General features: G+C 38.8%; 1 non-coding gene across 1 annotated transcript; it reads left to right on the top strand.

Annotated features, from left to right (window-relative positions):
• Nucleotides 1-51,400: 51,400 nt before the first annotated feature.
• TRNAW-CCA (transfer RNA tryptophan (anticodon CCA)) lies at nt 51,401-51,472 on the top strand. Its single transcript has one exon. It is a non-coding gene; the product is annotated as a tRNA-Trp (tRNA).
• The last annotated feature ends 20,617 nt before the right edge of the window (nt 51,473-72,089 follow it).

Raw genomic sequence — 72,089 nt, 5'->3', positions numbered from 1 at the left:
TACAGTTTTGGAACTAGTTTTAGACTGAAAGTTCTGGCAATAATTTTAAAGGGATAGACTTTTAAAGGTATGTTTTATGACCTCATTTGAAATCTTAAAAAATTTCCTCTCATTTGAAGAGGAAAGAAGTGCCCTGGCTACCTATAAACTCTCCCATCTCAGAACCAACCATCATAGAGCCTTAAATGCAGAGGGAGGAGGAAGAGTGGAAGAGAATTAAAATTTAAAAAAAAGATAAAGGGAGACTGTGGAAAAGAAAAGATTTAAGAAGATATCAAGAAGAAATTGAAACAAATTTTCTGCTTTACAGCATCTGTTCACAAACCAAGGAGAAACACTAAAGCCACACGTATATTGAAGAGTTCTGACGGTAACACCCCTGCAACACACACACAAACATACTCCTGTGTTTCCATACATCCATTTATCCTTGTTCTTCTACTGCCACCACTTTGTCCTTCAGGATATTTTAATATCTTTTCTAGTTTGAAGCCGAAACAAGGAGAACCCTTCTTTATTTGACTTTATTTTCATATTTCTGAATGCAGAATCGAATATGTTGGTTTTGATGGATGCATGCCAACACTATGCCCACAGCAATACTATGGGAAACAGATCCCTTAAGAGAAATGGTTAGGGTCTATAATTCAATATTGATTTGAGTGAACAATTTCAATACTGATGATCTTTTTGCAATAGGAAACACCTTGAAATCTGTCCCTCCACTCCACATTAATTCATTTCAAAATGATCCCAAGTTAAAAAAAAAAGTGCTCATGTGTTTTTTCTAAAATGAATTTAAATTACACATGTGGGTAATAAAAAGTTATAAAAGATGGGTTCAAGTTTTAAGCAATATTCTACTGTGTGCAAAACCTTTCCTCTTCATCCATAAAATTCATTCTTCATGGACAAGGTAGTTTAATTCTCCTTGCAGCTACTGCCAAATAATGAATATTGAGTTTAATGGTTTTCCACTTGCTTTGGGATTTAAGAGAAGTATTATATTTTTTTCAAGAGTCTTATTTTAATCTCTCAGGTTGAAAAATATGTCATATCCAAATGTAGGCTCTAAGAAGCACTGTTTTAATGAATACCTGTAGTTTCAGATTTTTCTGGCTGGTATTTCAGGAAAGACAGCTACTTTTAGCATCTCAAAATTTTCTTTCTGTTAGGATGTGCCTTAAACCAGTGTCCTCAACATTCTGGCACCAGGGACTGGTTTCCTGAAAGGCGATTTTTCCACGTTCTGGGAACAGGAGTGGTTTCAGGATGATTCAAGTTCATTACATTTATTGTGCACTGTCTTTCTATTATTATTACATCATTCTGACATCAGATCATCAGGCATTAGATCCCAGAGTTTGGGGACCTCTGCCTTAAACCTAAAGCTGTATGTGCTTAGGATAAAACACCCTTTAGAGCAACAACTAGATTTTGCTTTTTTCTCCCTGGAACATCACACACTGTGATAGGTACACAATAACTAATTGTGCAATTAGAACTGATTGCTTTAATTTTGTCTTTTCTCTGAAATAATTTACTCTGATATAACATCTAGTAGTCGTGTATGGATGTGAGAGTTGGACCATAAAGAAAGCTGAGGGCAGAAGAATTGGTGCTTTTGAACTGTGGTGTTGGAGAAGACTCTTGAGAGTTGCTTGGACTGCAAGGATATCAAACCAGTCAATCCTAAAAGAAATAAGTCCTGAATATTCATTGGAAAGACTGATGCTGAAGCTGAAATCCAATACTTTGGCCACTTGATGCAAAGAACTGACTCATTAGAAAAGATCCTGATGCTAGGAAAGATTGAAGGCAGGAGGAGAAGGGGACGACAGAGGATGGAATGGTTGGATGGCCATCACCGATGCAATGGACATGAGTCTGAGTAAACTCCGGGAGTAGGTGATGGACAAGGCGGTCTGGTGTGCTGCAGTCCATGGGGTCACAAAGAGTCAGACACGACTGAGCGACTGAACTGATTTAACTAGGAAACTCCCCACTTTTGCTGTCCTTCTGTTTCTTCTACATGTTGTGGTACTTCTTCCCCTGTGAGTTCTGAAATCAATCTGGAGCCCAAATTTAGGCAGCCTCAAGGTCTTCCCAGGTTTTAAATTATACTTTTCAGTTCAGCTCAGTCACTCAGTTGTGTCCGACTCTTTGCGACCCCATGAATCGCAGCACACCAGACCTCCTTGTTCATCACCAACTCCTGGAGTTCACCCAAACTCATGTTCATTGAGTCGGTGATGCCATCCAGCCATCTTATCCTCTGTTGTCCCCTTCTCCTCCTGCCCCCAATCCCTCCCAGCATCAGAGTCTTTTCCAATGAGTCAACTCTTCACATGAGGTGGCCAAAGTATTGGAGTTTCAGCCTTAACATCATTCCTTCCAATGAACACCCGGGACTGATCTCCTTCAGAATGGACTGGTTGGATCTCCTTGCAGTCCAAGGGACTCTCAAGAGTCTTTTCCTACACCACAGTTCAAGAGCATTGATTCTTTGGCACTCAGCTTTCTTCACAGTCCAACTCTCACATCCATACATAACCACTGGAAAAACCATAGCCTTGCCTTGATGGACCTTTGTTGCCAAAGTAATGTCTCTGCTTTTTCATATGCTGTCTAGGTTGGTCATAAGTTTCCTTCCAAGGAGGAAGAATCTTCTAATTTCATTGCTGCAATCACCATCTGCAGTGATTTGGGAGCCCAAAAAAATAAAGTCTGACACTATTTCCACTGTTTCCCCATCTATTTCCCATGAAGTGATGAGACCGGATGCCATGATCTTCATTTTCTGAATGTTGAGCTTTAGGCCAACTTTTTCACTCTCCACTTTCACTTTCATCAAGAGGCTTTTTAGTTCCTCTTCACTTTCTGCCATAAGGGTGGTGTCATCTGCATATTTGAGGTTATTGATATTTCTCCCAGCAATCTTGATTCCAGCTTGTGTTTCTTCCAGTCCAGTGTTTCTCATGATGTACTCTGCATATAAGTTAAATAAGCAGGGTGACAATATACAGCCTTGATGTACTCCTTTTCCTATTTGGAACCAGTCTATTGTTCCGTGTCCAGTTCTAACTGTTGCTCCTGACCTGCGTATAAGTTTCTTTATTTTCATAAAATTAGTTTGACCTCACTCTATTCTGTGACAATGAGCCACATATTAAATATTATTGAGCAATTTCTAAATGAAAAACAGCACACTAGATGACATGTTCAAAATAGATGCTTTATTTTGAAGCTATTTCACAGCCAGAGATGTTTTAACATTATATATAAAATGTGTTTCTTTTTCCTCCTATTTTCTAATCCTGGGTATGGACACACATTAGTGTCCTGGGCTAGCAGTGCTTCAGAGCAATTTCTTCTCTACTAAGTAGTCACCATTTTTACAAGAAAATGAGAAAATGCATTGAGCCTGTCCTCAAAACTTCATCGCCTCACTTGTGAAAGAAAAACTCACAAGTATTCAACATTGTCTTCTTCATAATTACAGATAAATCTCCTCTTGGAAAACTTTAATAAATCCAAAATGAAAATGTTTCATTTCCTAGGAGGATCTCTTACTGCCAGGGGGTTGAGGTTGTTGGTAATTTCTTTTGACAATATATCTCTCTCCAAGCTACTTTCTAACCCAGGTGCTAGATTTCCCTGGGGATTTAGGTCATCTTGTTTATATAGGGATAAAGTCTAATTCTGGATAAACTAATATATTCATGTGTTCCTCTGTGGGTTAGTTTTTGCAAACTATTTCCTTCGTAATGTTACTTAATGATGCCTTCTTCATGGATTATTTTGAAAAAATAAATGAAATAACATAGGTGTGATTGACTGATATGGGAATTTGTACATGGATGATGCCCATATTATGCTGAATTTTTATAGTGTTTCCATATAAATCTATCACAAGGAATGCAATGGAGTTTGTTAGGAGGAGGATGTAGCTGCTGGTTTCTTCCTGCCAAATGCATGCTCCATAACGTGGGGACACACAGAGCAGGAAGATGGGCAAAACAGCCTAGAAATAGGCTAGATAATTTTTCAAATTTTGGCAACACTGTTTTACCCAATATTCTCCTTTAACTATAATGCTTAAAAATATGAATTATTCTTTGCTATTATCCCTCCAAATGTGTCCCTTCTCTACAACATCAGGCCTCAAAACCACCCAAGTATCTTTGAGCTCTTCCTGTTCTACCGTATACTGTTCAACAGTATGTCAGCCTAGAAGGTTTTACCTCATACTTATATTATCAAAGATTTATTTCCTAACACCAGGATAGAGGATTTTAAGGAGATTTAGGGAATAAATTTTTAATATAAAACAGGCTATTCAGAAAACCTATATGCATGAAATTTTCAGTCATAAAGGACCTGTTTTGATCAACTTCAATTATGAACCTAAGGGATTAGATGTTGCTTTAAAGCAGAGAGAGTTGGCTGATAATTCTGCTGACAAATTTTGTTGCATTTTGCAGGGAATATACATTTGGACACATTAAAGGTAAAGCAGACAATTTTTCTGGAGACCAAAGAATGCTAGCCCAGTGACCATAGATTTCTGAGACACTGAAGGACTCCAGCCTTGTTTCAAGATCATTTTTTTAATTTGCTTATCATTTTTTAATTTGGTTTCTGCCTTAGGGGAAATGTATTGCTTGACTGTGGGTGCTGTTCAATAACACCAATACAGTAAGAAACAGCACAGACAGGGCCAATTACCCCAATAATTTTTTGATTTCAGCATTTCATCTTTTTTGGCCTCTTTATTGCTCTGCCTACAGGATGTACTGGTGTTTCCATGCTAAGGAGCTGTCAGTTATATGGCTCATTTTATTAATATTATTGTTTCACCATCAAACATCTATGAAAATGACCTTTAAACCCAAGACCATTATGTAATGTGTTTTGATTTATTTTTTACAAAAATACAGTGGGTGGCTTTAGAGTGGTGGCAGTGTTATCAGGGACATCTGTGTGCTGTTTATACCTAATGTCTCATCCAGGCTCACCAGGAACAACAAGAAACCCTCTATTCCTGTGAGTTTATATTAACTGCCTGTTTTTTTTTTTCCTTTCCCAGCAAATTACCTGCACAGGAACATAAGAATATATTAGTTTTTCCAGAGTGAAGCTATATTCCTCTATAAACAGATGACCTAAATCCTCAGTGGAAGTTTCCAGCACATGGATTAGAAGGTATCTTAGGAACAGATACAGTGGCAAAGGAAGTTGCCAACAGCCCTACCTCTGCCTGTAACTCATTCAAAGTTATGTAACTGGAGATGCCTGAATCAATATTTGAATCCAGATCTTTCCAAGAAACATGATGTTTCCATGATTATTTGTTGATAATTAGTTCGCCATTTTAGTATTTGCACCTTGGTAAGAATAATGCAATTCACATTAAGATTATGTAAAGCCCATTGACCTTAATGCACTCTACATGCTTACCTGTAGCGATAGTCTCAAGTACCATCATCCAATGGGTGTATCCTGAAACAAACAGAGGTCAGGGCTCAGCAGAAGCAAATTCCTTTTTAGTACCTTCACCACCCTGTTCTTGATGCACTTTGCTACAAGATCATGTTTCCATGAAGTAGCAGCCCTACTTCTGAAGAGCCATTTAAAAAGCACTCAGAATCCTCTACTCCAGAGGCTATCAGTCATAGAGTAGGGCTTTGCAAATGAACCATCTCACGGCAGCAATATGATACCATCAGAGGCAAAGATGCGGAGCATAAGCCATAGAGAGTGATCGGTATCTCAGAGTGGTGGTTGGTGACCTTGTAAATATTATTAAATATTTTGCAGAGGGCCTGCCACCCTTTTTTGATATACATGATTTTCTCTGAACTTGGTCTTTCCAATCACACTAGGATATGGGTGGACGTGTCAGATATTGGGTCAGAATAGGGAGGGATGAAGTTGTATGGAGTCCCAAGAGGTCAATATAGGGGCCCGATTTACTGATACTGCCGAAAATTGGAAGCCCAGAGTCAGAGACCAATAGACAGGCAGGAAAAGAGTAGACTTACTGTGAAATTTGTCTTTCTCCCCCATTTCTTCCATCACTTCCTAATCTGTGGCCTTCCTTTCTTCTCTATGATTGAAACTTTTTGAAAACTGTTCTCCTTGCCTTAAGTTTCACAACATCCAATGTATTGGAACATGTTATAGGGTCACTCCTCTGTCTAAAATTCTGTATTGGTTTCCTATATCTTAATGTAGTAAATGAGGACCTATATAATCTGGCTTCCATAGACCTTACCATTGTCTCCAGCCACACTCAAGCATGGTTTCTTTGCCAAATTGTAATTAGCTATTTTATCTTATTTTGATTTACTATGCCTAATGTTATTCTATGGTCATTGGATTTTTTCATGCTTATCCTTTTTTATGGACTCTGTTACATTTTTCTGAGCTAGTTCTCCTGATAAATTTCTATTTATACTTTAAGAATCAGCCTTAGTGTAATATCTTGTTTCAAGTGTTCCCTCACTGTTTAAGTTATAATTGAACATAACTTCTCTACTCTTTCCCTCAAATACCTAATACAGATTTTTAGTGCTTTTTAGTACTTTATTCATATGTATCTGTTTATAAGCCTATTTCTATCATTTAGTCTTTACATTCTTTTAAAAACAAGAACTTTTTTGTTTTTAAAAACAAAACAAAAAACATGTTTTTTTAATGTGGATATTTTTATTTCCAAATAAGAGAAGTAAAGTAAAACCAACCTGGGATAGGGAAATGTGTGTGAAGGATAGGGAAAGGTATATTAGCATATATCCTTCAGAAATCCAAGGGGAGAAAGAGAATCTATCTTCTTACCAAGAAGACCCAGGCTTTCAGACTATTTTGTACATTCTCACTCTTTCATCTCTTTCTCCATCTCTATCTTTATCTGTCTATATCTCCTGGATTTGTTTGTCTTTGCTTAAATTTACCCAAGGTCAGACTCTCCTTAGAAATTAGAAGATAACTGCCAATAGCCTTGAATTTATATCATCTTTATGACTTAAAAAACAGAGGAAGAGAGAGGCTTTCCCCTTTCAAAGATTTTTAGAGTAAATCCCATGGAGAAAGTGAGTGGCCAGGGTCAGGTTCTAAATTTACTCCTATTGTTAGGGTTTGGTGTTACATTATATATAATAGTTCACCTGAACTATATAAATTAGGAGAGTGGCCATTCTTCAAAGAAAGAGAAACTGAACAAGAGAACAGAAAATGTGTAGTATATAGAAACATGCAAGATAAAGGATTTGTTGAATGGATGCATAAGTAGATGTCAGTAATTTTTAGTCTGACACAGAGAAATACATGGATTAACAAATGGGGGTTAAGGGATGGTAAAGGGAAAAGTTGTTCCTGAATGATCAGACACAGCCTGTAAGTTGTATGATGGTGATGATAATTTTACCATTCACTGATTGTATGTCACAAAGTTGTGCAGTCATCACCACTATGTAATTCCAGTGCATTTTCATTATTTCAAAAGCAAGTCCTTAGCCATTTGCAGTGTACATGCTTTATAATGAGGGATTCCCTGGTGGCTCAGATGGTAAAGCGTCTGCCAGCAATGCGGGGGAACCGGGTTTGATCCCCGGGTTGGGAAGATCCCCTGGAGAAGGAAATGGCAACCCACTCCAGTACTCTTGCCTAGACAATTCCCTGGATGGATGGAAGTGCCTGGTGGGCTACAGTCCACGGGGTCACAAAGAGTCAGAGATGACTGAGCGACTTCACTTCACTTGCTTTCTAATGAGATCTTGCAGTGCATGCCTTTCTATACTGCCCCACTAGAAACTGGGTAGTATAAGCAATGAGGGATTATTAATCAAAACAAATGGGGGGGAAATGAAATGATTTTGCTGCTTGTGTCCTCTTCCTTAGGTCTAAAAAATGTGATCATGTGGAAGGGTTCACTGAATGACTAACTGTGATAAAAATGAAGCAGTCCTTTTGAATGCTGACTCCGTTTCTTGAGAATCCATCTTCCTGTACTTTGAGGCTTTAAAAACATATTTTTCTCTAGGCTTGTCAGAGAAAATTGTTCAAGAATTCATCTTCAGTTCAGTTCAGTTCAGTCGCTCAGTTGTGTCCGACTCTTTGCGACCCCATGAATCGCAGCACGCCAGGCCTCCCTGTCTATCACCAACTCCCGATGTTCACCCAAACTCATGTCCGTTGAGTCATTGATGCCATCCAGCCATCTCATCCTGTGTCATCCCCTTCTCCTCCTGCCCTCAATCCCTTCCAGAATCAGGGTCTTTTCCAATGAGTCAACTCTTCGCATGAGGTGGCCAAAGTACTGGAGTTTCAGCTTTAGCATCATTCCTTCCAAAGAAATCCCAGGGCTGATCTCCTTCAGAATGTACCGGTTGGATCTCCTTGCAGTCCAAGGGACTCTCAAGAGTCTTCTCCAACATCACAGTTCAAAAGCATCAATTCTTTGATGCTCAGCTTTCTTCACAGTCCAACTTTCACACCCATACCTGACCACTGGAAAAACCATAGCCTTGACTAGATGGACCTAATCATATCTAATTTAAAACATAAACTCTTGCCAGTTAGCAAAATTAGCACATTACAATAATTTATTGGTGTCTGATAATGAATAGCTATAGTTTTAGACAGTGGAGAAATGTTAGAACAAATAGCGTGCTCTCTTGCTGGAATGCAGTGAAACATGGACAGCTTTGCACAGGACCCAAAGTCTGTTTCACTAGATTCAGGAGTCATTTCTGGGGGCCCTTCCTGGTGGCTGGTGCTCTCCTGTTTCTCAGCTTCCCTTTCATATGAGTAGGATCCAGCTATGCCCTTTCCACTTGGTTGCTTTCACTTAATCTAAGCTCAGAGCAAAAGCAACCAGTGGAGAAACTAAATTATAGTTTGTAGTACAGCGAGAGGAGAGATGTGGATTATACTTTCAGCATCTTCAAAAGAAATTTCTGCTCAAACATACAGTATGGGTCCCACAGAAGATAATTTAGCCATAATTTCTTATTTAATATCACATGCTCTCTTTCAAAAACTTGAAACCGTAGGATAATTCAACAGACACCAGTTAAAGTATTGAAGGAAAATGAGTGCCTCTATCAAGTACATAAAAAAGCAGAATGACATACCAAGTAGGGCAAAGGAGTTGTTTCAGTACTTCCACTAAATAGTTTTGTGATCTTTAGCAATCTACTTGTTCTCTTTTGGCCTCAGTTGTGAAGGGACATAGTCATATACAGAGAACATGAGGAACTTCCTATGCTTTCCCAGCAGGCAGTGAAAGACTATCAGCTGTAAGTTACAGGGGACACATATATGGAAGACATGTAACATATTGCTTTGATTTATGGGGGAACATAAAGATGACTTGCTTAATAATTAGAATTGCTTAACAAAATAAAATGAAGACATTAACTCTTAGAAATGTTCAAGTATGGTTTATATAGCTACTAAGCCGAAGCCTTTGACTGTGTGGATCACAATAAACTGTGGAAAATTCTGAAAGAGATGGGAATTCCAGACCACCTGACCTGCCTCTTGAGAAACCTATATGCAAGTCAGGAAGCAATAGTTAGAACTGGCATGGAAAAACAGACTGGTTCCAAATAGGAAAAGGAGTACGTCAGGGCTGTATATTGTCACCCTGCTTATTTAACTTATCTGCAGAGTACATCATGAGAAACGCTGGGCTGGAAGAAACACAAGCTGGAATCGAGATTGCTGGGAGAGATATCAATAACCTCAGATATGCAGATGACACCACCCTTATGGCAGAAAGTGAAGAGGAACTAAAAAGCCTCTTGATGAAAGTGAAAGAGGAGAGTGAAAAAGTTGGCTGAAAGCTCAACATTCAGAAAATGAAGATCATGGCATCTGGTCCCGTCACTTCATGGGAAGTAGATGGGGAAACAATGGAAACAGTGTCAGACTTTATTTTTTTGGGCTCCCAAATCACTGCAGATGGTGACTGCAGCCATGAAATTAAAAGACACTTACTCCTCGGAAGCTAAGTTATGACCAACCTAAATAGCATATTGAAAAGCAGAGACATTACTTTGGCAACAAAGGTCGGTCTAGTCAAGGCTATGGTTTTTCCAGTGGTTATGTTTGGATGTGAGAGTTGGACTGTGATGAAAGCTGAGCACCGAAGAATCGATGCTTTTGAACTGTGGTATTGGAGAAGACTCTTGAGAGTCCCTTGGACTACAAGGAAATCTAACCAGTCCATCCTAAAGGAGATCAGTTCTGGGTGTTCTTTGGAAAGACTGATGCTAAAGCTGAAACTCCAATACTTTGGCCACTTCATGCGAAGAGTTAACTCATTGGAAAAGACCCTGATGCTGGGAGGGATTGTGGGCAGGAGGAGAAGGGGATGACGGAGGATGAGATGGCTGGATGGCATCACAGATTCGATGGACATGAGTTTGAGTGAAGTCCGGGAGATGGTGATGGACAGGGAGGCCTGGCGTGCTGCAATTCATGAGGTCGCAAAGAGTTGGACACAACTGAGCAACTGAACTGAACTGAGCTGAGGCATATTTACCTGGAGACACTACTTGTAGGAAACTACCAGAGATGATAGAGTTTAAATAATTCATGTTAAAGTCACTATTGAAAAACTTTAATGACTTTAAAGTTACCACAAATAACAATTATAACAGAGAGTCCATACATACATAATAAACATGATAGAAAAATGAAGAAGATCTTGCTTTTGTCAAAGAGCTGGGTGTCATTTAATGCCTACACAGCAGTCATTTTTCTTGACAAGTTTCTTGAAAATGGAACCCCAGTATTCATTTTATCCTGGGCAACCAACTGCTTCAGCCTGATTTTTCTAAGATGATCATATGAATTCCAGTCCCCTTGGTGATAATTGGTTCAGTAAAGGACACATGATAACAACACATCATATAAAAGATGAACATAACTTATTTAGAAGATTTATTGCTGTTGAAATGGGCCATGGGGAAAGGATGTACACTCTTCTGCTTTGGCTTTGATGTAAATAGGTGAGACATTCATGCCTAAAGCCTATTTTAGGTTACCTCCTTTTGCCTATGCCATGGGTGTTGTAATAGTTAATTTTTTGTCAACTTGACTGGGCCGTGGCTGCCTACATAACTGGTCAAAAATTATTCTGGGTGTTTCTACAAGGGTCTTTTTGGAGGCATTTAAATCAGTAGACTGAGTAGAGAGATTGCCCTCCATAAAGTAGGTTGCCCTCATTCAATCAACTGAAGGCCTGAATATGATAAAACATTGATCCCGAGTAGGAGGGAATTCTCCTACATGATGGTCTTTGATCTGAGACATTGACTCTTAGTGGATTTAAGTTAGCTTCTGGCCTTTGGGCTTGAACTGGAATATCATCTCTGCAGATTTGGGGCTTATTAGCTTCATATGAACAAACGTCCTTCTCACACATCTCTATATGTGCACATCCTATTGGTTCCATTTCTTTGGAGAACCCTGACTAATAATACAGGTATATTACACAAGGATGATGAGCAAAAGAGAGAAAATGCCTGGTCCTTTGATAATATCATTGGTAAATGAATTAACCAACTCTAACAGCAGGTTATATTCACAGTTCTTGTTATGTTATGGAAAGAGAAGGAGAAAGAGAGGAGATATTTGATTCATTTAAAATTAGATCTTCTGTTACTTGTTACTTACAGTCAAAAACACAACGTAACTATTTCAGTCATGGAAACTTTGTACTAGGTTTTCTCTATATTCTCTTTTTAATCTAAAATTCTATAATTTATCTGCTTCACAAAGTCATGAACATAAAATGCAGTATTATGTATGGGAAAATACACAGAACTGCATAAAATATGGTGAAATTATCAGGATATATTATAATTTGTTTTGTGATAAGACTAAAATATATTCCAAGGCTCCTGAATAGACAACATTCAATGTTTGGAAAAAACCCTCAAATGTCTGTAGTAATGAAACAGTGCAGGTACACGTGAAGTAAAAGATGAGCTGAAATTCAGCAAAGGTATATTAGGAAAAAGTCTTTTTTGACACTAATGAGGTAGAATTTTGGCTAGAAGGGAGATAACTTCCGTGAAGGAAAAAGTCCCATTGCGGAGACTGAAAGCCAAAGTGAAAGTCACTTAGTTGTGTCTGACTCTTTGGGACCCCTGGACTATATATTTCATGGCATTTTCCAGGCCAGAATACTGGAGTGGGTAGCCAGTCCCTTCTCCTTGGGATCTGCCCAACCCAGGAATTGAACCGGGGTCTCCTGCACTGCAGGTGAATTCTTTATCAGTTGAGCTACCAGAGAAGCCCATTATTCTATAACTAAAGTAACTAGGTCATCTAAGTTGGAAAAAAGATTAAGAGAGAGACAAAAAGAGTGTGACCAAAGGCAGCAGAAACTCTGTCACTGATGAAAAAAAAAAGAAAAGAAAACCAAAACCAAAAAATCTTACACCGAGTTTACCACTGAGCTTTCTCTAAGATTGTTCTGTCTAAATGACACTGATTTTTTTTCCCCACAAGTTGAATGAAGTGAACTCTGAAATGATTCTTAGTAGTTCATGCCCCATAAGACAATGCCATCCCTGATGTTTTTAGGTGCTAGGTTAGCCAGGGTCAGCTGATTTTGTCATTTTTTTTTTTTGGTTGTTGTATTTTTATTTCTGTTGCCTTAAATATGATTTCCCCACATTTTCTGCTCTAGAATGTCCCTGTAAATGTGTGTGTGTGTGTGTGTGTGTGTGTGTGTGTGTATGCACTTCCACCGCTTGTTTCCAGTTATTATTCACTTCCCTCTCATTTTTTTCCTGGACAGAAACAGGAAGAGCACATGTAAGTCAGCTTCTAACCTGCTCAGTTTTAAATGTTGACAGAAGTGCAGCTACACTTAAAATATTATGTTGATGACAAGAACAGATGGTTAATTAATTCCAACCTATAAATAGTCTGAGGTATATGACAATGAAATGGCAGTGTATTTTTCCCTTACTCAGAGATGATTGGGCACAGTATTTTAACAGCTTGTGATAAATTAAAAATACAATGTCAGCATTAAATACTTTTCAAAGGGATTTTGTGAAGCATCACAGATTGAAAATGTGCCTTGGAGTTGAATGGTTTATGTGACAAAATGTAGAGTTTATCATGTGCAAAGAAAGCACAAACCTGTCACAACTGAATAAATCTATTGAAGGTGCAGTAGAAGCTAATATTCATCATTGCCTCTTATTCCAGGTGCAGAGTTTGGTACTGACATGCACCAATTAGTGTCCAGTCAATAGATAGAAATCACACAGCTATTTAAGTACAGATAGTTTCATATAAAGAATTGTAAAGTGGATATTAAAGAACTAAAAAGCAAAAATGGGAGGCTTAGATATTATGGAAGTAAAAATTAAGACTCCTAGGGCTGAAAGGACATAGAGAAAAGGATTGAAATTTTTGAAATAAAGAAGGTTGGAAGTGGCACACAAGTTGAAGCTTTGACCTCTGAGGAGGGAATCCTGCTCTGTGTACAGCATCTCTAACAGGGCACTAAGGATCTGGTTTTGAAAGGGTTAGAAAAATTCCAGTCTGAAATCAACTGTTACTAGTAAAAATGAATTGCCATCATTCAGTTGAAGAAATTTGCTAGGGTGATTCTAATAAGTTCAGCCAACAAAAAAGGAGCAAGAAAGAACTAGGGGAAAATTTGTCCATTCTCTCCCTCAAGCTTCCCTGTCTCTCCCTGTCCCCACCTCCTCTCTAACAGGGAGCCAAAGGGCAAAGAAGTGTGACACGCAGAGTCCCACCTCCTGTACTACTTGCAGAGCATGGAGGGTGAGTTTGAAGCTGAGAGGCCATATCTGAATAACTGGCACATGAAGAAATAAAGATTAGCAAGATGTTTACCTTGTCTTCAAGGGATTCTCACTTTGGTAGGAGAAAGATATGCATAATCCAATAGTTGCAGTAAGAAGTACCAAAAAATCTACAGAAAGATATTTATACATATATATTTTGAATGATAAATTTGAAAATATATGCAATTTTGTTTTGATATTGGTGTGTTTCCTTTTATCAGGAAAACATATAATGCAATATATAATATATATTTAATATGATAATTCTGGAGATTAAGTCTGGAATGGACCTTAAGAAATAATTTGATCCTGCTCAACACCTTCATCCAGATAGGGTATTTTGTAGATGATTTCAGCTCAGATATAGTGATGAGCCTCCCTAGGGTCACTTATTGGTAAACTGGGAGAGATGGGACTCCTCTCTTCCACCTCTCAGCACAATGCTTTGTCTACCATTTCATGTTGTGCCTTTCAAGCTCGGTAGAAAATGACACCTTATTTCAGATTTTAATATGAAAACCAATAGTCCCACCAAATATTCCTAATACAGTGCCATCTTACACATGAATGACAGGGTTTTAAGCTGGACATCCAGAGCTGCTGGTTTTTAAATCTTTATATCTCTCTGACAAGATAGTTCTACTAGCGCCACTCTATTTGATGTTTGGATCACCCTAACCCCCCACTCTCTTTTTAGTTTAAATCTGACTGTAACTGAAGCACATGAATATGTCATAATTTTGTCAAAAGGTGAATCCTAGAATATTTTATCATAAAGTATCAATTGCTGGTAAGTGTATATATATATATATGTATAATCTATCATCTATCTATCTATGAATCCATCTATCACCAATATTCTATTCTATGTCTTTTTCCTTTCACAGAGTCTATGACAGTCCCTGAACATTGTATTATACATATTTGAAAAACAGTGTGTTTCTGCTTAAGTGCATGGATACTGGTATACAAGAAATCTAGCGGGACTGTCAAAACGCACTAGCTCTTCTATGATGTTGACTATCTAAAGCTTGTTCAAGCCTTTCCTCTAGACAGCTTTCTGATTAGTTCATTCATACATGCGTATTTACTTAATTTCAATGGTAATATAAATACTTGATATTCTTCAAAAATGTTTCAGTTGAATGGGTTTATTTATTCATAGCTATAAGATTGTAGTTTTGCTTTTCTGTTACTTCATTGTGTCTTTTCTGTGTTTCGAGCATGCATTAGAATTCAATGCATTCAACTCAATAAGAATTCAAGCTTTTTATAAAAATAGCAAAATGATAAGACACTTTAAGTTGAACAAATAACCTCATACAAGGAGACGAATTGAGCTTGTCAATGACTCTATTCTAATGTTCTCATCTTTAGGACTTTGGAAGCCAGGAATTGGGATACTTCAGGGTCTCTAGTCTGTTGTTGTTTTGGGTGGCTTAGGAAAAGAGAGCATGCATCTATTATGAGACCTGGAGCTACTCTCAGAAGGGGCTTCCTGTGTTTCTTACCTGAGAAAAAGAAAATAGTGAGGACTAAAACAAAATATCATACAGGAGATTTTTAACAACTCCAAAAAAATAGGAATAACAAAACTACATAGTGCTTACCACGTGGCAGGCATTATTTATATTCATTAACTCATTTAATCCTTAGGAAAATCCTTTGAGGTTGATATTATTAGTATCAACTTTATTATATATATGAGGGAACTGAGACTCAAAGGTTAAAATATGCAGCTGACAATCGCAAAACCAGGATTCAAACCCAAGAGACTTGGCTCCAGCATTTGTATCCTTCCTCATATACACTATTGCTTTTAAAAAGACACAGATGTGTATAGCGGACTTTGGGACTCAGAGGGAGAGGGAGAGGGTGGGATGATTTGGAAGAATGGTGTTGAAACATGTATACTATCATGTAAGGATCGAATCACCAGTCTGTCTGATGCAGGATACAGCATGCTTGGGGCTGGTGCATGGGGATGACCCAGAGGGATGTTGTGGGGAGGGAGGTAGGAGGGGGGTTCATGTTGGGATCGCATGTACACCCGTGGTGGATTCAGGTCAATGTATGTCGAAACCAATACAGTATTGTAAAGTAAAATAAAATAAAAATAAAAATTAAAAAAAAAATTACTACTATATTGCTCAGTACAGATCTTCCCTGCAGCTCAGACAGTAAAGAATCTGCCCACAATGCAGGAGACCCGGGTTTGATCCCTGGGTTGGGAAGATCCCCTGGAGAAGGGAATGGCAACTCATTCCAGTGTTCTTGGAGAATCCCAAGCACAGAGAAGCCAGGCAGGCTATAGCCTGTAGGATCACTTAGAGTCAGGCATGACTAAGCAACTAGCACTACTACACTAAATCCATGAATGCAATCAAGTTATCAATCAGTTACTTAAAAAGGAAAAAGGGATGTGGGATACAAAACACTCTGGATCCCCCTCCCTTTTTCCTTCTTAAATTACTACTGTGTTGAGCTCAAGGAGCTCAGCCTGGTGCTCTGTGACAACCTAGAGGGGTGGGATGGGGTGGGAGGTGGGAGGGAGGTTCCAGAGGGAGGGGGGTGTGTATACCTATGGCTGATTCATGCTAATGTATGGCAGAAACCAACAGAACATTGTAAAGCAATTAGCCTCCAATTGAAAATAAATAAATTATATAAAAAAGAAATCGAATAATTAAAAATAAAATAAAATAAAATACTAGAAAAATATATCAACATTTCCTGTTTCTCAGGTTCAATGTTTATGTGCCTAATATGTTATTTTATTGATTTCCTGAGATTCAAGTTAATATAATCAAACAATATAAGTAACATCTCCATTTTACAAATGAAGAAATGAAAGAACACAGAAGCAAAGTTTTATTTTCAAGTTTGCAAGACTTGTCAGTGTGGACCATGGTGCTAGATCCTTTGTTCAGAAATATTGAATCAGAATTTTTGATGGTAGATCCTAGGAACTGGTATTTTATCATTAATTTTGAGCAACTTTTGTAGATGCTAAATGTTTTAAAATCACTGCTTTAAGGGCCAAGATTCTTATAATTTAGAATTATTGCTAAGCATTTTATCTTATATTAGAATAACACTATTTACATATGTAGAACACTTTTAATCAATTAGTTAATTAACTTAACAATCTTTTAATGAACACCTGCCATCTCTCAAGTACTCCACTCAACTCCTGAGCTAGAAAGTTTAATAAGAAATTGTCCTTGCTGTCAAGACCATCAGAAATGAGTAGGAGAGGAAGACAGAAATATATGAACTTGCAACAGAGCATAGAGATACTAATATACAGTTATTATATATTACATATATTATAACTTAGTTTGATTAAAATTCCAGGTGATCAAAGAGAAGGGAATGCCTAATTCTTCTGAAAGAATCCAGGAAAAGTTACAAATAGGATCACATTCTAGCTGAATCTTTAAAAAAAGATAAGATTAAAAAGAAAAGAAAGGTCTTTCTGGGGAGAGTGGAAACCATGTGCAAGAGTGTGGAAATATGAAAGAATGTAATGTGTTTAAATTATTTGGAGATATTCAACAAGGGCAGTTTTATGAGAATGTATTTAAAATTGGGATAGAGGAATGAAAGCATTTTTTATGAGACCATTTTTGTTTTGTACTAGCAAATGTTTGCTACAAATAATGATAAACATGACTCAAAATGGTAACATGAAGATAAAGTTATTTATTATATCACACATCTGGAAATTTTATAGTAAGTATTGGTTGATTGTGCTGCTGCTGTTAAGTTGCTTCAGTCATGTCCGACTCTGCAACCCCATAGCCAGCAGCCCACCAGGCTCCCCCGTCCCTGGGATTTTCCAGGCAAGAACACTGGAGTGGATTGCTATTTCCTTCTCCAATGCATGAAAGTGAAAAGTCAAAGTGAAGTCACTCAGTCATGTCCAACTCTTAATGACCCCATGGACTGTAGCCTTCCAGGCTCCTCCAGCCATGGGATGTTCCAGGCAAGAGTACTGGAGTGGGGTGCCATTGCCTTCTCCATTGATTGATTCTACAGCTCAACAATGTCATCAGAGTCCCAGTTTCTGTCTCCTCACCCTCCAATCCAGTGTTTGCTTCATCCTAAGTCTGTTTTTTCTCTCATGGTCATAGCTAACCACAATCAGTGTTACGATCTCATATTGTGGAGAACTAGGTCCTTCTAAATTGGCAGACCAGGAAAACATTCTAAAATTTATACTTGTTAGAGTAGGTATTAGAGATTGGTTATCTATTGCCATGTAACAAGTAACCTAAAAACTTATCATCTTAGAACAATACATATTTATTATCCTGCACAGATTCTACAAGTCAGGAATGTATTGTGGCTTAAGATATATTAATATATAAGTGGTTTGGATCAGAAACTCTGGCTTAAGGTTGCTCATGGAGTTGCAGTTAAGATGGTGACTGGAGCTGCAGACACCTAAAAACCTGACTGGGGTTAAAGGATCAGATTCCAAGATAAGATCTCCTGACTGGATGACAAGTTTGATGTGGACAGGAGGATTCATCTTCCTATTAAATGCTTCTTTTTCTACTGGGGTGTTAGTTATTCTTTTACTTCTTATTTATTTGTAAGAGCACTTCTTATTAAAATGCTAGATATTTTTGCATTAATTTTACAAGCATTCTTAACCTTTTAATATATCTTTTATTTATATTTATGAATTTTTTGAAGGAGTGCTTAATTCTAATTTGTTATAACCTATTTATCTGTATTTTGCTTTGCAATATTTTTGCCCTTGATCACATACATATTCTAGCAAAATTTCAAAACACTTGTTAGACATCATCAGTTCAGTTGTTCAGTCATGTCCAACCCCATGGATTGCAGCATGCCAGGCTCCCCTGTCCATCACCAACTCTCAGAGCTTGCTCAACTGATCATCTATATCAGTTACATTTATTTATCTTTTTATATTTAAATGGGCATCCCTGATGGCTCAGATGGTAAGAGTCTGCATGCAATGCAGGAGACCTGGGTTCAATCCTTGGAGAAGGGAATGGCTACCCACTCCAGTATTCTTGCCTAGAGAATCCCATGGACAGAGGAGCCTGGCAGGCTACAGTCCATAGGGTCACAAAGAGTCAGACACAACTGACTGACTAACCACACACACACACATTTAAATCAACAATGCCATTGGATACACACCGAGGAAACCAGAACTGAAAGAGACACGTGTACCCCAATGTTCATCACAGCACTGTTTATAATAGCCAGGACATGGAAGCAACCTAGATGTCCATCAGCAGATGAATGGATAAGAAAGCTGTGGTACATATACACAATGGAGTATTACTCAGCCACTAAAAAGAATACATTTGAATCAGTTCTAATGAGGCGGATGAAACTGGAGCCTATTATACAGAGTAAAGTAAGCCAGAAAGAAAAACACCAATGCAGTATACTAATGTATATATATGGAATTTAGAAAGATGGTAATGATAACCCTGTATGCGAGATAGCAAAAGAAACACAGATGTATAGAAGTCTTTTGGACTCTGTGGGAAAGGGAGAGGGTGGGATGACTTGGGAGAATGGCATTGAAACATGTATAATATCATATATGAAAAGATATGTTGGTCCAGGTTTGATGCATGATACAGGATGCTTGGGGCCAGTGCACTGGGATGACCCAGAGGGATGGTGTGGGGAGGGAGGTGGGAGGGGCATTCAGGATGGGGAACATGTGTACACGCATGGCAGATTCATGTTGACATATGGCAAAACCAATACAATATTGTAAGGTAATTAGCCTCCAATTAAAATAAATAAATTTATATTAAAAAAATGCCATTGGAATTTTTTGGGGGGAGGTGGGTAATGTGAGTTAAGGAGAAGGCAATGGCACCCCGCTCCAGTATTGCCTGGAAAATCCCATGGATGGAGGAGCCTGGTAGGCTGCAGTCCATGGGGTCACTAAGAGTCGGACATGACTGAGCAACTTCACTTTCACTTTTCACTTTGATGCATTGGAGATGGAAATGGCAACCCACTCCAGTGTTCTTGCTTGGAGAATCCCAGGGACAGGGAAGCCTGGTGGGCTGCCATCTGTGGGGTCGCACAGAGTCAGACATGACTGAAATGACTTCAAAAAATGTGAGTTAAACACATATATTTTTCCCAAACAGGTAAATTTTTATTATGTACATAAGCAAGTATGTATAAACTTTTTGTATAAGAAGCATTTGAGGTCAGTAATCTGGCTTCTTTGTCTTCTTATTCTTTAGTCTTTGTAATTCTATGTAGCTTTATTTTAAGGAAGTAACAGATACAGTTGATACATGTGATTTTTTTTTGTATAACATAATTTATCAATAATAAAAATTAGAAGCAGCTTCAAGGTGAAATAATAAGATTGCACAATTGGTAAATTTTAAAAAGACTGCAATAAGAATACATGTAACTATGGAAATCAGGTATGTAAATAACATTTAATTATTCTGGAAAGCTTTTCAAGATATTTAAGTAGAAATAGCAGACTACAGAGGTATGTGTGCAGCATAATCTCCCTTTCACTGGTTACATTCAAATTACATTTTATTTGAAATATATTCTGTGATTTTCAATTTTTCAACATGAATATGTACTATTATATTACATTAAATTTAACACATGATACAGATTTTTGAAAGATAAATATGTGATTATAAAATCAAAGAGAAATAGCTCTTTTCTTTTGTGTATAACTGTGTAATGATTAATTATGATCTTGTTTCTGATTCTGGATAGCCTCATGTGTACGTATCCAGGTTTAGTCACCACAATTAGCAAGCAAGCATGAGTGGCACATAATTGTAATGACAGAGCATTTATTAACTCATTAATATTTATGATGAAATAGAGGTAATTTATTAAATGACTTTATGAGACTTCTTCAAGCAACAAGGCAATGGAGATTACATTGGAAGCATCTCTAAAAAATAGCAAACTTTGGTAGCATTAGAAAGCTAGAGGATTATTCTCATATTCAAATATAATTTGCAGTTGAATTAAATTTGAGGTCTGATTTGATTTCCATGGAAAAATTTTCCCATAAGTTACTTCTAAATAATGTTTCAACTTCATATATTGCATAAAATCATTTATAGGTTTATAGTAAAAACAAATTTTAATCCTTTTTGGAACAACAACATACACGTTAGGTAGAGAGTAAGTATTAATGTATGTGAAGTCAGTGAAAGTCACTCAGTCGTGTCTGAGTCTGCAACCCCATGGACTATATAGTCCATGGATTTCTCCAGGCCAGAATACTCAAGTGGGTAGCCTTTCCCTTCTCCAGCAGGTCTTCCTGACACAGGAATCAAACCAGGATCTGCTGCATTGCAGGCAGATTCTTTACCAACTGAGCTATCAGGAAGTTATACAGAGCCAGCTTCAGAGGCTAGCAAGCAGTATAGCTGCACAGGGCCCTATACCTAAAGGATCTCACCTTTGGTTTAATATTATGCTGTTGAGGTCTGGAACTTTTTCATAATTTTTGAGGAGGAGGCCCTGCATTTTAATTTTGCACCCAACCCTGCCAATTATGTAGCTGATTCTGATGACATTGGTTAGGAAATATTTGGAATAAGCAACAATAATTATCAAAACCTGTCAGGAGCCGTATTAGGCATTACTGACAAAATGGAGGCACGGCCCCAACCCCCTCTCCTCATCTCGCAGGCAAGGTCCCAGGATGAAGAAGTTAGGTTTTGTGATTCTGACTTGCTCTTTCCTTTCTCTGGTTGAATTGGCTGGAAAGAATGTTAAGATGCTTATTGTTCTTGAGAGAAGCATGAGAAAGCACAAAGCCTTCTGCAGTTGTGCCCAGAAAATAATCTATTAAGTAACCAGTGACATTTGTTCAAGGATCTTTACAAAGAATGTCCCAGGATGAGCACATAGGCCACAGCTTGAGGCCATGGGAAGGATTGTTATCCAAGACCTGTTTGTGAGGGCAATGTTTATGGCAAAGGAATTTTGCTGAGCTTAGGGTTTAGGAATAATTAAGAATAGCTAGAAGCCTTTTTTTTTTTTTTTTTTTTTTTTTTTTTTTAGGACTTCCCTGATGGCTCAGACGGTAAAGCGTCTGTCTACAATGCGGGAGACTTGGGTTCGATCCCTCGGTCAGGAAGATCCGCTGGAGAAAGAAATGGCAATCCACTCCAGTACTATTGCCTGGAAAATCCCATGGACAGAGGAGCTTGGTAGGCTACAGTCCACGGGGTCGCAAAGAGTCGGACACGACTGAGCGACGTTCCTTCAGAAGCCTTTTTAGGAGATAGTGAGCTTAAGATACTAGGGGCAAGCAGGATTTAGAAAGATAAGAAATAAACTGAGGAATGTGATATGCAGCCCAGACATAAAGCATGAGTTACAATGTAATCACAAGTAAACAGGATTCTGAGAGAATCGCTGAAGCAGGAACTCTGTTTGAAGGGCAACAAGGAGACAATAAATCTGGGTGAGGGGGAGCTGAAAATGTAAAACCACTGACCTAATGTAATGCTTTTGTCAAAGTGTACAAGAAGACCTGATGCTTGAAATAAACATGTAGTCCCATACCTGGAGTCAGAGGCTACATCATTCTTCGCTGACACTGCTCATCCCTTCAGGCTGATTCCCTGACTGCTGGAGCTGGACTCAAACCACAACTGCACCTGGCCAAAGTCCAAAAAAGATATTTGGAGAGGGGCATATATCACATGTTTTCAGAGAATGGATAACTTCAGATGAGCTTTTATCCAGGGCTCCCACTGTGGGGTCAATTGTACTGCTTCCATGCTGGCTTTGTTCTCAGACCCTCCAGCACTCCTGTTTTGGAAAGCACATGACTGCCAGCAGCTTCTGTGACTGTCTTTTCCATGAAGAAAGACTATCTATGCTCAAAGTGTTTAACTCTAAGTTTTGGGCTTCACTCTGGTTGGCATGCCTTTGTAGATAGTGTGGAGTCGTCTGTTCCTGGAGCTGAATGGTGCAAGAATGGATGAAACTGGGGACTCCCACCAAGAAAAAAGGAAGAGGATGTGAACAGGCAAAACCTGTTTTGATGACTTTACAGAGAAATTAAAAGTTTATTTTAAAAAGAAAAAGGAATGTCATTAATTTAATTTTATTTGGGGGGAACTGATTTAAATAGTGGAGAAAGGTTTGTAAGTGATTTCTGCATAAGTTTGCCTTATGTTGCTTGTTATATAGCTGAAACTCAAATATTTGATGATTAACCAACATGGGTTTAATAAGCTGGAAAGGAATGATTTTACATATGGAAAAATATAGTAAGAAAAATATGCCCCCTCACCATGATGAGAAAAACGAAAATCTACTCACCCTTTTGAAAGAAGTTAAAATAAATATAAGATATAAGCTAACATTAGGATCACAATAAACTGTGGAAAATTCTGAAAGAGATGGGAATACCAGACCACCTGACCTGCCTCTTGAGAAATCCGTATGCAGGTCAGGAAGCAGCAGTTAGAACTGGACATGGAACAACAGACTGGTTCCAAATCAGAAAAGGAGTACGTCAAGGCTGTATATTGTCACCCTGCTTATTTAACTTATATGCAGAGTACCTCATGAGAAACCCTGGGTTGGAAGAAACACAAGCTGGAATCAAGATTGCCGGGAGAAATATCAATCACCTCAGATATGCAGATGACACCACCCTGATGGCAGAAAGTGAAGAGGAGCTAAAAAGCCTCTTGATGAAAGTGAAAGAGGAGAGTGAAAAAGTTGGTCTAAAGCTCAACATTCAGAAAATGAAGGTCATGGCATCCGGTCCCATCATGTCATGGGAAATAGTTGGGAAAACAGTGGAAACAGTGTCAGACTTTATTTTTTTGGGCTCCAAAATCACTGCAGATGTTGACTGCAGCCATGAAATTAAAAGATGCTTACTCCTTGGAAGGAAAGTTATGACCAACCTAGATAGCATATTCAAAAGCAGAGACATTGCTTTGCCAACTAAGGTCCATCTAGTCAAGGCTATGTTTTTTCCTGTGGTCATGTATGGATGTGAGAGTTGGACTGTGGAGAAGGCTGAGCACTGAAGAATTGATGCTTTTGAACTGTGGTGTTGGAGAAGACTCTTGAGAGTCCCTTGGACTGCAAGGAGATCCAACCAGTCCATTCTGAAGGAGATCAACCCTGGGATTTCTTTGGAAGGAATGATGCTAAAGCTGAAACTCCAGTACTTTGGCCACCTCATGAGAAGAGTTGACTCATTGGAAAGAACTCTGATGCTGGGAGGGATTGGGGGCAGGAGGAGAAGGGGACGACCGAGGATGAGATGGCTGGATGGCATCACGGACTCGATGGACATGAGTCTTGGTGGACTCCGGGAGTTGGTGATGAACAGGGAGGCCTGGCATGCTGCAATTCATGGGGTCTCAAAGAGTCAGACATGACTGAGTGACTGAACTGAACTGAACTGAACTGAACATTAGGGTAAGGTACTTGGGCAGTTGGGATATCTGTAACTTACCATAATTGAAGGTATGCCAGATTCTCTGTAATTTGTATAGAGCAATGAAAGGTCACAATGTTGAAGCATTCTTCCTCTTGCAAACTAAAATTTGAGGAAGACTTTCTTCTTTCAACAAAATTAAATGCTATATAATTCATAAGTCAAGCATTAGTCTTACTCTTCCAAGGCTTATTAACTTTTCTTTGGATGACATTACTTCTGCTGACTATGAGGACATGGCAAGCTAAATGCAGATTAGAAGAGAGATTTCATGAAGATTGTTCTCAATATAGATTATCATCACCATTATCTGGCTGGTCAATATGTGTTTATTATCAGAAAGAAAATACAGCAATTTAAACTTACAAGACAATATCCCAAAGTAGAAAATGATCATCTTGTTTAGAAAAGTGTAATTTCAATTTTTTAAATTAAGGAAGCTCATGCTTTATTTGTGTCAATATAGTCACATTATGTTAACTTGAGAAAACAAATTCAATAGCATGACTAGTAATGGATAATAAAGAAAAGTATTCTTTTCATTACTAGCTGAATGGTCAAAATAAATAAAAAGTAATTGACAGGAGGGCAAAAGAGAAATATCAGTGATGTGTATGACTTCATATTGGAGAGAAACTGGGAGCCCTGGCAGTGGATGAACAGACTTTAGAATGGAGACAATTACCATTCCCCATGTATAAGCTGGAAAATAGCCCCAAAGTTTAATTTTCTCTTTTCAACACCACAGTATACACAAATATACCCCCACTCTTTCTTACACTTTCTGCTTTCTTTATTTGAAGTGCACTCAGTTCAAGCAAACACTTTCTCTCTGGAGAAGATGAAAGTTACAACTTCTATTTCTTATAGTCAACTCCAAACTGAAGCCCTAAATTGACCAGCAAGTGATCTGGAGTCTGGGATTCATAGTATAGGAACTCAAGGATAGTCATCTAAGGGGAAAGACCAATGTAAAACTGTACAGAAAATAAAACCTTAGTCCATGCATTGTTTGGCTATTCATTTATCTATGAGATGCAGGCTACTTTTAGGATGCCAAGCATTGTGCTAAGACATAAGCAGGGTTCCAGTCCCTAAGGAACTTTAAGTTTAGAAGAGTGAAGCAGTCATGTCAACAGTGGGAAGTTATAGATAAGATTAATATAGATTTTAGTAGAAAACAAAAGTGGAACTTATTGCTTATATATAGAAATAAGTGTAAAAGTTTTCAAAGAGGATGCCCATGACACTATATTTTTTTAGGGGTTGGGGGTGTCAAATGATTAGGGGTTTGAAGGAGAGAAAAATACTTTCTGCTCCACTCACTACTCTTAAGTAACTATTGTGTTAGTGTCAGTCACAGGAAATAAAGCTTTCAGTAAAGAGGACTCAGATATTTTCTAAAAATATACCGTCATCACCTAGATTAAATATGTGACAAACAGGTAACATTCATAAAATAGTGAATGAATGAAGGAATGAATAAATACACTGAATACCTTTTCTTTTGAGGATCTCAGAGAGTTTAAAAGAATGATAAATCAAGTCTCATAAGACAGTTTGACAAGTGGAGCTGACTATATACAGAAAAGTTTCACAGAGCATGAGTCTTCAATGCTGAGTAGCAGCTTAAAGGGTGGAGGAGTAAAGACCTTTCAGGCAGAGGGAATCATCTTATGGGGTCTTAGAGGAGAGGAAGAAAGTGGTCTGTTGGGGATTAGTGTGGTAGAGTTTAAAAGTTCATGAGGGGAGAAGAGTTGGTGTTATGGTTGATTGAATTAAGAAGAAGTTTATTTCATTTGCAATATCAAGAATGAAATGAAGACCTCAAAGGAGTTATGAGAGAAAGGAGTATTCTTTGAAGTTTTTATGGATCTCATTTATCAGGCTCCAATCTGTACTCCAGAACACTCTGCTTTTTGGTTTCCACATGCTATCTCAATTCCCCCATGAAAAGGTAATGAAGTAGTTCTATTATGCCCATTTTACTAAAGAGTAAATTAAAGATTGGAGAATATAACTCCCCAAAGGTTGCACAACTTGTAAGAGGCAGTATGTGAATGTGAAACAGCCAAAGTGACATTTCTGGATGCAGTGTTTTCACCTGCCTGGTCTGTGGAGCCCAGGAGTAGGTCAGAGAAGAAGGTATGCAATTGATCAAGCTTACCTTTTCTTTCCCTGCACACTGCATTCTCAGGTCTCCTGGTTTTTCCCAGGCACTCCTTTTTATAATTTAGGCTTATCTAACATGAAAGCAATACGAGAACCGTGAACTCCCTGATGTTCAAGCTGTTTTAGAAAAGGCAGAGGAACCAGAGATCAAATTGCCAACATCCGCTGGATCATGGAAAAAGCAAGAGAGTTCCAGAAAAACATCTATTTCTGCTTTCTTGACTATGCCAAAGCCTTTGACTGTGTGGATCACAATAAACTGTGGAAAATTCTGAAAGAGATGGGAATACCAGACCACCTAACATGCCTCTTGAGAAATCTGCATGCAGGTAAGGAAGCAACAGTTAGAACTGGACATGGAACAACAGACTGCTTCCAAATAGGAAAAGAAGTACGTCAAGGCTGTATATTGTCACCCTGCTTATTTAACTTCTATGCAGAGTACATCATGAGAAATGCTGGACTGGAAGAAACACAAGCTGGAATCAAGATTGCTGGGAGAAATACCAATAACCTCAGATATGCAGATGACACCACCCTTATGACCGAAAGTAAAGAAGACTAAAAACCCTCTTGATGAAAGTGAAAGAGGAGAGCAAAAAAGTTGGCTTAAAGCTAAACATTCAGAAAACAAAGATCATGGCATCTGGTCCCATCACTTCATGGGAAATAGATGGGGAAACAGTGGAAACAGCGCCAGACTTTATTTTTTTTGGCTCCAAAATCACTGCAGATGGTGACTGCAGCCATGAAATTAAAAGACGCTTACTCCTTGGAAGAAAAGTTATGACAAACCTAGATAGTACATTCAAAAGCAGAGACATTACTTTGCTGACTAAGGTCCGTCTAGTTAAGGCTATGGTTTTTCCAGTGGTCATGTATGGATGTGAGAGTTGGACTGTAAAGAAGGCTGAGTGCCAAAGAATTGATGCTTTTGAACTGTGGTGTTGGAGAAGACTCTTGAGAGACCCTTGGACTGCAAGGAGATCCAACCAGTCCATTCTGAAGGAGATCAACCCTGGGATTTCTTTGGAAGGACTGATGCTGAAGCTGAAGCTCCAGTACTTTGGTCATCTCATGTGAAGAGTTGACTCATTGGAAAAGACTCTGATTCTGGGAGGGATTGGGGGCAGGAGGAAAAGGGGACGACCCAGGATGAGATGGCTGGATGGCATCATGGACTCGATGGACGTGAGTCTGAGTGAACTCCGGGAGATGGTGATGGACAGGGAGGCCTGGCATGCTGTGATTCATGGGGTTGCAAAGAGTCAGACATGACTGAGCGACTGAACTGAACTGAACTGAACATGAAATAACCCTCTTCCAACAACACAAGAGAAGACTCTACACATGGACATCAGCAGATGGTTGACACTGAAATCAGACTGATTATATTCTTTGTAGCCAAAGATGGAAAAGCTCTATACAATCAGCAAAACAAGACTGGGAGCTGACTGTGGCTCAGATCATGAACTCCTTATTGCCAAATTCAGACTTAAATTGAAGAAAGTGGAGAAAACCACTAGACCATTCAGGTATGACGTAAATCAAATCCCTTATAAATATACAGTGAAAGTGAGAAATAGATTTAAGGGACTAGATCTGATAGACAGAGTGCCTGATGAACTATGGATGGAGGTTCGTGACACTGTACAGGAGACAGGGATCAAGACCATCCCCATGGAAAAGAATATCAAAGAAGCAAAATGGCTGTCTAGGAGGCCTTACAGATAGCTGTGAAAAGAAAAGAAGTGAAAAGGAAAGGAGAAAAGGAAAGATATAAGCATCTGAAAGCAGAGTTCCAAAGAATAGCAAGAAGAGATAAGAAAACCTTCCTCAGTGATCAATGCAAAGAAATAGAGGAAAACACCAGAATGGGAAAGACTAGAGATCTCCTCAAGAAAATCAGACATACCAAGGGAACATTTCATGCAAAGATCGGCTTGATAAAGGACAGAAATGGTCTGGACCTAACAGAAGCAGAAGATATTAAGAAGAGGTGGCAAGAATACACAGAAGAACTATACAAAAAAGATCTTCACGACCCAGATAATCACGATGGTGTGATCACTCATCTAGAGCCAGACATCCTGGAATATGAAGTTGAGTGGGCTTTAGAAAGCATCACTACTAACAAAGCTAGTGGAGGTAATGGCATTCCAGTTGAGCTATCTCAAATCCTGAAAGATGATGCTGTGAAAGTGCTGCACTCAATATGCCAGCAAATTTGGAAAACTCAGCAGTGGCCACAGGACTCGAAAAGATCAGTTTTCATTCCAATTCCAAAGAAAGGCAATGCCAAAGAGTGCTCAAACTACAGCACAGTTGCACTCATCTCACACGCTAATCAAGTAATGCTTAAAATTCTCCAAGCCAGGCTTCAGCAGTACATGAACCATGAAATTCCAGATGTTCAAGCTGGTTTTAGAAAAGACAGGGGAACCAGAGATCAAATTGCCAACATCCATTAGATCATCGACAAAGCAAGAGAGTTCCATAAAAATATCTATTTCTGCTTTCTTGACTATGCCAAAGCCTTTCACTGTGTGGATCACAATAAACTGTGGAAAATTCTTCAAGAGATGGGAATACCAGACCACCTGACCTGCCTCTTGAGAAATCTGTATGCAGGCCAGGAAGCAACAGTTAGAACTGGACATGGAACAACCGACTGATTCCAAATAGGAAAAGGAGTACGTCAAGGCTGTATATTGTCTCCCTGCTTATTTAAGTTATATGCAGAGTAAATCCTGAGAAATGCTGGACTGGATGAGGCACAAGCTGGAATCAAGATTGCTGGGAGAAATATCAATAACCTCAGATATGCAGATGACACCATCCTTATGGCAGAAAGTGAAGAGGAACTAAAAACCCTCTTGATGAAAGTAAAAGAGGAGAGTGAAAAAGCTGGCTTAAAGCTCAACATTCAGAAAACGAAGATCATGGCATCTGGTCCCATCACTTTGTGGGAAATAGAATGGGAAACAGTGGAAACAGTGGCTGACTTTATTTTTCTGGACTCCAAAATCACTGCAGATGGTAATTGCAGCCATGAAATTAAAAGATGATTACTCCTTGGAAAGAAAGTTATGACCAACCTAGACAGCATATTAAAAAGCAGAGACATTACTTTGCCAACAAAGGTTCTTCTAATCAAGGCTATGGTTTTTCCAGTGGTCATGTATGGATGTGAGAGTAGGACTATAAAGAAAGCTGAGTGCTGAAGAATTGATGCTTGTGAACTGTGGCATTGGAAAAGACTCTTACAAGTCCCTTGGACTGCAAGGAGATCCAACCAGTCCATCCTAAAGGAGATCAGTCCTGGGTGTTCATTGGAAGCACTGATGCTGAAGCTGAAACTTCAATGGTTTGGCCACCTGATGTGAAGTGCTGACTCATTTGAAAGACTCTGATGCTGGAAAAGATTGAGGGCAGGAGAAGGGGACGACAGAGGATGAGATGGTTGGATGGCATCACTGATTTGATGGACATAGGTTTGTGTGGACTCTGGGAGTTGGTGCTGGACAGGGAGGCGTGGCATGCTGCAGTTCATGGGGTCACAAAGAGTCAGACAGGACTGAGCGACTGATCTGACCTGAACTGAACCTGAAATTCCTTCTTGCTGCCTCAGGCCAAAGTTCAGATTGCTTTAACAAGCTTTAAACAACAAGGTACTATGTTGCTCTGCACAGAAAATATGTGTTTTTATCTCCATTTTAATTTTGTGTTGTCACCCTCTAGGGTCTTGCTTGAACATCCATCTTTGACTTTGACTAATTCATTTTTCATTTGTCTGTGAGACTGTGGACACCCAAGTACTTTCTATCCAATCTCTCCTTTTTTCTTACTACTCAAAGACCCAGTGTGACTACTGCTATATATGCAGAGATGAGCAGTGATTGTTCACTAATTTTTAAATTAATGTGTCCTAACAACAGCAAACTGACTGGAAGGATTAGAGGACAAGAGAAATGTCTTGCGAATTCATTTACATAGTTAGATGAGAGTGTGTGTGTTTGTGCAGAGGATTGTTTGGAAGCCTTTTATCATTATAAAATTGTAATGAACAATGTGTTTGTTAAATCTTCCCTCCCTCACATTTTGAGAACACAGCCTCTTTTCTTGAAATTAATCTTTTACCTTTCAAAGTTTTAGCAGGAAAGAGCTCTGTAAGGGATATCTCCAGGTGAGAAACTCAATAAATTGTCAGTCTTGAGTATCTGCCAGACTTCTGTTCCTCCTGGAATTGAAATATTAAATGGAATCAGACCCAGCGCAGGGACTCTGAGGACAAAGGACTCTCAGATACTAATGTTTTCTTCTAAAGCTTCGTTTTTGTCAGTTTCAAAGGCATGTCACTTACAATACCTGTACTTCATAGCAAAGGCAAAACACCATTTATTCCAACTCCATTAATCTGTCAAGCCAGACAGCTTCTGGGCCATGGTTTACCTTTGAAATCAATGATGATGAACAAATGATAGGAGAATATTTTCAAAATGTTGATTTCACCTCTTCTAGAAAATAATGTTTTAAGCACTTCAAAAATTTCCATTTTCCAAAAGATGTGCTCTTTAAAGGTAAATATAATTTCTTCCTGTCATATTTTCCAAGACAGTGTTTGATCACACTGGACAATGTGTTGGAAATCTGAGCTGTAGCATTTACTAGTTCTATAGTTTTGGACAAATCAATAAATATTTCTTAATATCTATTTCTCTTCAGCTTTAAAGACTATATAATGTCTACCTTCCAGGAATGTGAAAAGAATTAATTAAAAAACTATCTTTGAAAAACTTTGAGAACTAGATGGTGCTAACTAAAGGTAAAATATAAATATATGACTTCTCTGAAGCTTTTCTCAATACCAAGGAGAATTAATACATTATACTCATGTATTTTTTTTTTTGAGAACTTTCTTGCCATCAATAAATATTGCTTATTGCCATATTATTTTTGAGTTTTGTATTTTTCTGGTTCTCCAGTTTTACCAAGTTGCTTGAGGGGAGGGGCCCTTGTCTCATTTATTTTCATCCTTGAATGATAGTTTGCTTAGTAGGAGCTGTTAACAAATGGAGTCAGGGAAATGGTAAAGGAGGCCAACTTCATCTCTGATGTTCTTTCAGCTGTCTTTAGACATTGTGCCTCTCTCTGACCACTCCATCCACGTCGGCCTCCATCTGTCTACCTTCAAATCATCAGTTTCTCAGGTAGATGGTGCAGTTCAGTTAGTTCAGTTTAGTCGCTCAGTCGTGTCCAACTCTTTGTGACCCCATGAATCGCAGCACTCCAGGCTTCCCTGTCCATCACCAACTTCCGGAGTTCACCCAAACTCATGTCCATAGAGTCAGTGAAGCCTTTCAGCCATCTCATCCTCTGTTGTCCCCTTCTCCTCCTGCCCCCAATCCCTCCCAGCATTAGGATCTTTTCCAATGAGTCAACTCTTTGCATGAGGTGGCCAAAGTATTGGACTTTCAGCTTTAGCATCAGTCCTTCCAAAGAAATTCCAGGGCTGATCTCCTCTAAATGGACTGGTTGGATCTCCTTTCAGTCCAAGGGACTCTCAAGAGTCTTTTCCTACATCACAGTTCAAAAGCATCGATTCTTCAGTGCTCAGCTTTCTTCACAGTCCAACTCTATTATCCATACATGACCACTGGAAAAACCATAGCCTTGACTAGACGGACCTTTGTTGCCAAAGTAATGTCTCTGCTTTTTAATATGCTATCTAGGTTGGTCATAACTTTCCTTCCAAGGAGTAAGCATCATTTAATTTCATGGCTGCAGTCACCATCTGCAGTGATTTTGGAGCCCAATAGAATAAAGTCTGACACTGTTTCCACTGTTTCCCCATCTATTTCCCATGAAGTGATGGGACCGGATGCCATGATCGTCATTTCCTGAATGTTGAGCTTTAAACCAACTTTTTCACTCTCCTCTTTCACTTTCATCAAGAGGCTTTTTAGTTCCTCTTCACTTTCTGCCATAAGGGTGGTGTCATCTGCATATCTGAGGTTATTGATATTTTGTTTTGGGATGTTTTGTTTGCAATCTGAAGGACATAAAATTTTAAAATGATAGTCCATTTTAGTCCAGTTCAAATACTAGAACAAGTATGTGAATGCTTTAGAACAGTGCTCTAAAAGTGCTCAGGTAACAGATAACTTACACAGAGTACTGAAAATTAAAAACTCCCTTTTAAATAAGCAAATTTAGTAACTTATTTAGAGAAAAATACAGTCCATTCAAAATTTTCATGACGTTTTATTTTTTAAGTGCATCTACTTAATAGTTTTAATGTGCTCTCACCATTGCAAGTTCAGTAAAAAATGGGTTCTAAAGAGAATGATGTGGTCTATTTGCAGTTTGACACATCATTAGTGTGTTCACGCATGTCGATCTAGTGTGTGGTGATAAGCTGCTTCAACATGGCTATTGCCCTAGGTGCCTGTTCTTAAAACTAAAAGAAATGAATAGAAATCTAATCAACAAAACTGGGACAGGGTTGTACTTAAAAATTGAACACAGAATTGTTCCTAAAAGTTTTGATACTCAGAAACCTCTTGAAACTAAAGCAAATGCAGCATTATAAACAGTAAAATAATGGTGTGTTAAAGTCTCCTAATCTTATTTCTTTCTTTATTTTACAGAAGTAACTGAAGTTCTGAGATGTAAAGAAACTTGCCCAGTGTCCGACAGCTTTTGTTGCTGGGTTTTTTTTTTTTTTTTTTTTTTTTAAATTTTTTTTAAGCAGAGATAGGATAAGAACCCAGGTGTTCTTTATACCAATCCCAAATCATTCACATGCTGAAGTAAATGCAGAGTACACCAGAAAATTTAAGCAGTAGTTTGCCTAAAGTGCTTTAAAGTTACAATAGGAAGAGCAAACTTAAAATACACTAGTGAAATTCTATAATTTTCTCTTAACACAGAATTCAGTTCAGTTCAGTTCAGTTCAGTTCAGTCACTCAGTCGTGTCCAACTCTTTGCGACCCCATGAATCGCAGCACGCCAGGCCTCCCTGTTCATCACCAACTCCCAGAGTTCACCCAAACTCATGTCCATCGAGTCAGTGGTGCCATCCAGCCACCTCATCCTCTGTCATCCCCTTCTCCTTCTGCCCCCAATCTCTTCCAGAATCAGAGTCTTTTCCAATGAGTCAACTCTTCACAGGAGGTGGCCAAAGTACTGGAGTTTCAGCTTTAGCATCAGTCCTTCCAATGAACACCCAGGGCTGATCTCATTTAGGAAGGACTGGTTGGATCCCCTTGCAGTCCAAGGGACTCTCAGGAGTCTTCTCCAACACCACAGTTCAAAAGCATCAATTCTTCAGCGCTCAGCTTTCTTCAAAGTCCAACTCTCACATGCATACATTACATAGAATAGTATCAGCTGAAAGAAAGCGGGCAACACTTCTCTGGAAGAACCAACAGCCTTGACATTTTGTCTCAAGGATAAGACCAAGGTAAGAATAAAACTGAAGCCCAAATGTTTACCTTGTTGTCAAAATAATTGTGGATTTACTTATAGACTGATTAAATTGAGGACAGTTCACCACCACTATGATAAAAACTTAAGATTTTCACTTTAGAAGATGGAATAACATGAGACTAGATTTACGACCCCCCCCCCTCCGAAAAAAATATATTTTTTATTTTATACTGAAAAAATATATGAAATGACAGCTTTCAAATCATTGAGCATCAGGCAACAAGGATAGTTATCTTTGAGAATGGTAAGCAAATAATGCGAGCCTTATTGTTACCCCAGATCATTGCCTGGAGAAAAATTACAGGTGATAGTTCTGGGATGGGAGTTCTAGGCCAAGCCTGGTAGTCCTGCTGATTTGAAAGTAGGGATATAGAAGTCTAGGAAAGCCAAGGCAGCTAGAGTTCTCAGAGCAGAGAACAGCGAACACAAAGAGAGAGATTCAGACCTAGAGAGTGTCCCTTCGAGAATTTAGCTGAGTATTGATTAATTCCTGGATGAGGTTAGAAAGAATAGGAGAGAACAGTGGTTAAACAAGGCTGTGAATATCACCTGTTCTCCACAGTCAAAGTGGAAAACTTCACATTCTCAAAACATTGGTTAAGGTACTCAGAGGAATTCTATCTTATTGGTGGAACAGGATTAGTCTGAGGCTATATACTGCTCTGGTCTTGCCTGAAAGCTTAAAGGAGAGAACCACACTTCATCCCCCAGCCCCACCAAAGCAACCTATTTCCAAATAACGGAAACCCAAAACAAAGCACAGAATTTTTTTAGAAATTCAAAATTATCAGGCAAGGTCAAATTCAACATGTCTGGCATCTAGTTAAACATTATCAGACATGCAAAAGAGGATTAATGGACAAGGCATTATGAAGAGGCAGATTATTCACTCAAAACCTACTCAGAAATAACATGGATAATTGAACCAGTAGAGAAGGATGTCAAATTGTATTCCATTTGTTGTATTCCATTTGTTGAATAAGACAGAAGTAAGGTGAGCATGCTAAGTAGAGATATTAAAGACTTTACAAAGTCCAAAATCAAAGTACTAAAGATGAAAATGGCTGTGCCTGAAATAAAAAAACACACTGACAGATTAGATCGTACAGAATCCTTACCAGTGGCATCTACACACAATGAAGCATTCAGGAGGCACACTAGGACCCAATTTTGAGGGTCTTAAACACAAAGATGAAAGCTTTTTATCTATCTTACTAGGCTTGAGTGGAAGAAAGATGCAGGCTTTGGGGTTTTATGTTACTCCAGTTATGGTTTCTTGTTTTAGCCGCTAAATCCTGTCTGACTCTTGTAACCCCGTGGACTGTTGCCTGCCAGCCTTGCTTCTCCAAGGGATCTTCCTGACCCATGGATCAAACCCACATCTTCTGTGTGGCAAGGCAGATTCTTTACAATCAGCCACCAGGGAAGTTCAATAGCTGAGGTTTATTTAAGAGACCAAATATAGTACTTGAATATAGACATCATTAAAGCAATAAAGGAGAAAATGTTGAGGCTGAGCTATGATGATGGCATTGAAAATGGAACTGAGGAGATAATTCAGCTAGAGTAGTGTGTTTGCATCAGCAGTAAATATGCTGCAGGAGATAATTTTATTGAGAGAGAGAGAGAGAGAATACGAGATTTTTCACTAGACGACTATCATTCTTTAAGAGTTCCTAAAGTTAAATTCTGATAAGGAACAATTTTATTCTTGTACACAGAAAAAGCTTCTTTTTTGAAGCAGAAAAATTTAGTGTTTTAAAGGGTATGAAAATGTAAAAAGATAAATTATTCCTTGATTACCTATTATCTATCAATCTATCTGTCTGGTTTAGTAGCTAAGTTGTGTCTGACTCTTCCGACCCTAGGGACTATGGCATGCCAGGCTCCTCTGTCCATAGGATTTTCCAGGCAAGAATACTGGAGTTGGTTGCCCTTTCCTATTCCAGTCTCTGTCTGTCTATCATCTATTTCCCATATAGCCTGTCTTCATCTAGTATCTTCAGTACTCAGCTTTCTTTATTGTCCAACTCTCACATCCATACATGACTACTGGAAAAACAATAGCTTTGACTAGATGGACCTTTGTTGACAAAGTAATGTCTCTGCTTTTTAAAATGCTGTCTAGGTTGGTCATAACTTTCCTTCCAAGGAGTAAGCATCTTTTTAATTTCATGGCTGCAATCACCATCTGCAGTGATTTGGGAGCCCAAAAAAATAAAGTCTGACACTGTTTCCACTGTTTCCCCATCTATTTCCCATGAAGTGACGGGACCAGATGCCATGATCTTAGTTTTCTGAATGTTGAGCTTCAAGTCAACTTTTTCACTCTCCTCTTTCACTTTCATCAAGAGGCTCTTTAGTTCTTCTTCACTTTCTGCCATAAGGGTGGTGTCATCTGCATATCTGAGGTTATTGATATATCTCCCAGCAATCTTGATTTCAACTTGAGTTTCATCCACCCCAGCATTTCTCATGATGTACCCTGCATATAAGTTAAATAAGCAGGGTGACTATATTACAGCCTTGACATACTCCTTTTCCTATTTGGAGCCAGTCTTTAGTTCCATTTCCAGTTCTAACTATTGCTTCCTGACCTGCATACAGATTTCTTAAGAGGCAGGTCCAGTGGTCTGGTATTCCTGTCTCTTTCAGAATTTTCCACAGTTAGTGATGCCACACTAACTCCTCAAATCCACATGGAGCAGCAATCTAGTGCCTATTTCCAAACACACTTTGTTTAGCTTTATATTTGCTTTCTTAAAAGCATGGAAAATCCAAAGACAATCCCTGTCTTCTTGAGCCTCTTCAGTGATTAGCATGTTACCACTAGGATGACTGCCTTTATAACTTTGGAACTGGTATCATCTCAGAATAAAGCTCCTGACCTACATTCCAAGCCTTGGGGCTAGTTGTTTTGAGAATCTATGGTGAATACGGATGAAATAAGAGGAAAACGGATGTCCAGTGTTATAGGGTTGCTTAGTCCTCTGAATGGTTCAGATGATTCTGTTTCCATTATATTGTCCACATAATAACTTTAATTTTCTACCTTACTTTGAATACATAGGTCTGGCCAAAGTCCAACTGAGTTTTTTAGGATAATCAGCAGGAGTCTGTTGTAACAATTGGCAGTTGCAGGGAAATTCATGTTTTGAAGTGAATAATTGTATGCACAGGTATCCAACAATATGTATACTAAAGTACTAATTTGAACCAATTATAAATAATTGACTAAATTATAGTGAACTTTTCTCTCTCAGAATGTTCCACATGTTGAGTTCTAATTCAACACAGACTTGCTTCAAAGCTTTCTCTGGTCTTTGAAAGCCTGCTGAAAATAGTTCATATGCAGATATTTGTCAAACCAGCACACAGTATCATCTCGTTTTCCTGCAATGCCAAATCCCCTCCACCTTCCACAGAAAACTTCTGTGCCTCACCAATCAATTCTCTTTCTGAAACATCTCTTTGTCTTTGTGAAATTTCATTTATGTATTTGATATTATGACATGCTTTCTAATGCACATCTATATTTTGCCATGATTTGTCATTTTAAAATGAGCTTCTTGAATATTCTCAATTTACCTTTAGATTTTCTTCAATGTTTGAATTTAATTTCCTGTGAATTGTGTCACCTGTCTGAAACTTGTTAGATAAGTTAAAAATAAGTAAGTTGAAATAGATGTTTATTTGGTTTAGATGGACATATTTTTTTCTGCATTTTTTTTTTCTAAATCCAGTCTTTTTCCATAGTTTTCTTATTGCACCCGAGTCCCACCTGTGATTCTCTCCTTGAGTGTATTCACAACAGAGACGAAAACACCACTTTGCTCCTTTTTTATTGCACTCTGCAGTTTCTTTAAGCAAAAGAAATGATTGGCTCATTAGCCCTTTGCGGAAATGGCTTAAAATCATCTAAGGAAGACAAGGCCAGAGGATTCATTGTCCTGCTGGAAATGTTAGAGCCGTTAGTGACCGACAGTCAACAACATTAACAATGTCAAGACAGGTGACTTGAAATGAATTGAATCTTAAAAACAAGTTCCTCTTCCTTACATACCTTTCATACTTCATGGATTTATACAAGCATAGCCAGGAATTCATAGTGGATTATAAAAATATATTGCAATGATTTCCAGGAAAAACTTTACATTGACATGATTGGTTAGGTTAGAGGAAACTTGACGATCAGAAAGAGACGGTAAAGGATGTGGGTGGGGGATTTTAGTGGAAGGATTCATACTGAAGTAGGAAAGACAATTCAGAGGAGATAGCAACCCACTCCAGTACTCTTGCCTGGAAAATCCCATGGACGGAGGAGCCTGATAGGCCGCAGTCCATGGGGTTGCTAAGAGTCGAACATGACTGAAGTGACTTAGCAGCATGGTTTTATGTCCTTTGGAGGGAATTTATATAAGAATCTGAAAAGGGAGTTTGTACACAAAAATCTTTGTGTGACTTTGGTGGTGAAAGAAGATGCTCTTTGACATCTAAGGTACTAGAGAAGGTGAGTGAGGTATCTCTGGCATCAATGTAAGCACGAAGCAAAAAACTGACTAATCAAGATACACAACACACATACACACAGAAACACACACACACATATGTATATATTTTGGCCTCACAGCTTGCAGCATCTTAGTTCCCTGACCAAGGATTGAACCCTGGCCTCAGCAGTGAAAGTGCTGAGTCTTAATTACCAGACCACCAGGCAATTTCCAAGATACATAATATTTTAACTGGATATATTAAAAATAAAGGTGCATGATACAGGGTGCTCAGGGCTGGTGCACTGGGATGACCCAAAGGGATGGGATGGGGAGGGAGAGGGGAGGGGTGTTCAGGATGGGGAACACATGTACCCCTGTGGTGGATTCATGTCAATGTAAGGCAAAACCAATACAATATTGTAAAGTTAAAAAAATAATAATAAATTTAAAAATAAATAAAGTAAAAATCCTTAATAGATAGAATATCAGAATTTTAAATAAAGACTGCTGCTGCTAAGTCGCTTCAGTCGTGTCTGACTCTGTGCGACCCCAGAGACGGCAGCCCACCAGGCACTCCCGTCCCTGGGATTCTCCAGGCGAGAACACTGGAGTGGGTTGCCATTTCCTTCTCCAATGCATGAAAGTGAAAAGTGAAAGTGAAGTCGCTCAGTCACGTCCAACTGTTTGCAACTCCATGGACTTTAGCCCACCAGGCTCCTCTGTCCATGGGATTTTCCAGGCAAGAGTACTGGAGTGGGTTGCCATTTCCTTCTCCAGGGGATCTTCTCCACCCAGGGATTCAAGCTGTGTCTCTTATGTCTCCTGCATTGTCAGGTGGGTGTTTTAGTTTTTTTTAAAACCACAAGGCCACCTGGGAAGTCCTAAATATTAATAATCGTTTTAGAAGAATTATCTATCTGTATCCTATCTCTTTTCTTGATCAGACAATAGGGAAGACATATTCAATTTCTCTCCAGGGAAAATATAATATAAAACTAACCACATGAGTTTATTTTTAAAAAAGACTTGATTCCCCACACCTAACGCTGTTGACCAATGTCAAGAAACAGAGAATTGTGAGGTCTAAGTGTAAATTACAAAATAATCTATGTTGTAAATCAGGGGTCTTGGAATTATGACCCACAGATAAAACTGTCCACTGACTACTTGGTTTTGCATACAAAGATTTATCGAAACACAAGCTACACTGATTTTACTACGGATTGTCCATGGCTACTTTTACACTATGAGGACAACTGAGTAGCTGCAACAAAGATGGTATTGTCAGCAACGCTGACAATATTTACTATCTGGCCATTTAAGTGAAAGTTTTCTGAATCTTGATCCAGAGCCACAAAAGCTATAATTCTGACCACTATCAATGTGGATAAATAAAAATCTGAAGGTATCATTGCTTGAAAAATTTCCACAGAGACCATGATATCTCCACTAAAAGATATTTATTTTTTACTTGATCAATTAATGCATTCATTATGTTATCATCATTTGATCATATTAATGCAATAAACTTTTCAGAGGTTTTTGAGAGGAAAGGAGTATTACTGACCCACAAATAATGTTCAACGCATATTCTCCAATAGAATATCAATTTGCTGTTTGATTAATTATTGAATTAATTTGAAAAAAATTTTATTTAAATGTTGCTCCCGATGGTTTCTCATTCTACTAAGCTAATCTCTTTCCAAATAGCAGTTCTCTTAATTCTTTTTGGAAAACATAAGCTAAACAGTAATCATTCCCAGCACAGCTTGTTTCTACATGAAATGTTACACTCTCATTATTTTTTGAAACAATTTCAAAATTGAATTTAGAATCTGACATAATTTTAATAGCAGCTCCAAATGGTAGAGTCTTAATTTGAACTAATGCTGTAAGAACAACGTAAGCTTTGTTGTTATTTTCTCTTATGTTGAATATTGATTCTCAGTTCAGTTTTATTCTTATGAAAAGGTAAACATTTTGAATGCATTAAAAGGAAATACTTAGGTCAATGTGAATAAAAACAGGTTTTGATTAAAAACCACACTGAGATATCATCCCTCAGAGAAATGCTTTTTCACGGGAGTAAATATGCTTGAAAGGCACTTTTGTTAGGGCTATTATTTTAACTTCTTTAATAGGCATTCCTGTAATAAATTGCATGTTTGCATGCTCATTCACTTAGCTGTGTATGACTGTTTGTGACGCCATGGACTGTAGCCTGCCAGCTCCTCTGTCTGTGGATTTTTCCATGCAGGAATACTGGAGTGGGTTGTCTTTTCCTACTCCAGGGAATCTTACTGACCCAGGGATTGAACCCATGTCTAATGTGTTTTCTGCATTGGCAGGTGGATTCTTTACTACTGCACCACCTGGGAAGCCCCCTAAAATAAGTTAGAGGGGAATTAGAGAGGTAGAGAGACAAGTTATGTTTGTTCCCATCACTTATTAGACACTTGACTTTTGGTGAGTCACTGTGAGTGTATTGCATGAGTAAAATCAAGTATGTAATGCCTTAATTTACAAACATTTTGTAAAAAATTAAATATTTTCTGAAAAGTATTACTCACAGAACTTGATGTATAGTAAATAATAATAGGCCATGTATAGTACTTTTATTCTTATTTTTAAAAATCATATATTAAAAAAATCATATATTCCTCTGAAATGGTAAACTGAATAAACGCAAACTTACTGCAAAGCCTCAGAGATAATTAGATTATTTCAGTCATTTCCTTCAGTAATGGTACAAAGGAGTGGGTTGGATAGTGGGGGAACAGCTCCCCTGAGAACTCAGAAGAAAACACAGATAATCTAATCCAAGACAACATGCATAGACAATCATTTTAGAGGAACTGGAGCCAAACTTTCTCTTCTACCATGAGTATAGAGAAAACTAGACAGAATGTAAGCGGCAACTGTTTGTAGACATGGCATAGTGGTCAATTTGGGACTGTGATCTCTAACAGCAGGAGACAAAATGAACTTGGAGGTGCTTTCCAGATGGTGAGGGAGCAGGGTGGATCCTAGACAGGGTAAGGTGGTCTCAGTGAATGGAAGAAATAGAGATCGGCCCCTAGGGAGGCTAAATGGGATGGAATTTGTAGGGAACAGCACTGAAGAGAGAATCATGTGGGGAAAACGCTCCAGAACTCTGCATATTGATCTCCTGGAGTTTCTTGCTAAATTAAATGGCTAATGAGTGAATGAACAGATGTGAGAGTTTGCAAAAATAACCCTTGAAAAGATCAAGCTGGTCTGCAAGAAACTTACCTGCTTTCTAGAATAAACTTCAATGCATTCTAAAGGAATATGGCAAGTGACAAATTTTTGTAATCAGTAAATTTGAAATGTTTAACATTCAAGAAAAAATTAGTCAACATAGGTAACAAAAAAATGTGAATCTTAAATAAGGGTCATTTCCTGAATAAAATTCACTGATGACTTCCCATTTCTCTAAAGAGCATCCCACCACCCTAAAGTTGACTTACATGGAAGACCTAAGTCAGTTGTCTTACACTTGTTTTCCATCCTCATCCCTCACCACCACTAAAGAGCCTGAGTACCATTCACCTATTTTTATCAGTTTAATAAGCCATTCAATTTGTGGTACTTGTCTTCACTGTGATTCCATCATAGTCAGAGGTAGGGGTCTTGCCTCATTAAATATTTTAAGTGAGTTTATACTATGCTTTGTTTCATTTTATTTCATCTCATATTTAGACAAAAGGTATAGATTTCTTTTCTAAATTTTGTTTGTATTTAGAAAAAAAGCTTTATCAATTCTTGTCCAAACTAGAGGAGCCAGTTTTACAAACCAAAAGGAATGGAAGTACCAGCACCTCTCAAGAATTATCAAACATTTAAAGACACAAAGACAAAAATTGAGCCCATTAGATCTTTAAAAAGCTTCATTTGTTGAAATTCTAAGTAATATTGTGATTTTCTTTTGAATTTAGCAGAAAAATCTCTTACATTTATTTATTATTATTATTTTTTTAACTGTAGCAATCTTCTTTCTTTAGCCTCATTTAAAGGGTCCTGAAGAGACACTAATTTGGGATCATCTTATTATTGAAGGTGTTTACATGGCAATCAACAAAAGTTGATCATTGAAAGTTAGAAATTTAGTTTAGTTTTATTCAAAAGCTATTCTTGAGAGACAAGTTTAAATAGGTAGAAACACAAATCACATAATCAGAGACGATTTTACCAATGATTGGAAAAATAACAAAAGCATTTTAATCCTTCGTTGTCATATGTCAGAAAATATTAGAATTTTAAGACAAACACAATACAAAAATAAAGACTAATAGGGAAATAAATTTCAGATTTCTTGTCAGCTGCTTCCTGAGAGACACAGTTTCTGATATCTACCACATGTCAGCTGTATAATTTAAAACCAGATTTCACCATTGCTGTCACCAGAAACAGACTTGATCATAAAACAGAATTACTGATTAGAGCCAAAAAACTCAGTCGCCATACATGAAGGGACAAGCAAAACTGAGTCAAGGGCTTAGCTTGTCCAGGTCCAGACAAGGAATGCCACCAAACTACACATTTCTATTGTGTTTAATTGTGGACTATAGCTTAATAGAACCTGTAAGAAGGACTGCCAAAGAAGACTCAGAAACAAGTGCACTTAGAAAAAGTGAGTCAGATTTCAGAAGAAAATATTTGTCAAATATAAAACACAACAAAGAAAAATGTAAAATTAACAGTATACATTACATTTGCTTATGTTGGCAAAAAATTTTTTAATTATCATATGTTTAAAAATTATATGCTATATCAAGAATTAATGATGAAATTATCTTTGTTAGGACATCTAGTTGAAGGAAAACATTCAAATTGTATTATTTTAAGAACAAGAACCAATCAGGATTACTCCCTCTTTTTTAGTTTATCATAGAATAAAATTTTCCCTGACTGTGGTATGTGAAGTATACAGTTATACTAGAAGCTGGATAAAAGAGTATTAGATTTTACTTCCACACAATCTATTACCTCTGCTTCTTAAGGCAAATTTCTTGCATTCTTTGTGCTCCAAGTTTTCATCTGTAAAAGGCTGACAGCAATAAAGTTATCTTTCTCAGTGGATTGGCATAAGGATTAAATTAGTGTATCTGAGTACCTGCAAGAAAATAAGCAGTGTAAAAATTTTTGTCATTATTAGTATTATGTTGGTGGAAATGATTGAATGCAGAAGAAAAACAGACGATGCCAGACAGGAGAATGTCTGCAGTGATGTCCTTCAGTAGATGAGGATAAACAGACGGGGTCTGGTACCCAAGTGGAAAATTTAACAAAGCAAAAAGTGTGGGTGAGTCTTGGAGCAAAACATGGCAGACGTGGTGGAGATGGCAAGGGGAAGTTTTCTCCAGACTACTTAGGTTTCCTCCATGGGAGCTAGGAAAGAAAGGCTTCGTCTGGAAGTGAAGATAGAGAAGGAGTAATGGAGGAGGAAAAGGGAGAAGGCATGATACTGTCATCTCAGAGAGCAGTAAAGTAAATTGGCAAACACAGTGTAGGACTATGAAGGCAGAATCTGAAATACCAGTGATTATAGCAGAGAATATTAACATAGTCTGAGTATATTCACTTTCTGACTTTACAGGGTTTTAGATATAGGATTAAATTCCACTTTATGCTATGCTTAAATCTTGTAAACAACTTTGCATAAATGGCTATTGTGAATTTTATTCTTTTTTTTTGGTATATCATTAATTAAAAGTACTATTATTTATCCCCTGGGATAATTTATACTATATTCAAAATTAAAAAGTCTTGGTGGATAAAATCTTTATTTTATATGTATAGATGCTTTCTGGATATCTGTGTATTTGGTTTTAATATCAAAATGTGACGGACAAATTTAACAACAATTAGGATCCACCTGAGCTTAGTGGTTATGAATACAAAGTAAAATCAGTTACACAGGTTCTATGAGCACAGAGAACTCAGAGATTTGGACATAACCAGGATTATCAAGACAGAGAATGGACAAGAGGCTAAGGGTGTATGCTAGAAGTTAATGCAGAGATCAGTTATACAATTTTAACTGGAAAGGGGAAAACAAGAGCTTAAGTGGGTGAAGTTCAGAAAAATAGGTTAGGGTCAAAAGATTATGCAAAGGGCTCAGTTATTGGTGATGGCACTTTCTGGGAGTAAGTGTCTGAGCTAAGACAGGGAATAATATTAACACTATGGAGTAAAAAATGTCAGAGATCTGGGAGCTCCATATGGTGGAGGGGTTCTCCATAAATGGAAAAGTCACTGTCTTTATTTTCAGGTAATTACATTCAGTTCAGTTCAGTCGCTCAGTTGTGTCTGACTCTTTGCAGTCCCATGGACTGAAGCATGCCAGGCTTCCCTGTCCATCACCAATGCCTGGAGATTACTCAGACTCAAGTCCATTGAGTCAGTGATGCCATCCAACCATCTGATCCTTTGTCATTCCCTTCTCCTCCTGCCTTCAATCTTTCCCAACATCAGGGTCTTTTTCAGTGAGTCAGTTCTCCTCATCAGGTGGCCAAAGGATTGGAGCTTCAGCTTCAGCATCAGTCCTTCCAATGAATATTCAGGACTGATTTCCTTTAGGATGGGCTGGTTGGATTTCCTTGCAGTCCAAGGGACTCTCAAGAGTCTTTTCCAACACCACAGTTCAAAAGCATCAATTCTATGGTGCTCAGCTTTCTTTATAGTCCAACTCTCACATCCATACATGACTACAGGAAAAACCATAGCCTTGACTAGATGGACCTTTGTTGGCAAAGTAATGTCTCTGCTTTTCAACATGCTGCCTAGGTTGGACATAACTTTCCTTCCAAGGAGTAAGCTTCTTTTAATTTCATGGCTGCAGTCACCATCTGCAGTGATTTTGGAGCCCCCCAAAAATAAAGTCTGTCACTGTTTTCATTGTGTCCCCATCTATTTCCTATGAAGTGATGGGACCAGATGCCATGATCTTCGTTTTCTGAATGTTGAGCTTTAAGCCAACTTTTTCACTCTCCTCTTTACTTTCGTCAAGAGGCTCTTTAGTTCTTTGCTTTCTGCCCTCAGTGTGGCGTCATCTGCATATCTGAGGTTACTGATATTTCTCTCAGCAATCTTGATTCCAGTTTGTGCTTCATCCAGTTCAGCATTTCTTATGATGTATTCTGCATATAAGTTAAATAAGCAGGGTGACAATGTACAGCCTCGATGTACTCTTTTCCCAATGTGGAAGCAGTCTGTTATTCCATGTTCAGTTCTAACTTGCTTCCTGACCTGCATACAGATTTCTCAGGAGGCATGGCAGGTGGTCTGGTATTCCCAATCCTTGAAGAATTTTCCACAATTTGTTGTGATCTACACAGTCAAAGGCTTTGGCATAGTCAATAAAGCAGAAGTTGATGTTCTTTCTTGAACTCTCTTCCTTTTTCAATGATCCAATGGATGTTGGCAATTTGATCTCTGGTTCCTCTGCCTTTTCTAAAACTAGCTTGAACATCTGGAATTTCACTGTTCATGTACTGTTGAAATCTATCTTGGAGAATTTTGAGCATTTCTTTGCTAGTGTGTGAGATGAGTGCAATTGTGTGGTAGTTTGAGCATTCTTTGGCATTGCCTTTCTTAGGGATTGGAATGAAAACTGACCTTTTCCAGGCCTGTGGCCACTGCTGAGTTTTCCAGATTTGCTGTCATGTTGAGTGCAGCACTTTCACAGCATCATCTTTTAGAATTTGAAATAGCTCAACTGGAATTCCATCACCTCCACTAGCTTGGCTTATAGTAATGCTTCCTAAGGCCCACTTGGCTTCACATTCCAGGATATCTGGCTCTAGGTGAGTGATCACACCATCATGGTTATCTGGGTCATGAAGATCTTTTTTTGCATAGTTCTTTCATGTTTTCTTCAGTGATGGCTAGACGGCATCACTGACTCGATGGACGTGAGTCTGAGTGAACTCTGGGAGTTGGTGATGGACAGGGAGGCCTGGCGTGCACGATTCATGGGGTCGCAAAGAGTCGGACACGACTGAGCGACTGAACTGAACTGAACTTCGTGTATTCTTGCCACCTCTTCTTAATATCTTCTGCTTCTGTTAGGTCCATACCATTTCTGTCCGTTATTGAGCCCATCTTTGCATGAAATGTTCCCTTGGTATCTCTGATTTTCTTGAAGAGATCTCTAGTCTTTCCCATTCTATTGCTTTCCTCTATTTCTTTGCATTGATCACTAAGGAAGGCTTTCTTATCTCTCCTTGCTATTCTTTAGAACTTTGCATTCAAATAGGTATATCTTTCCTTTTCTCCTTTGCCTTTCACTTGTCTTCTTTTCTTTCTTTCTTTCTTTCTTTATTTTTACTTTATTTTACTTTACAATACTGTATTGGTTTTGTCATACATTGACATGAATCCACCACGGGTGTATACAAGCTCCCAATCCTGAATCCCCCTCCCACCTCCCACCCCATATCATCACTCTGGATCATCCCCATGCACCAGCCCCAAGCATCCTGCATCCTGCATCGAACATAGACTGGAACTTCATTTCTTACATGGTAGTATACATGTTTCAATGCCATTCTTCCAAATCATCCCACCCTCTCCCTCTCCCTCAGAGTCCAAAAGTCCGTTCTATACATCTGTGTCTCTTTTGCTGTCTCACATACAGGGTCATCATTACCATCTTTCTAAATTCCATATATATGTGTTAGTATACTGTATTGGTGTTGTTCTTTCTGGCTTGCTTCACTCTGTATAATCGGCTCCAGTTTCATCCATCTCATTAGAACTGATTCAAATGTATTGTTTTTAATGGCTGAGTAATACTCCATTGTGTATATGTACCACAGCTTTCTTATCCATTCATCTGCTGATGGACATCTAGGTTGTTTCCATGTCCTGGCTATTATAAACAGTGCTGCGATGAACATTGGGGTACATGTGTCTCTTTCAATTCTGGTTTCCTTGGTGTGTATGCCCAGCAGTGGGATTGCTGGGTCATAAGGCAGCTCTATTTGCAATTTTTTAAGGAATCTCCACATTGTTTTCCATAGTGGCTGTACTAGTTTGCATTCCCACCAACAGTGTAAGGGGGTTCCCTTTTCTCCACACCCTCTCCAGTATTTATTGCTTGTAGACATTTGGATCGCAGCCATTCTGACTGGTGTGAAATGGTACCTCATTGTGGTCTTGATTTGCATTTCTCTGATAATGAGTGATGTTGAGCATCTTTTCATGTGTTTGTTAGCCATCCGTATGTCTTCTTTGGAGAAATGTCTCTTTAGTTCTTTGGCCCATTTTTTGATTGGGTTGTTTATTTTTCTGGAGTTGAGCTGCATAAGTTGCTTGTATATTTTTGAGATTAGTTGTTAGTCAGTTGCTTCATTTGCTATTGTTTTCTCCCATTCAGAGGGCTGTCTTTTCACCTTACTTATAGTTTCCTTTGTTGTGCAGAAGCTTTTAATTTTAATTAGATCCCATTTGTTTATTTTTTCTTTTATTTCCAGTATTCTGGGAGGTGGATCATAGAGGATCCTGCTGTGATTTATGTCACAGAGTGTTTTGCCTATATTCTCCTCTAGGAGTTTTATAGTTTCTGGTCTTACATTTAGAGCTTTAATCCATTTTGAGTTTATTTTTGTGTGTGGTGTTAGAAAGTGATCCAAACCCACAGCAAACATTATCCTCAATGGTGAAAAATTGAAAGCATTTCCCCTAAAGTCAGGAACAAGACAAGTGTGCCCACTTTCACCGCTACTATTCAACATAGTTCTGGAAGTTTTGGCTGCAGCAATCAGAGCAGAAAAAGAAATAAAAGGAATCCAAATTGGAAAAGCAGAAGTAAAACTCTCACTGTTTGCAGATGACATGATCCTCTACATAGAAAATCCTAAAGACTCCACCAGAAAATTACTAGAGCTAATCAAGGAATATCGTAAAGTTGCAGGATATAAAATCAACACTCAGAAATCCCTTGCATTCCTATACACTAATAATGAGAAAGTAGAAAAAGAAATTAAGGAAACAATTCCATTCACCATTGCAACGAAAAGAATAAAATACTTAGGACTATATCTACCTAAAGAAACTAAAGACCTATATATAGAAAACTATCAAACACTGATGAAAGAAATCAAAGAGGACACTAATAGATGGAGAAATATACCATGTTCATGGATCGGAAGAATCAATATAGTGAAAATGAGAATACTACCCAAAGCAATCTACAGATTCTATGCAATCCCTGTCAAGCTACCAGTGGTATTTTTCACAGAACTAGAACAAATAATTTCAAGATTTGTATGGAAATACAAAAAACCTCGAATAGCCAAAGCAATCTTGAGAAAGAAGAATGGAACTGGAGGAAATAACTTGCCTGACTTCAGGCTCTACTACAAAGCCACAGTCATTAAGAGAGTATACTGGCACAAAGACAGAAATATAGATCAATGGAACAAAATAGAAAGCCCAGAGATAAATCCACACACCTATGGACACCTTATCTTTGACAAAGGAGGCAAGAATATACAATGGAGTAAAGACAATCTCTTTAACAAGTGGTGCTGGGAAAACTGGTTAACCACTTGTAAAAGAATGAAACTAGATCACTTGTCTTCTTTTCACAGCTATTTGTAAGGCCTTCTCAGACAGCCATTACAATTACACTCAGGTGCTGGTGAAATCAGGGCTTCCCAGGTGGCACAGGGGTAAAGAATCCGCCTGCCAGTGCAAGAGATGAAAGAAGCATGTGTTTGATCCCTGGGTTGGGAAGATCCCCTGGAAGGGGAAATGGCAACCCACTCCAGTATTTTTGCCTGAAGATCCCCATGGACAGAGAAAATTAGTGGGCTATAGTTCATGGGGTTGCAAAGAGATGGGTGTGATTGAACACAGCACAAACTGCACACACACAAAAATGCTGCTGATGGAATAACATCCATATGCATCCCTAGTCATAGAAAACGAGGTTCATCTTTTTTTTTTTTTTTTGAACCATCAATTCTCACCACTTCAGTCTCTTCAGGAGAAAAGTTTATAATGACACAGCTTTTTCGCACTTAAGAATGTCACACAGTGTAGAGATATAATTTTCAATGGAATGGAGATTATTGGATGGAAAGGAGACCTGGATATTTCCTTCTTCACACTCAAGTAGTTCATTCTCAGTTGACTCTGCTGCATCTGGAAGAGACAGTCAAGTGTCATGTTGCCTCTGAGGATAGTAATTCATCAATTTATCCTTTCTAATAATACATTTTGAGGAGTCTGATATATTTAGAGATAATAATTTGAAACTGCCATTCAGAGTAGAGAGGTGTTTCAGACAGGTGAGTATATTAGAAAAGGTAGTGATAAATCTCACTTTACTTTAAAATATCAAAAATACATGGAAGCTTCCTTTCACCTAGGAATGAACCAATAAATTCCTCTTTTCTTATATGAAAGAGTATTTAGCTGATCGATGATTTTCTAGCTTACAAAATAAAAGACTTGTAAAGCACTTCTAAAATTGACTAATGAAAAGAAGTATTGCATATTCTTACAAACAAACATTTTACCTATTTGTAGTGGTATTCCTAATGATACTTCATTAAAAATGACAGGAGAGAGGCTTACTCTCTTATTAGATTCTGTGCTTTCGCATTCAAGAACTTATTCTCGGAAAAATAATCCAAAATATAAGGTACTACTGCCTAAAGCATTACTGGTACATTCTGGGCATTTTGTTTTTGTTTTCACAGTGGATTATAATCACGCCCAGTTTCCATGTGGTGTTGGAAATAATTCAGCCAACAGCTTTGAAGAAGTGACTATGGTGGATTTTAATTCTTTGTTTTCTTGTCTACACTTAATTAAAAGCAAATGTTATTTATATATTGGGGTATTTATCTACTGGGGTATGTTTATCCAGTGATATTATAGCTGCAAATTTAAACTTTCCAGAAGTAATCCTATCTGGCAAGAAATACAATACTTTTAAAATGTTCCTGCCTTATCAATATGCTTTAATTTTGTGTTAGTGTTGAAATGAAAGGTGGAGGAAATGTTAGCTGGGATAACTATGAGAGTTGACTTAGGTCTTTAAACAGGGACAGTTTCATAGAAGGTTATAACTAAGTTATGAATAAAATCATAATAAAATCAAATTTAAAATTTAACCTGAGCTATTTGTAAGCCATTAAACGCATCATATAAAATTACCACATTACAGATATTATTTTACTTCAATAATCCTGAAGTAAATTGAGTAATGAACTTCAGAATTAAGTAATTGACTTTATTAGGAAAGTATTTTCTCATCTTGGAGTTTAAAATGAGTTCCATTATCTTAACAAAGAGGCAAAATGAATTCTTGTCTGCATCCTGATAACGTGATGGACTTGGTCTTTTGGGGAGGAATTATTCTCATTTTATTAAAAAGAACTAGGAAACAAATCTTAAGTGTTAAATGACATTATTGATTCTTCTAAATACATGATGAAATTTTCAACTGGACCAATGAAACAATTGCTCTCACTGGTACTATTCACTCTCTTCTGTCTGTAAATCAGTGTGGATATACAGAGTGAAAGTAGATGCTCATCTTCCTCCCCAAACAGTGTGTCCTTTACAGAGACGTAGGATTTGAATGCCTGCCTGCATGCTCAGTTGCTTCAATTGTGGCTGACTCTGTGGATTGTAGCCCACAAGGCTCCTCAGGGCATGGGATTCTCCAGACAAGAGTACTGGAGTGGGTTGACATGCCCTCCTCCAGTGGATCTTCCCAACCCAGGGATTGAACCCAAGTCTCCTGTGTCTCCTGCATTTGAGGTGATTTCTTTACCACTGAGTCACCTGGGAAACCCCAGCGTTTGCATAAATATGCTTTTTTCATGAATAAAGATGACAGATTGCTTCTTGAGATCCCTATGAAGTATTTTGCTTCCCTGGTGGCTCAGAGGTTAAAGCGTCTGCCTCCAATGCAGGAGACCTGGGTTCGATCCCTGGGTTGGGAAGATCCCCTGGAGAAGGAAATGGCAACCCATTCCAGTATTCTTGCCTGGAGAATCCCATAGATGGAGGAGCCTGGTAGGCTACGGGGTCGCAAAGAGTCGGACATGACTGAGGGAATTCACCTTCACCTATGAAGTATTATGGATTCAATCTGGATACAATTAGGACAACCCCAGAAATACAAAGAATTTTATTTTACCAAATTGTCCTATCTAAACAATGATTTCTTTACCTATAACTACTCACTTTTTTGCAATGTATTTCCTCTTTTTAGCCTTTGATTTCCTTCTATTAAAATGAAATCGAGATTAGCTCATTTTTTTAGATAAAGGGCCAAAATTCTCAGCAGATCCTTGAGCTATGCATGAGGGTCTGTTTCTTAGCTTCTCATAGTATATTCTAGACTCTGTGGACAGAAAACCATTTTATACTGGATTCTTGGGGCTGGTGCACTGGGACGACTCAGCGGGATGGTATGGGGAGGGAGGGGGGAGGGGGATTCAGGATGGGGAACACATGTATACTTGTGGTAGATTCATGTTGATGTATGGCAAAACCAATAAAATATTGTAAAGTAATTAACCTCCAGTTAAAATAAATAAATTAATTAAAAAAAGAAACAAAGTCTCTTGGAGTTCAACATAATTCAAAAGATAGGTTTCCACCCCTACTTCTTGTGACAGCTTAGACAAAATTTCTGTTTCAAAGATGGACATTTACATATCCTTAAACACAATCAAATTTGTGAACTCAAATACGCTTAGTTGTATCTTCTTAAGGAAGTTGATGAAATCTGATTAATTATTGTATTGATGATCACTATTTGCAACAGATTGATAATTAAGGGCTGGGGAATAAGTAACTTGTTTCTTAATTTCTCTTTTTGATCATCATTAAGAAACAAATACTTAACCCACATTACACTTTTAAATTGTGGCAGATGTGGAAGACAGAATAGCTTTCAAAAAGTGGAGTGTTGATATTTAAGTGAAAGTAAAAGTCGCTCAGTCATGTCTGATTCTTTGTGACTATATGGACTGAAGCCCACCAGGCTCCTCTGTCCATGGATATTTAAGTATGCTTCTAATATTATGCGTAATAATAAAATGCTACATATATGTAGTGCACTTTCTTAAATATAATTCTCTCTTGTTAGCAAAAATATAGTATATATTTAGGTATTAGTCTAGTCCAAAGGGATAAAATTCATTACACATATTTTGCTAGTTTTGCATCTCACATATATTGCAGTTATGAATAATCAGCCATGGTGATTTACTTTCTAAATTCAGACATGACCTTATAAGTCTTCATAACATGGTACACTGGGAAGTTCCTGCCTATTGATTGTAACTGGTACGACATGTGAAACTTACCTGCCACCTATAATTAATGGCTGCTGCTGCTGCTGCTGCTGCTAAGTCACTTCAGTCGTGTATTTGGAGCTTCACTGGTGGCTCAGCAGTCAAGAATCCACCTGCACTGCAGGAGACACAAGAGAACATGGGTTGATCCCTTGGTCAAGAAGATTCCTTGGAGAAGGAAATGGCAACCCACTTCAGTAGTCTTGCCTGGATAACATAATGGACAGAGAAGTCTGATGTGCTACAGTCCATGGGGTCACAAAAGAGTTGGACAAAAGTTAGTGACTTAATATGTTAATAACATGTTAATGTTTAGATTTTAAAATCCTAAAGAGAAATAAACAACTCTACAAAGGTATCTAAAAACAAAGGCACCTCAAATGATTAAAACCAGAACAATCTACAAATGTATTTTTATTTCTATTCATTTATCATATATAATTATATGATATAATCTAGCTCTTTTAATTAACTATAACGAAACATCTTGATTCAAGTTCCTGAAGAATGCACCCTGATTATAGGTGTTGAAATGCCTTGGCAGGCAAGGTTAAATGCACATCACTTTCGTGTCCTGGAAAAACACAAGTTGGCATGAATTTGAATCTGAGATGAGAGAACCAGTATTACAACAAGCACGCAAGTTAAAATAATAGATTTAATTTGAAGATGCTGTAAACTTTGCAAACAAGGTACTAAATACAGAGTTGTAAAGGTATGTGTGAGTCAGGATGTAGGAAAAGAGCCAAGGTAAGAGGAGATGAGAGTCTCCTGAGATGTCTCTCTAAGACAATTGGACTTATCTAAATGATATCTCTCTTCTTGGGACATGATTTTAAAAAATCATAAAATATTTTGGTAACTATACACTATGGAGTCATATCCTAGGCAACATTTGGAATATGTTATTTATTGTGTAAAACTTTTGAGCATACAAAATATCATTTTTGTTTGAAAAGTTTTTAGTCAAGTATTTCTGTTATATGAGAAATAAATATTTCATGTTTCATTATATTGGTGGGTATGGAAGCCCATGTGGCTCAAATGGTAAAGAATCTGCTTTCAATGTGGGAGATCCAGGTTTAATCCCTGGGTCAGAAAGATTTCCTGGAGGAGAAAATGGCAACTCACTCTAGTATTCTTGTCTGGAGAACCCCATGGACAGAGGAGCCTGGAGGGCTATAGTCCTTGGGATCACAAAGAGTTGGTCAGAACTGAGCAACTGAAACTTTCACTTTCACTCTAAATAGAAGGAGTTTTGAGAATTTAACTACTGTTTTTCTCATATGAAATTAATCAAAAATTATTTTCAATGATTTGTTCAGCTAAAGTGGAAGGAAGTTTTGTTCTATGTGTAGGTTCAGTTTATCAAGGTACTACATGACACTATCATATAAAGCATGAACTATTTTTTTGACATTTAAAAATTAATTATCCTTTCTCTAGCTGGTGGCTGTTCCAAATTGTGATCCTATATTTCAGTGTCAAATAGATATCATGGAATTAAAGTGTTAGATCTTAGAGGTCAAAACCAAATAATGCTGAGTAATGAGATAAATCTCTGATCACTTCCTATGACACAGCATTGTATATACTCTCACGAACTAATTGTGAATAAAAGAGACATTGTCCTTGTACTCACAGAATGTATAATCTAGTGCAGAATAAAAAAAATTAAACAGATAATTACAATAAGCTGTGATGTCATAGAAAAACAAATCTGGACTTAGGAAAGGAGAGTCTTTAATTAAAAGAATTACTACAATAATGGCACCGAACACTGTAACACGGATCAGCTCAGTTCGGTTCAGTCACTCAGTCATGTTCGACTCTTTGCACCCCCATGGACTGCAGCACGCCAGGCCTTCCTGCCCATCACCAACTCCCAGAGCTTACACAAACTCATGTCCATTGAGTCCATGATGCCAACCAACTATCTCATCCTCTGTCTTCATTCTCCTCTTGCCTCCAACTTTCCCAGCATCGGGATCTTTTCCAGTGAGTCAGTTCTTCCCACCAGGTGGCCAAAGGACTGGAGTTTCAGCTTCAGCATCAGTCCTTCCAATAAATATTCAGGACTGATTTCCTTTAGGATGAACTGGTTGGAACTCCTTGCAATCCAAGGGATTCTCAAGAGTCTTCTCCAACACCACTGTTTAAAAACATCAATTCTTCTATGCTCAGCTTTCTTTATAGTCTGACTCACATTCATACAGTCTGGAAAAGGCATAGCTTTAACTAGGCGGACCTTTGCTGACAAAGTAATATCTCTGCTTTTTAATATGCTGTCTAGGTTGGTCATAGCTTTTCTTCCAAGGAGCAAGCGTCTTTTAATTTCATGGCTGCTGTCACTATCTGCAGTGATTTTGGAGCCCAAGAAAATAAAAAGTCTTTCACTCTTTCCATTGTTTCCCCATCTATTTTCCATGAAGTGATGGGACCAGATGCCATGATCTTAGATTTCTGAATGTTGAGTTTTAAGCCAACTTTTTTGCTCTCCTTTTCCACTTTCATTAAGAGTCTCTTTAGTTTTTATTTCCTAATTTGGAACCAGTCTGTTGTTTCATGTCGAGTTCTAACTGCTGCTTCTTGACCTGCATACAGATTTCTCAAGAGGCAGGTCAGGTGGTCTGATATTCCCATCTCTTGAAGAATTTTCCACACCTTGTTGTCTTCACACAGTGAAAGGCTTTGGCATAGTAAATAAAGCAGAAATAGATGTTTTTATGGAACTCTCTCTCTTTTTCAGTGATCCAATGGATGCTGGCAATTTGATTCCTGATTCCTCTACCTTTTCTAAATCCAGCTTGAACATCTGGAAGTTCATGGTTCATGTACTGTTGAAGTCTGTCTTGGAGAATTTTGAGCATTACTTTGCTAGCGAGTGAGACGAGTGCAATTGTGAGGTAGTTTGAGCATTCTTTGGATTGGCTTTCTTTGGGATTTGGAACAAAAACTGACCTTTACCAGTCCTGTGGCCACTGCTGAGTTTTACATCTTTGTTGGTATATTGAGTGCAGCACTTTCACAGCATCATCTTTCAGGATTTGAAATAGCTCAACTGGAATTCCATCACCTCCACTAGCTTTGTTCATAGTGATGCTTTCTAAGGCCCACTTGACTTCACTTTCCAGGATGTCTGGCTCTAGGTGAGTGATCACACCATCATGATTATCTTGGTCATGAAGATCCTTTTTGTATAGTTCTTCTGTGTATTCTTGCCACCTCTCCTTAATATCTTCTGCTTCTGTTAGGTCCATACCATTTCTGTCCTTTATTGTGTTCATCTTTGCATGAAATATTGCCTTGGTATCTCTGATTTTCTTGAAGAGATCTCTAGTCTTTCCCATTCTGGTGTTTTCCTCTATTTCTTTGCATTGATCACTGAGGAAGGCTTTCTTACTTCTCCTTGCTATTCTTTGGAACTCTGCATTCAAATGGTTATATCTTTCCTTTTCTACTTTGCTTTAGCTTCTCTTCTTTTCTAAGCTATTTGTAAGGCCTCCTTAGACAATCATTATGTCTTTTTGTGTTTCTTTTTCTTAGGGGTGTTCTTTTTTTTTAAATTTTTACTTTATTTTACTTTACAATACTGTATTGGTTTTGCCATACATTGACATGAATCGCCACGGGTGTACATGAGTTCCCAAACATGAACCCCCCTCCCACCTCACACCCCATATCATCTCTTTGGATCATCTCTGTGCACCAGCCCCAAGCATCCTGTATCTTGCATCAAACATAGACTGGCGATTCATTTCTTACATGATAGTATACATGTTTCAATGCCATTCTCCCAAATCATCCCACCCTCTCCTTGATCACTGCCTCTTATACAATGTCATGAACCTCTGTCCACAGTTCTTCAGGTGCTCTAACAGATCTAATTCCTTGAATCTATTTGTCACTTCCACTGCATAATTGTGAGGGATTTGATTTAGGTCATACCTGAATAGTGGTTTTACCTACTTTCCTCAGTTGAAGTCTGAATTTGGCAGTAAGGAGTAACAGGTGCAGGGGATTTATTACTGTAGGGAGGGACTTCTGACCATGAGGGTTGAATCATTTCAGAAGGCAGCCAGATAAGGAGTAAACAAAGTGTTAAAGAAACAGGTGGGGGAAGATGGAAATAGATATCATGCCTGAAAAGTGGATGATTTTCCCTATGTTCAGTGATTCCTGTTCTTAGGGACCCTTGAAGAAGGACTATTCTGGGTTCCAACACTCCAGTTCAGTTCAGTTCAATTGCTCAGTCATGTCCATCTCCTTGCAACCCCATGGATTGCAGCATGCCAGGCTTCCCTGTCCATCACCAACTCCTGGAACCTGCTCAAACTCTTGTCCATCACGTTGGTGATGCCATCCAACCATCTCATCCTCTGCATCCCCTTCTCCTCCAATCTTTCAATCTTTCCCAGAATCAGGGGCTTTTCAAATGAGTCAGTTCTTCGCATCAGGTGGCCAAAGTATTGGAGTTTCAACTTCAGTTTCAGTCCTTCCAATGAATACTCAGGACGGATTTCCTTTAGGACTGACTGGTTTGATTTCCTTGCAGTCCAGAATGAGCCAAATTTCAGGAGATTAGGAGATGGAGAGAAGTCTGACTGAAGTTTAGTTGTCAAGTTAACGGAAATTTTATTTTGATTGTTCAGTGTAGAGAAATGATTGAACTCATCATTTATGAGACAAAGCATGGGAGTCTGGAGGGACTCTGCCTGGGCTTGTTTTAGGTAAGCAAGCATGGTTACCCATGATTTTCAATGAAGTCATACGGAGAAGGGAAGTACTTTGCTCTAAGTAGTTTTCCAGAATAACAGGGTTTAAACTGTGTTTTCCAGGAGTAAAGGGCTCAGGTAAAGTTGTACAGATCATCTTACATTGTCCATGACAAAATTTATGATGGTAGATTTGCAGTGGCCTATGAGAACACAAAAATGGATCAGCGAGGAAGTGAATCTAAGCTCTGATTTTTGAGAATTAGTAGCAGTTTAAAAGGCAGAGATAGCAGTGAATTAAAAGGCAAGAAAAGTATCATTTCCAGGCAGAGTAAATGACTTTATAGACTGCCTGCCTTAAAGAGTCAAAAATTGGTCTTCCAGGGATTCATAGACTTGCCCAAATAGCTTTTAATTTTTCTGTTTGTTCTTCTTACAGTTGAAGCTGCACTTAGGAACCAGAGGGTGGTTGATGTTTATTTGGAAGGTCTAGTCAATGGCAAGACTCCAACTCTAACATTGAAGGCAGATGGATTTCTGGGCCACCAGGGCTGAAATTCAAATGCAATACAGTGTTAGGCAGAAAGAGGATAAACGTACACAACCCAGGCACTTGCAGAGAGAGGAAAAAGTCACAGAGTTTGGGTTCTGTGGCATGTTAGCTCCTGAATCTGGATAAGAAGACAGTTGGAAGGAAGAGCAAGAAGATTCCAGGCCTGGAGATAATGGATTTATTCCAAGACCCTTGTCCTATTGTTAGGACTCCATCTCCTAAACGATTCTTGCTTTACTCAGATGTAACTCAGGATTTGAGGCAGCGCTTTGCCATCAATAACTATGCTTATGCACTGTGCTGAATGGTTTCAGTTCAGTTCAGTTCAGTCACTCAGTCATGTCTGACTCTTTGTGACGCCATGAACTGCAGTACGCCAGGCCTCCCTGTCCATCACCAACTCCCAGAGTCCACCCAAACCTATGTCCATCAAGTCGGTGATGCCATCCAGCCATCTCATCCTCTGTCATCCCCTTCTCCTCCTGCCCTCAATCTTTCCCAGCATCAGGGTCTTTTCAAATGAGACAGTTCTTCACATCAGGTGGCCAAAATATTGGAGTTTCAGCTTCAAGATCAGTCCTTCCAGTGAACACCCAAGACTGATCTCCTTTAGGATGGTTTACAGGTATTAACTAATTTAATCCTCCCAACAACCTTTCGAGTTAGGTACTGTCCTTATTTTCATGTATTGAGAGGTTAAGAAAGTGGGGAAAGAGAAATGTAATTATCTCCCCAGCATCACTAGGTAATTAATAATGGGGCTTGGTTTATAAATTCAGGCAATCTTGCTCCTGAGTCTGAACTCTTAAGCACCATTCTAAGTTAACAGTTGGCATCTAGTCACCATCATGACCAAAGTCAGAGGGGCAAAAGGATTTATGTTGGGGCTTGTAGGAATGTAATCTAGTCTGAAGATCAAGTTCACAGTGCCCCTGGGGCTCCTTCTAGACATCTGTGTCTTAGGTATATTTATTAGCACAGAGGAGAGAAGACATTAGTTCTTCTTTCTAAATGTAAATGATTCTAGATATGGTCGGGTGTTCAACACTCATTTTTCAGCTCTTTTCTGGCACTTAAAAGATGAAGGAAAACCTTGAAAATCCTTATATGGAGGACAGGAGGGACTGGGAAGACAGGAATGCAGTAGAAGAGGAAATCTTTTTTTTTTCTTTATCCAGTGCAGTTTATGTTGGGTTCAATCTAAAACTTGAATTTAAAGTCAGTTCACCATGTGCTGCAGCTGCTTCTGATAACAGGGGCGGGATGGATGGTCCTGTATCTGATTGTCACGGAGTCTCCTGAATCGTAAATCTGTGCTGATATATCTTAACTGCATTCGGTTTCAGCAAATCTCCATCTTTTTAAAAATCTGGAAGAGTACTTTGTGTCTGCAGATAAAACTGTTTTCTCCTTGGATTTTTATGGAACTTAAGTTTTTAAACACTTTGTCCCTCAGGAATTGTAATGAAATGCAATACCGTCAGTCAGATGATGAGCTACTGACTCATCAATCATGTTTTCCTTTGGTAAGACTCTCTCTTCTAGAATGCCTAAAATCATCCATAAAGATACTATGCATCTACTTTTATTTCATAACAACTTTGATTGGGGGAGGGAGTGAGAAGAAGGATTCTGTCTCAGACTTTAAGATTTCCTTCATTTAATAATTATGGTAGCCCTCTTTCCTACCAAGATTGCTTTAATCTTTTTTGCTCCTACATCTACTTTGTATTTAGACCTGAGCAAAATTGGATGGTTAGTGGTAAAATCAATATAAAAATGTGCTTTCATCAACAGAGTGGACACAAAGTGCATAATCATCGGAAGATTATGCTTGTGCTACATATGCTCTTTGTTTTATAGTTTGAACAAGTTTCCTGGCCCTCATATGTGGCCCCAAAGTGCTTTACTATCTTTTTTTTTATGTGACTTTATCACTCTCACAGAGCTTGCTAAACATCTACGCCTTTAGAAGCATTTTGCTTTGTGTAGTTAAAAAAAATGCAACATCAAGCAAAATTGCACTGCTGCTGCACAAGGACACTCCTCAACTACTAGTAGCTCAATCGTTTCTAAAACTAATATTATTTGACAAAGCAAAATTATAGGAATATATGAAAGGAGGTAGAACACATTTTGTTGTTGTTATAGTAGCTAACTTGTGTCCAACTCTTTGTGACCTCATAGTCTGCAGTGTGCGAGGCCTCCCTCTCTTTCACTATCTCCCAGAGTTTGCTCAAACTCATGTCCATTGAGTCAGTGATGCCATCCAGCCATCTTATCCTCTGTAGCTCCCTTATCCTCCTGCCCTCAATCTTTCCCACCATCAGGGGCTTTTCCAATGAGTCAGTTCTTCACATCAGGTGACCGAAGTATTAGAGTTTCAATTTCAGCATCAGTCCTTCCAGTGAATATTTGGAATTGATTTCATTTAGGATTGACTGACTTTTCCTCGTTGTAGTCCAAAGAGTCTTCTCCAACCCAAAATTGGAAAGCATCAGTTCTTCATCAGCCTTCTTTAGGGTCCATCTCCCATATCTGTACATGACTACAGGAAAAACCATAGCTTTGGCTATACTCCAGTATGCAAAGAGTTGACTCATTGGAAAAGGGTCTGATGCTGGGAGGTACTGGGGGCAGGAGGAGAAGGGGACGACAGAGGATGAGATAGCTGGATGGCATCACCGACTTAATGGTCGTGAGTCTGAGTGAACTCCAGGAGTTGGTGATGGACAGGGAGGCCTGGTGTGCTGCGATTCATGGGGTCACAAAGAGTCAGACATGACTGAGTGACTGAACTGAACTGACAAACCTAGCTACTCTAAAAGAGTTAACCATTATTAGTATTGTAATATGGCAGCAAGTTTGGAAAACTCAGCAGTGGCCACAGGACTGGAAAAGGTCAGTTTTCATTCCAATTCCAAAGAAAGGCAATGCAAAAGAATGCTCGAACTACCGCACAATTGCACTCATCTCACATGCTAGTAAATTCACATGCTCAAAATTCTCCAAGCCAGACTTCAGCAATACGTGAACTGTAAACTCCCTGATGTTCAAGCTGGTTTTAGAAAAGGCAAAGGAACCAGAGATCAAATTGCCAACATCCGCTGGATCATCAAAAAAGCAAGAGCATTCCAGAAAAACATCTATTTCTGCTTTATTGACTATGCCAAAGCCTTTGACTGTGTGGATCACAATAAACTGTGGAAAATTCTGAAAGAGATGGGAATACCAGACCACCTAACCTGCCTCCTGAGGAATCTGTATGCAGGTCAGGAAGCAACAGTTAGAACTGGTCATGGAACAACAGACTGGTTCCAAATAGGAAAAGGAGTACATCAAGGCTGTATATTGTCACCCTGCTTATTTACCTTCTATGCAGAGTACATCATGAGAAACACGGGACTGGAAGAAACACAAGCTGGAATCCAGATTGCCGGGAGAAATATCAATAACCTCAGATATGCAGATGACAACACCCTTACTTTAGAAAGTGAAGAGGAGCTAAAAAGCCTCTTGATGAAAGTGAAAGAGGAGAGTGAGAAAGTTGGCTTAAAGCTCAACATTCAGAAAACGAAGATCATGGCATCTGGTCCCATCACGTCATGGGAAATAGATGGGGAAACAGTAGAAACAGTGTCAGACTTTATTTTGGGGGGCTCCAAAATCACTGCAGATGGTGACTGCAGCCATGAAATTAAAAGACGCTTACTCCTTGGAAGAAGACCAACCTAGATAGTATATTCAAAAGCAGAGACATTACTTTGCCGACTAAGGTCTGTCTAGTCAAGGCTATGGTTTTTCCTGTGGTCATGTCTGGATGTGAGAGTTGGACTGTAAAGAAGGCTGAGCGCCGAAAAATTGATGCGTTTGAACTGTGGTGTTGGAGAAGACTCTTGAGGGTCCCTTGGACTGCAAGGAGACCCAACCAGTCCATTCTGAAGGAGATCAGCCCTGGGATTTCTTTGGAAGGACTGATGCTAAAGCTGAAGCTCCAGTACTTTGGACACTTCATGCGAAGAATTGACTCATTGGAAAAGACTCTGATGCTGGGAGAGATTGGGGACAGAAGGAGAAGGGGACGACCCAGGATGAGATGGCTGGATGGCATCACGGACTCGATGGACGTGAGTCTGAGTGAACTCCGGGAGTTGGTGATGGACAGGGAGGCCTGGCGTGCTGCGATTCATGGGGTCTCAAAGAGTCGGACACGACTGAGCAACTGAACTGAACTGAACTCATGTATCTTTAAACAAAAATTTAATTTCACATACATATTTATATAAAGTTGAACTTTCATTTATCCCCTATTTCCAAAGTTTCTCTTTGTCTCCACATTCCCAACCCCCTGACAAACTGCCAAAAGTATGAAGGGCTTCTTTCTTGGCCTGTTTTCATACTCTTTCACGTATCTCTGTGCGTGTGTGCTCAGCCACTAAGTCATGTCTCACTCTTTGCAACCCCATGGACTATAGCCCACCAGGCTCCTCTGTCCATGAGAGGAGCCCATTATTCCCAACAAGAATACTGGAATGGGTCACCATTTCCTTCTCCAAGGGATCTTCTGGACCCAGGGATTGAACTCTCATTGCCTCATTGGCAGGTGGATTCTTTATCACTGAGCCACCTGGGAAGCCCTCATATAACTACAGGCAACTATTAATAAGGTATATTTGTGCATATTTTTTAAATTGTGTAAATTGTATGTATCATTCTATAATGTTCCTTTTCTTCCAACATTTTGTTTTTGCCACCTATATAATACCCCAAACTTTTTATAGCTAGCAATATCTCTTTAAAACAAGCATAGTTGTGTTACTGAATGGGCTCTGCAATATCAGTGCTGAAAATAACAATAAGCAGGTAGATTTGCTGCAGGCAAGAATTATAAAAAGACAGTAATATGAAGTGAGACTCAATGACAAAGCCAAGATGGACAGAACGCAGATGTAATATTCCGTAAGAATGCTAATCATTATAAAAATGCTGACTTGAGGTGTATTCGAAAAGCCAGCTGCTAAAGAAAACATTTGGTTCTTTCTCCCGCTGTGCTTTAATGGAGGGAATCTCCGGGAATGGAACTTTGCCATATCCTCAGGCTGGCCTAACAGAGAAGCATGTATGTTAGGCCTATTTCAAATTATTAGGTATTTATAAATTTTGAACAGGTATAGCATTTTTACCAGCAGTGAATGTGATTCTACAGATTTACTACACTGTTTCCTTTTGCCTGAAGTTATATTTCTTGCTAAAATGTTGAGATATACCACTTCACAATGATAAGTCAATGACTCACATTTCATATCTTAGATGCCCTTAGAAATGTGAAATTGAATGTCAGCCTTTCTTGGTTTAAAATGTTATCTACTTAGAATTTTATTCTCCTTGAATTTGTGTTGTTGAGATGCAGAAAAGAAGAAAAACACCTAATACATCTATTTAAGTTAAATTGTCAAAAAACAGAATTTTCCCTTTGAAAATGGAGGACAGTATCCCATACTTCTGATTGCCCTACAAATTTCAATCCATCCTTCAGTATATCTCAAATCTGAATTATGTCATGTAAAACAGTTGCTAATGTCTCCCCTGCCCTATGATGTATGTGCTTCCTTTAAATTCCTATAATATTTTGTTTTCTTATAATATATTTATTTCATAACAGTTCTTATTTTCTACCTTAGAGTTATTCATAATTTTTGTATAAAATACATATCTTATATATTTTATTTTAAATTGCTTGGGAGAAGAAACTTGTACAATTAATCTTTGTATTCTTTAAAGTGTCTATTACAACATGAGATAGGTCAGAAGTATCTAGTAAATATAAATTGAATGAATGAGCAAATAAATGAATGCCTGTGAACAGACATTTTAAACAATAGTGATCTTTAAATAAATGAAACATCATTTCCTTAAAATAACTTCATTCAAATTGATTACCACTTCAGATAGTCTATTGGCTAATCCTAAAGAATTTTAAATATAGGTAATATATTTTTCAATACCACTTGTAGATATATGATTGTCACTATCAAGAATATATAGAAAAGATGGTGGAACAGGAAGATTCTCAGCTCACTTCCTCCAGACATAGCAAAATTACAACTATTTACAGGATGACTATTAAGGAGAAGAATCAGAAGACTAGCATAAAAGATCTACAGTGAGAAGGAACCAAAGGGGAATGGGTAGGAGGGTGGAGATGTGGTATCTCCAAGACTCATACCCCCAGGTAGGCAGCTCACTAATGGGAAGATAATTATAGCTGTAGAGCTTCTACCCAAGAGTGAGTCAAGCTCCACAGTGGGCTTCCTGGTTGTGCACTGGGAAGATGTGCCCCCAGGAGTGTCTGACTTTGAACACCAGTTGGGCTTACTTTCAGGAGAGCTACTGGGCTGTGGGAAGGGGACTTCACTCTTAAAAAGTGACCAAAAAATCTCAGATGCTCTGAAGCCCAGGGTGGAATCTGTAATTTGAAAGAAGCCTGGTTCCAACCCACCTGCTGATCTTGGAGAGCCTTCCTGAGAGGCAGAGGGCAGCTGGAGCTAACCCTGGAGACTGGGATGCAGGTGGTAAGCATTTTTAAGAGCTCATTCTACCATGTGGACACTGCTGGTAAGTGCTATTTTAGGATCCTCCCTCCAGCTTTGGTAAAGAATCCGCCTGCAATGCAGGAGACCCTGGTTCAATTCTTGGGTTGGGAAGATCCCCTGGAGAAGGGATAGGCTACCCACTCCAGTATTCCTGGGCTTCACTTGTGGCTCAGATGGTAAAGAATCTGCCTGTAATGCAGGAGAGCTGGGTTCGATCCCTGGGTTGGGAGGATCCCCTGGAGAAGGAAAAGGCTACCCACTCCAGCATTTTGGCCTGGAGAAATCCATGGACTGTATAGCCCCTGAGGTCGCAAAGAGTCAGACATGACTGGATGACTTTGACTCCAGTTTTTTAGAGCCAGCACCTGGCCCCGCCCACAAACCTTTCAGCACAAGAGACATCTCAGTGGTAAATTCAATAAATTTGAAGTTTGGGATTAACAGATACACTACTGTATCTAAAACAGATAAATATAAAGGACATATTGTTTGACACAAGGAACTATATTCAATGTTTTATAAAAACCTATAATGGAAAATAATCTGAAAAAGAATATATGTATATACATATATGTATTATATCCTGGAACTAGTGCAGAGATTAACAAATATATGCTTGTATTTACCCCAGAACTTATTCTAAAAATTTTAGTCTGGACAAAGATTTAGTAGTGCAAGGAAAGGCCATATGAATCAATTCTAGATTATCAAGAAAGGTTTGAAAAACTTTTAATCAGTATTCTAGCATTACTCGTAAATTGTTCTCTAATCACCAAGATGATTCTGTACCTAACTTTGCCTTTGTATAATGCTTAGATGAGGAACTGACTACTCCAATCAAAAGACACAATTTTGGTTAGTCCAAATTACATACAAACGCCTTTACCATGCTGGCCAACCAGCCTTTCAAAAATCACTAAAAAGAAAAGAAAATAATACATCAGTAACAATTTTGAAACTTCAGTTTTGCCAATTAAGTAATCAATGTCAGTTGAGAGTTTACCAACTTCCATTCGATTCCCAACTGATGGAAAAAAAAAATCTGGATTTTGCTTTTACTGTAGAAAGCCCTGGCATCAAAAAAATGATTGTAGAATAAGAGGAATCTTAAAGAGAAATTGCATTTTAGACTAGAATTTCAAGTTAAACAGAAATAGGGCTCCTCCAAGGGAACATTAGGGGTGTTTCCCCTTTTTCCCTCTGTAAATCCTGAAAGAAGCAGAGATGATTATATAGAGACACAACTAAAGCCCTATAAATGCAAGGGCCACCTTTTTAGTTGTGCTCTGCCAAAATTAGAGATCCCCTGCCTCAAAGTAAAACATCAGTACAGATGGTAGGAGTGTCTAGGGCACATATTCAGGTTATTAAATCATTACTTTTAAAATTCTACTTAGGAAAACTTCAAGGAAAGTGATTTTTTTTTTTTCCCCTAGTAGAAACTGCTCCTGTTCACTTGATAGGTAGAGGTTTCTTGGAAGCTTATGAAGTCCAAATTTCCTTTACTCATAAGGGAGAAATGTTTCTAGATCTGAAAAGTCAATCAGACTTCCTTCATCATATAATGTTTGTCATTCGGAGGGTGATGTTGAACAAGACAAGTTACCAGTTAGTACCTAGAGAATTTGGGCATTTGATTCTACCAACATCACCTGTTAAAATGACTGTAGATCAAAATAAACCCCTGCCCAAAACTCATCAATAACTACTGAGGTCATGTATGTTAGTTGCTCTTACTTACCATTTTACTTGGGTTTCTCTTACCTTGGGCATGGGGTATCTCTTCACGGCTGCTCCAGCAAAGCTGCTGCTCCTTACCTTGGACAAAGGGTACCTCCTCACCGCTGCCTTTCCTGACCTTCAACGTGGGATAGCTCCTCTAGGCCCTCCTGTGCCAGCGCAGCCACCGCTCCTTGAACGTGGGTTGCTGAGAAACCCAGGTAAGATGGTAGGTGTTGCAAGAGGGCATCAGAGGGCAGACACACTGAAACCATACTCACAGAAAACTAGTCAGTCTAATCACACTAGGACCACAGCCTTGTCGAACTCAATGAAACTAAGCCATGTCCGCGGGGCAACACAAGATGAGCGGGTCATGGTGGAGAGGTCTGACAGAATGTGGTCCACTGGAGAAGGGAATGGAAAACCACTTCAGTATTCTTGCCTTGAGAAGCCCATGAACAGTATGAAAAGGCAAAATGGTAGGATACCAAAAGAGGAACTCCCCAGGTCAGTAGGTGCCCAATATGCTACTGGAGATCAGTGGAGAAATAACTCCAGAAAGAATGAAGGGATTGAGCCAAAGCAAAAACAATACCCAGCTGTGGATGTGACTGGTGATAGAAGCAAGGTCCGATGCTGTAAAGAGCAATATTGCATAGGAACCTGGAATGCCAGGTCCATGAATCAAGGCAAATTGGAAGTGGTCAAACAAGAGATGGCAAGAGTGAATGTCGACATTCTAGGAATCAGCGAATTAAAATGGACTATAATGGGTGAATTTAACTTAGATGACCATTATATCTACTACTGTGGATAGGAATCTCTCAGAAGAAATGGAGTAGCCATCATGGTCAACAAAAGAGTCCGAAATGCAGTACTTGGATGCAATCTCAAAAACAACAGAATGATCTCTGTTCGTTTCCAAGGGAAACCATTCAATATCACAGTAATCCAAGTCTATGCCCCAACCAGTAATGCTGAAGAAGCTGAAGTTGAACAGTTCTATGAAGACCAACAAGACCTTTTAGAACTAACACCCAAAAAAGATGGCCTTTTCATTATAGGGGACTGGAATGCAAAAATAGGAAGTCAAGAAACACCTGCAGTAACAGGCAAATTTGGCCTTGGAATGAGGAATGAAGCAGGGCAAAGACTACTAGAGTTTTGCCAAGAGAATGCACTGGTCATAGCAAACACCCTCTTCCAACAACACAAGAGAAGACTCTACACATGGACATGACCAGATGGTCAACACCGAAATCAGATTGATTATATTCTTTGCAGCCAAAGATGGAAAAGCTGTATACAGTCAGCAAAAACAAGACCGGGAGCTGACTGTGGCTCAGATTATGATCTCCTTATTGCCAAATTCAGACTTAAATTGAAGAAAGTAGGGGAAACCACTAGACTATTCAGAGAGAAAGTCACTCAGTCGTGTCCGACTCTTTGCGACCCCATGGACTGTAGCCTACCAGGCTCCTCTGTCCATGAGATTCTCCAGGCAAGAATACTGGATTGGGTTGCCATTTCCTTATCCAGGGGATCTTCCCGACCCAGGAATCGAACCCAGGTCTCCTGCATTCGAGTCAGACGCTTTAACCTCTGAGCTACTAGGGAAGCCCTATTCAGGTATGACATAAATCAAATCCCTTATGATTATACAGTGGAAGTGAGAAATAGATTTAAGGGACTAGATCTGATAGATAGAGTGCCTGATGAACTATGGAATGAGGTTCATGACATTGTACAAGAGACAGGGATCAAGACAATCCCCATGGAAAAGAAATGCAAAAAATGCTGTCTGGGGAGGCCTTACAAATAGCTGTGAAAAGAAGAGAAGTGAAAAACAAGGGAGAAAAGGAAAGATATAAGCATCTGAATGCAGAGTTCCAAAGAATAGCAAGAAGAGATAAGAAAGCCTTCTTCAGTGATCAATGCAAAGAAATAGAGGAAAACACCAGAATGGGAAAGATTAGAGATCTCTTTAAGAAAATTAGAGATACCAAGGGAACATTCCATGCAAAGATGGGCTCGATAAAGGACAGAAATGGTATGGACATAACAGAAGCAGAAGATATTAAGAGGAGGTGGCAAGAATACAGAGAAGAACTGTACAAAAAAGATCTTCACAACCCAGATAATCACGATGGTGTGAACACTCATCTAGAGCCAGACATCCTGGAATGTGAAGTCAAGTGGACCTTAGAAAGCATCACTATGAACAAAGCTAGTGGAGGTGATGGAATCCCAGTTGAGCTATTTCAAATCCTGAAAGATGATGCTGTGAAAGTGCTGCACTCAATATACCAGCAAATTTGGAAAACCCAGCAGTGGCCACAGGACTGGAAAAGGTCAGGTTTTGTTCCTATCCCAAAGAAAGGTAATGCCAAACAATGCTCAAACTACCGCACACTTGCACTCATCTCTCATGCTCCAAGCCAGACTTCAACAATACGTGAACCATGAACTTCATGATGTTCAAGCTGGTTTTAGAAAAGGCAGAAGAACCAGAGATCAAATTGCCAACATCTGCTGGATTATGGAAAAAGCAAAAGAGTTCCAGAGAAACATCTATTTCTGCTTTCTTGACTATGCCAAAGCCTTCGACTGTGTGTATCACAATAAACTGTGAAAATTCTGAGAGAGATGGGAATACCAGACCACCTAACCTGCCTCTTGAGAAATCTGTATGCAGGTCAGGAAGCAACAGTTAGAACTGCTCATGGAACAACAGACTGGTTGCAAATAGAAAAAGGAGTACATCAAGGCTGTATATTGTCACCCTGTTTATTTGACTTATATGCAGAGTATATCATGAGAAACGCTGGCCTGGAAGAAACCCAAGCTGGAACCAAGATTGCCGGGAGAAATATTTATAACCTCAGATATGTAGATGACAACACCCTTATGGCAGAAAGTGAAGAGGAACGAAAAAGCCTCTTGATGAAAGTGAAAGAGGAGAGTGAAAATTTGGCTTAAAGCTCAACATTCAGAAAACGAAGATCATGGCATCCGGTCCCATCACTTCATGGGAAATAGATGGGGAAACAGTGGAAACAGTGTCAGACTTTATTTTTTGGGCTCCAAAATCACTGCAGATGGTGATTGCAGCCATGAAATTAAAAGACGCTTACTTCTTGAAAGGAAAGCTATGATCAACCTAGATAGCATATTCAAAAGCAGAGGCATTACTTTGCCGACTAAGGTCCATCTAGTCAAGGCTATGGTTTTTCCTGTGGTCATGCATTGATGTGAGAGTTGGACTGTGAAGAAGGCTGAGCACTGAAGAATTGATGCGTTTGAACTGTGGTGTTGGAGAAGACTCTTGAGAGTCCCTTGGCCTGCAAGGAGATCCAACCAGTCCATTCTGAAGGAGATCAACCCTGGGATTTCTTTGGAAGGAATGATGCCAAAGCTGAAACTCCTGTACTTTAGCCACCTGATGCGAAGAGTTGACTCACTGGAAAAGACTCTGATGCTGGGAGGGATTGGGGGCAGGAGGAGAAGGGGATGACCCAGGATGAGATGGCTGGATGGCATCACGGACTCGATGGACGTGAGTCTGAGTGAACTCCGGGAGTTGGTGATGGACAGGGAGGCCTGGCGTGCTGTGATTCATGGGGTCGCAAAGAGTTGGACACGACTGAGCGACTGAACTGAATTGAACTGAACTGATGTTAGTTGCTCAGTTGCGCCCAACTCTTTGCGACCCCAAGGACTGTAGCCTGCCAGGCTCCTCTGTTTGTGGAATTCTCCAGACAGGAATACAGGAGTGGGTAGCCTTTTCCTTCCCGAGGGAATCTTACTGACTCAGGGATTAAACCCTGGTCTCCCTCATTGCAGGCAGAGTCTTTTTACCATGAGCCACCAGGGAAGCCGTTGAAGAAGAAGAAGAAGAAACCTTCAGTATCAGCTTATATTAAGAAAGGGCTTATTGTGCCCTGCACCAGGTCTTGTAACTACCATTTTGCTGGTTAAAAAAACTAATGGCAAATGTTGTAGATTTGTACAGGACTTGATTTCTATCAGTGCTACTATTATTCCTTGCCACTCTGTAGTGCTTAACTCCCATAACTTACTGTCCTGTATTCCTAAAAAGTGACTTTTTTGTGATAGATCTCCACGGTGCATTCTTTAGCATCTCTGTACATATTGATGATCAATTTCTTTTTTTCTCCCCTTGGAATGAATGGCAATATACACAGACTTGCAACACCACAGGGCTATTCTGAGAGCACCAATTACCTTCCCAGATATTAAAGGCAGATCTAGGTAATCTATATTTTCCCCATAAGTCAGGTTTGACACAAAATATAGATGACTTGTTGCTGTGTTCAAATTCTTTGATCAATAGCCAGCAAGACACCTGCTGTACTTACTTCAGTCAGTCAGAAGCCAGCTATTTAAAAAGACATAGTGTCAAAAGAGAAATTACAATTAGGCAAGACTAGTGTAAAATATTTAGGACATAAGCTATCCAAATAAGCACTTTAAATTGACCTGGATAGAGTTAAAGGCATTATATAATTTACTTTAAAAAGTTCAGTCTGAACCTTTCTGCTGGGAAATAGAATATTCTGAAGCTAGCTACTGCTGCTGCTAAGTCACTTCAGTCGTGTCCAACTCTCTGCGACCCCATAGATGGCAGCATACCAGGCTCCCCCATCCCTGGGATTCCCAAGCAAGAACACTGGAGTGGGTTGCCATTTCCTTCTCCAATGCATGAAAGTTAAAAGTGAAACTGAAGTCACTCAGTCATGTCTGACCCTTAGTGACCCCATGGATTGCAGCCTACCAGGCTCCTCCATCCATGGGATTTTCCAGACAAGAGTACTGGAGTGGGGTGCCATTGCCTTCTCCGATTCTGAAGCTGGGGGTACCCTTTAAAATTTCTGGCCAAGACCCCAGCCGTGGGACATCCAAATTATGATTTACGCTCTTCCTCTTTGTTTAAGAAAACAAAGGTGCCACACTATAAGAGTATTAACCCACCAAAATGAAGGCTGCTTCCCAGGTGGCACTAGTGGTAAAGAACCCACTTGCCAATTCAGGAGACACAAGAGACATGGGTTTGATCCCTGGGTTCAGAAGATCCCCTGGTATAGAACATGGCAACCCATTTCCATATTCTTGCCTGGAAAATCCCATGGACAGAAGAGGCTGGTGGACTACAGTCCATGGGGTCACAGAGTCAGACACTACTGAAGCAGCAGCACACACATACCAACCAATGGGCTGTTATAGCCAATAGGTAGATTCCGTAACTAGGAGCTCACCCTTTGTGTCTGGGTTGTCACAGCAACGGTTGTGTTATGTCAGACCACAGAAAAGATAGTCATGAGTCACCCTCTATCTTTGTTCCTCACTTTGTTCCTCACCTATCTTTGTTCCTCACTTACTAAACTTTCATCATACACAACATTATTCAGCAAGTTGATTGACTTCCTGTGAAATTATCTTGCTCTCACCAAATATAACTTTTCACTGATGCAGCAAGCTTCAGCCAGTGACCTTGCTACCAGAGAAATCAGACATCAATGATGATAAATATGACTCCACTGTTTTAACTGGCAATTTTTTATCTCCCAGTATTGATCTTTGAGAAAATCTATGGATAACCCTGATTATTTTTTTTTCTTTTTTTAATTCACTGGTGGTTCATATCTTCAAGG

Source organism: Budorcas taxicolor, chromosome 9 (genome assembly GCF_023091745.1).
Source record: "Budorcas taxicolor isolate Tak-1 chromosome 9, Takin1.1, whole genome shotgun sequence".
Classification (NCBI taxonomy): domain Eukaryota; kingdom Metazoa; phylum Chordata; class Mammalia; order Artiodactyla; family Bovidae; genus Budorcas; species Budorcas taxicolor.
This window is presented reverse-complemented; position numbering and strand designations above follow the sequence as displayed.